Source organism: Chiloscyllium punctatum, chromosome 12, assembly GCF_047496795.1.
Source record: "Chiloscyllium punctatum isolate Juve2018m chromosome 12, sChiPun1.3, whole genome shotgun sequence".
In the NCBI taxonomy this organism is placed as follows: Eukaryota; Metazoa; Chordata; class Chondrichthyes; order Orectolobiformes; family Hemiscylliidae; genus Chiloscyllium; species Chiloscyllium punctatum.
In genome coordinates, this window is record NC_092750.1 from 107894778 (window position 1) to 107966866 (window position 72089).

The 72089-nt window shown below is 50.0% G+C and overlaps 1 long non-coding RNA gene across 1 annotated transcript; it reads left to right on the forward strand.

Moving 5' to 3' along the window:
* Positions 1–13947: 13947 nt before the first annotated feature.
* On the forward strand, positions 13948–41390 carry LOC140483508 (uncharacterized). Its single transcript, XR_011962000.1, has 3 exons — positions 13948–14146; positions 14542–14652; positions 41135–41390. It is a non-coding gene; the product is annotated as an uncharacterized lncRNA (long non-coding RNA).
* The last annotated feature ends 30699 nt before the right edge of the window (positions 41391–72089 follow it).

Consider the following 72089-nt stretch of genomic DNA (forward strand, 5'->3'; position numbering starts at 1 on the left):
AAGGAAGTGATTGGAGCTGGGCGATGATGGGATATTGGAGAGTCCCGTTCTCTCCCAACTCCCCCAAATCCTGTCTCCCTTTCGCAGCCCAGCTACAAAGACACATCTTATCTCTCTATCGCTCCCTCCTTCCCACACACATTTGCTGTCTTTGTCTGCATTTTGTCTTTTTTTACCCCTTTGTCTCAAAAACAATCACCTTGTGCTGCAAAATATTTCCATCTCCCCCACTTCAAATACCCACGAGTCACATTGCTGTGTGTGGGACGGTTTTATTTGTTTAAAATATCAACAAAAGAAGCTGGAGAGGGTGTGAGAGAGGGGACAGAGAGAGAGAGAGAGAGAGAGAGATCCCCTCCCAGATACTCAGGGATTGGGCCAACCTGGGTCTTATTTATGGGATTATCACATTTGGTCACCCTTCTTGCAATGTAGGCCACTCTGCAGGTGGTTTGAGACACAGCAACATCCCACAAGTAGTATTACTCTGATATTAGAACAAGTCTTTGGGTAGAGGTTCTCATTTAAGGTTTTAATTCCCTCTTTGGGGGAGTCCTGTCTGTCAGACTCTCACTGGGGATTGATGTGTTGGTGTCAAATCCCAGGGCCCCAGTTATTTTAACCCCAGGCTTAAAACCTGTTTTAAAAACAACAGGGCCACAATCTGACAGGAGCCAATTAACCAGAGGCCCCTAAAACCCAGGGTCCCCAAAAGGAGATTAATCCTTGAGGTAAATAAACACAGAATCCTGCCCACACAGTGCAGCCTATCAACCAGGCCTCAGGCCTCAGGACCGTGTCCCCTCTGGAGAAAGCTGTTGTTCAAAGGTCTCCTGATCCTAAAGTTTCTCTCATTGAATCTTCAAGTGGCCCGTGGGAGGAAAGAGACAGCATCAGTTGAAAGGAGGAAAATCATTACAGAATGATTGCACAGCAAGATCCCAGGTTTTCTGCTCTCAGTGACACAGACAATCTCTCAGCAACATCCAAACACAAATATATCGGGCAATGAGCTGCATTTTTATGCTAAAGCTTTGGAAAAACTTTGAAATGATGGATCAGCTGATTAAAACACTCACTGCCTGCAATGGTAGTATTGGGGGAGTTGGTGCACAGCAAGATCCCATATGCACCAATGCAGCAGCAGCTAATGACTCTGACCATTTCCCCCCTCTGTGATTCTGCTTCAGTTTAATTATTTCCTGTCACCCCAGAATCAAACATTGCAGCAACTTCACAATCTCAAAATGCCTCTCCCTCTCTCTCCCCTTCTGTTTCCTCTGCTCTCTCGATTTTTTAAACGTTTCTCTCACTCTCTTTCTCTCACTGTTGAATTTTCTCATCCTGCCCTCTCGATAACCCACATCACTCTGACTTTATGAGAAGTCTTCAGAGAGGGTCACAGCATTTGGGTTTTAATTGCCCCCTCGGGGAGTCCTGCCTCTCACATCCTGGGGATTGACATACTTTAACCCCAGGCTTCAAATCTGTTTTAAAAATGACAGGGCCACAATCCGACAGGAGCCAGTTACCCAGAGGCCCCTAAAACCCAGGGTCCCCCAGAGGAGATTAAACCTCGGGGTAAATAAACACACAACTCACGTGGGCCCCCACGGGGTGCAGCCTGTCGACCAGGCCTCAGGCCTCAGGCCCGTGCTCCCCCTCTGGAGGTTGTTCTTTCCTGGACTCGATCATTTTGGATCTTCACGTTGCAGCTTTCCAAAGTTCCTCGGGATAAAAGAGAGAAAAGATGAGTTGAAAGGGGAAGTGAGAGCATTTTGGAGGCAAGTTACACAGCAAGATCCCAGGTTTAAAAGCACCCCTGCCCATCCCCAATGTATTAATGTATCTAACACAGTCAGCAGTTAGGATGGAACATGGTGTGGGAGCAGATCTTCCCAGGGATTGGAGGAGGATAGTGAGGGAAAGGCATCAGATTCTTACACTCTGCAGTGACCTGGGATCAATTACCTTTTACTGAAAACAGTTCCCAACTTGTATGTGCCTGTAGCTCCCTCCAATCTGAAACCCTCATTCCCCTCTATCCTGTCTCCTGTCTCTGAGCCAATGGGGTATTCATTCTGTTACTGACCCTTCAGTCTCACGGGCACCAATTTTTCTCACCTTCTCTCATCCACGTGAAGGAATTGGACCCTGACAATTCCATTTACACTGTCTCCCATCAATCTTCATAGAATCCATATCACAGAGGTTAGACAGTGTTCCCAGCAAACACTCCCAGGGCAGAGGGAGCACAGGGTTCCAGACAAAATAAAGCTCCCATTAAACTGTCCCAATTTAAATCCCCACGGCAGGTAGAGAATGGGGTCAGATACAGAGTAAATCTCCCTCTACACTGCAGCATTTCAAATTCCCAGGCCATTTTGAGCTCGGCTTTCGGTACTGATTAAATCTCCCGCTTACCCCATCCTGTTCACATCAAACTCAATCAGGAGAGCTCCATCACGGGTTAGATACAGAGGATGTGTCTGTTTGGATTTCAGCCCCAATCCAGTTGGTGATGATCACGGCCTTGTTAAGTGTGTTTGGGAATGGGGAGGGAGCTGCGAGCAGGGTGATGGTGGGATAGTGGGGAGCATAGCTGCCTTCCAAGCAGTTGACCCGGGTTCGTATTCCCGGCCATCACAGTGTCGCGATTGGTAAATAGCCTTTAAAAAGTAAAGCACTGGAATGAAATGAGGCAATAAATCTTACACCCTCCAGTAAAACAGATCTCTCAGATTGCTCCTTGTTTTTCCTGGCGATGGTTCCTGTGAATTGCAGTGTGGAACCGGGCAGCATTGCTCGGCATCTCGGAAGCTTTCCCCTCTGCTGCTTCCCATTTCTTATTGAAATATTGGGTACAGCACAAGGATGGGTTTGTTTTGTTCGAAAAGTGAGAGACTGCTCCTGTCAGGAACCAGAAATAATTACAGAAGCCACTGGAAACACTGAACAGTTCCAACAGCTTCTGTAGTGGTGGGGAGGGAGGGTTAATGTGTCAAATCTACACAAGGATAAAATAAACTCCAGCCTCAAAACAATCAGAAATCCTGACTCTGCAAACATCCTTGTAAATCTTTTCTGAATCTTTACAAGTTTCACCCCATTCTCCCGATAGCAGAAAAACCAGAATTGTGTGGTTTATGGAATGTTACTATATCCAAACAGTTGCTGTTTATAGTTAAATAATGTTCATATAGTTCATGTTTCCAATCGAGTTCGGTTTGTCCAATCTTTCTTCCTTATGTTTGTGTCCCAACGATAGTGTGGAGTAAAGTGTGTTTTGATCCAAGCCTGGCAGTTTGACCAATCACATTGTAACGCCTTACTATTCCCTTCAGGAAATCAGGAAAAGGGGTCTAGACCATTTCCTTAAGGCAGAGGAGTTTGGTCTGGTTCAGAACATCCTCAATGTCATCAATCCATGTCCCTCCAGCCCTGAGCAATGATGTTTACAGATTAATGGAGGATACACAGGCACATTCATCGGGATTATCTTGGACAGGAGTCATTTGGGAATGATATTCCTCAGACCACCAACTCTCAGCTCGGTCAAGGATAAAGGCCAGGAATCCGGCCCAATTGGGAAACAGCCCATTTCCCGGGAGACTGAGAGGTCACTAACAGAGCGGGAGCTGGAGAGTCAGGAACAGAATAACAGGGACAGTCCGCTCTGTTCACTGACCCTTCACCCCTCAGTGAATCCAGTGTCAGGAATGACTGCTATTAGTCAGACTGACAGAATGTGATCAGATACACACACTGTCCTTCCACATCATCAATATCTCCCAGCTCCCACCCTGTCTCAGCTCATCTGCCCCTCTGCCATCTTCAATATTTTAATCGGGGCAGCATTAAGTGCCGTGCTTTGAGCTGAGCTGTCTTACCTTCTGTACTCTCTCTCTAAACTGCTCCAATTCCCCCCTGATCCCTCTCCGGTTTAAGATGCTCCTTGACATCTGCCCCAATGAATGAGGTAGACCGTCACCTGACCCAATATCCCCTTCGGTTGGTCAACATCTACTGTATTTAAAACAAGGAACTGCAGATCCTGGAGAGCTGACAGATAACACAGAAATTACTGGTGGGAATTAGTGGGAGGGGTATCATTTGTGGGAGAAATCCGAGTGAACCTCTAGAGTCCAGGGATTGTCCTTCAGAACTGAAGGGATCTGATGCTGATGCTGTCAGACCTGCTGAGCTCCCCCAGCAGTTTCTGTTTGGATTTCAGTCCCAATCCAATTGGTCCTGATCACGGCCTTGGGAATACCTTGCCAATTACTGGGAAAGGGTTGGACATGTCTCCTTCCCAGCAGTTAACCCGGGCTCGAACCCCTGCCATCGCACTGTTGCACTTTGAAAGCAATCTTAAACGGGGAAAAACGCCGAGATGGAATGAATGAGATTGGACTCTCCGAGGTTTCCCAAACATGGCCACATTAGGTGGGACAGGGTGGGTCCCACCTGCTATTACATTCTCAGAGCTGGATTACAGGATTAGTGCTCATGTGCCTGACTGGGATAGTTCAGCTGAGACAAGATGCTCTGTAGGAATTCCCCAAGGTTCCTTCCAGAGCAGCTTCCAGACCCACGGCACTATCATGTGGAATGCTGAACACAGCAGATACACGGGAACACCACCAGGTGACAATTCCACATCAAGACACTCCCCACCCCGGCTTGGAAAAACATCCCAGTCCCACAAGTGCCATTGGTTGGAAATCCTGGAACTCCCTCCCTTACATGATTGTGGGTTTATCTGCCCCAAATAAATGGCAGCAGTTCAAGGCAATAACTCACCGTCACCTTCACCAGAGCAATTATATCTGAGCAATCCGTGGGGACCCAGCGGCAATGACCCAAACACATGAATGAATCACAAAATAAAGCTCAGTATTTGGGACCCGTGTGCTCCAGGGCTGAGTATCTGAATAAATTGGGTCTTTATTCTAGAAAATTGAAAGGTGATTTCATTTGAATATCTCAGATTATGAAGAGGCTTGAGAGGGGAGATGCTTAGAAATTAATCCTGTGGGTCTGGGAATCTGAAACACAATAACACAGTCTCAGGGGTTACTGGAAAAGCTCAGCAGGTCAGGCAGCATCTGTACAGAGAAATCTGTGTTAATGTTACAGCATCTGCAGGTCATTCGGGTTTGATTGCCACCCTCTCAGGGTAAGGGGCAGGTTATTTGGGACTGAGATGAGGAGACAGCGCTTCACTCTAAGGCTCTGTCAGACCTGCTGAGATTCCCCAGCAATTTCTTGTTTGGATTTCAGCCCCAATCCAGTTGGTGATGATCACGGCCTTGTTAAGTGTGTTTGGGAATGGGGAGGGAGCTGGGAGCAGGGTGATGGTGGGATAGTGGGGAGCAGAGCTGCCTTCCAAGCAGTTGACCCGGGTTCGATTCCCGGCCATCGCAATATTGCGGCTTTTAAATCAGTTTCTAAAGGAAAGCCCCCGGGATATAACCGGATCTGTCAGATTGCTCCTTGCTTTTCCTGGCGATGGTTCCTGTGAATTGCAGTGTGGAAACGGGCAGCATTGCTCGGCAACTCGGAAGCTTTCCCCTCTGCTGCTTCCCATTTCTTATTGAAATATTGGGTACAGCACAAGGATGGGTTTGTTTTGTTCGAAAAGGGAGAGACTGCTCCTGTCAGGAACCTGAAATAATTCCAGAAGCTGCTAGAAACACTGAACAGTTCCAACAGCTTCTGTAGTGGTGGGGAGGGAGGGTTAATGTGTCAAATCTATAAAAGGATAAAATAAACTCCAGCCTCAAAACAATCAGAGTTCCTAAGTTTTACAAACATCCGTATAACATTTTTCTGAGCCATCAATTCCCCTTAAACCCTTCCAATGTGGAATACCATCTTTCTGACTCTCACTTTGAGAGATGTCCTTCAGTGAGCTCCTCCACAATTCTTTCCATTTCACTGGGGACCCACTATCCACAGTCTCCAATCAAATGACCTGAACTCAGACACACAGAGATCTTAAAGAGTGACACAATGCAGATAGGAAGTTGACTTCATTTCTGTTTCTGAGTCCAATCTTCACTCAGTGAGACAGAGTCAGGTATTCAAGGCTCCAACAAGAGCTGGATTCTGTTTCTGGTGATTGTCTTCATTCAGTGAGAAGGAGTGCCGTGGGCCGGAAGGAGCTCATCATTGTGCTTCGGGTTGTCTGCTCAGTCTGCAGCATTGCAGGCCGTGGGAGCAGGGCAGTGGGAAAGGTACCTCGTGTGGACTGCAATAGGACTTTCAACACATTGTTCCAGGGCAGTTACAGAGCTTCAGGAATTCTGAATGAGGATCGGAATAATGGATTGATTGAAGGAGGAGGATTAAGGAAACAGGATAAAGCTGATGGGATCAGCAGGATTTCTCGGTTTAACTCTGTACCATACTTTATTTACTGCTTCATAAATTTACAATCAGGAGCTCAACCCACTCAGAGCAATATAAACTCGGAAACAAATCATTCAGTCCAACACATCCATTCTGAACTGATATCCGATGTCAATCTCATCCTATTTGTCAGAATTTGGCCCATGTTCCTCTGAACCCTTTTTAATTCCTACACCCACCCAGATACCTTTTAAATGTTGTAATTGTACCAGCCTCCACTACTTCCTCTGGCAGCTCATGCACACAGTGCCCTCTGTGTGAAAAATGTTCCCCTTAAGTCCCTTTTATGTTTCCCCTCTCAACGTTAACATGTACCATCTGCTTCTGGACTCCCACACCACAGGGAAATCACCTTGACTTTTTACCCTATTGAGGGTCATTCATGATTTTGTGAACCTCTATAAGGTTACCCCTCAGCCACTGACACTCCAGGGATAATAGCCCCAACCTATACAGTCTTACCCTCCAGCACACACCCTCCAACCTTGGCAACATCCTTGTAAAACTTTTCTCAACACTTTAAAGTTTCACAACATCCCTCTTACAGGATGGAGTCCAGAATTGCACATTATATACCAAAAGTGGCCGAACCAATACCACAACATGACCTCCCAACTCCTTTACACAATTAACTGAGCAATAAAGACAAAAATGCCAAACGCCTTCTTCACCATCCTATCGAAATGTTAGTCCACCTTCAACAGTCTATGAAAAAGCACTCCAGGTCTATTTGTTTCACAACATCCCTCATACCTTGTCATTCAGTGTGTAAGTCCTGCTCTCTTTTGCTTCTCCAAAATGCAGCACTTCAGACTTATCTAAATTAATCTTCATCTGCCACTCCTCAGCCCAGTGGCCCATCGATCAAGATCCTGTTGAAATCTGAGATAATCATCTTCACTGTCCTCGACACCTCCAATTTTACTGTCATCTGCAAACTTACTAACCATTCGTCCTATGGTCACATCCAAATCATTTATATAAATGACAAAACAACAGTGGACCCAGCACCGATCCTTGTGACACACCACTGGTCACAGGCCTCCAGTCTGAAAAGCAACCCTCCCCCACCACCCTCTGTCTTCTACCTTTAGAAAAAAGAAGTGTTGCAAGTATCAGTTAACTGGAGATTCAGATCAGTGCATCACGAAATGAAAAAAAAATGCAGGGCATCATTAATTGGAGAATTCATGCAGGTGCCATTTAAATTCGAAGTGGGAGAATTGGTGCATTCCAGGATGTGTGCAGGATACAGAAATGGGGGAAATAGCCATAAATAGAGTCATACAATCATAGAGATTTACAACACAGAAACAGATCCTTCGGTCCAACTTGTCCATGCCACAATTAAAGAATTCTGGCAGCGCTCAAATAAATTGGAGAATCATTGCAAGGAACTACTTACTGGGAGAATTGGGGAAGGGCTTATCGAAATGTGAGAAATGTAACAGGGCATCAGTTAATGGGAGAATTGGTGCAGTGTAACACTAAATGGGAGAATTCGGGCAGGACAATACTTGATGGGAGATTAGAGTTGGACACCCTAAATTGTTCGAGGACATCAGTCAGGATGAGGATTGGTGTAAGGCAACACTGTGAGGAGAACTTGTTCCAGACTTCAGTAATTTAGGAAAGTGGTGCTCAGCAACACTGAATTGGAGAATTGGTGTGGGGCATCAGTAAAAGAGAGACCTGTACAGGGTGCTGATAACTTCGAGAATTGGAGCAAATGGGAGAACACGGGCAGTGAATCAGGAAATAGGACAAATGTTGCAAAGGATTAGTGGTCCAGATGCAATACAGTGCACCACGAAATGGGGGAGTTGGTGCAGTTCACCAATAAAGGGAAGATATGTGTAGGATCGGTAATTTGGAGATTTCATGCAAGAATCGCAAGATTAGAGAATTCTGGCAGCAGACTACTAAATGAGAGAATTTTTGCAGGGAAATACTGAATGGAAGACCTGGTGCACAGTGGAGCTCAATTAGAGAATGGGTGCATGGCACCAGGAAATGGGAGAATTAGGGTAGCGCACCCTTAAATGGTAGAATCAGCTAGGCCATCAGTCAATGGAAGGATTAGTACAGGGGTATGAGTAAATGGGAGATTTGGTGGGAATCAATAAATGGGATATTCCGTGCACAGTGCCATTACATTAGAAAATTGGTGGGAGTGTCAATATATTAGAAAAGTGGAGCACAGTTTGTCTAAATTGGGGAATAGGGGCCAGAGAATCAATAAAAAGAAGAAATGGTGCAAGCATTGGGAAATTGGAGATTCAGTTCAGTGCATTACTGAATGAAAACAATTCAGCAGGGCACCCGTATGTGGAAGAAGTGTATCAGGGAACAATTAAATGGAAGGAATTGATACAGGATAACAATAATTGGAGAATTCATGCAGATGCTATTAAATTCTAAATGGGAGGACTGGGGCAGGCTAACGTCAATGGGAGAGTTGGTGAAATTCCCGAATTAGTGCAGGATTGGGAAATGGGAGAATTGGTGCAGGGAAGTAGAGCACTAATTACAGCCTTAGAGATGTACAGCACGGAAACAGATTCCTCAGTCCAACTTGTCCACGCCCAAATTTAAGAATTCTGGCAGAGCTCCACGAAATTAGAGAATCATTGCAAGAAACTACTAAATGAAAAAAAAACTGGGAAAGTGATTATGGAAATGTGAGAATTTGCAACTGGGCTTCAGATAATGGTTAATTAGTGCAGTTCAGCACTGAATGGGTGAGTCGTGCTGTGTTGCACTAAATGGGAGAATTGGGGCAGGACATTACCTCTTGGGAGATTTAGAGTAGCGCACCCCTAAATTGGGCGAGGGCATCAGTCAGTATGAGGATTGGTGTAAGGCAACACTGAATGGAGAACTTGTCCAGTACGTCAGTAATTGGGGGAAATGGTGCTCAGCAACACGGGATTGGAGAATTGGTGTGGGACCTCAGGAAATGAGAGACCTGGTGCACAGTGGAGCTAAATTAGAGAATTGGTGCATGGCGACAGTAAATGGGAGAATTAGAGTAGCGCACCCTTAAATGGTAGAATCAGGCTCGAAAATCAGTAAATGGGAGAATTAGTACAGGGATATGAGAAAATGGGAGATTTGGTGGAAACAATAAATGGGAGATTGGTGCACAGTGCCGTTACATTAGAAAATTGGTGGGAGTGCCAATATATTGGAAAATTGGAGTAGAGCCTGTCGAAATTGGGGAATAGGGAACAGGGATTCAATAAAAAGAAGAAATGTTGCAAGCATTGGGAAATGAAAAAAAATCAGCAGGGCATCCGTACCTGGAAGATGTGTATCAGGGAATAACTAAATGGAAGGAATTGATGTAGGGCAACAATAATTGGAGAATTCATGCAGGTGCCATTAAATTCAAAGTGGGAGACCTGGGCCTTGTGACTCCACCTCACAAGGACTTCAGTTGCTATGAAGCACATTCAGAAATCCTGAATGTGTGAAAATACATTTATAAATACAAATCAAGCCTTAGTAATGAATAAAGGACCCAAGAACAGGGAAGGAAATGGACATCTATCGGTCTCATCTCACGGGAGAGAAATCAGTGGGTAAAAACTGTGTTTTTGATGTGATTGCTACCTGAATAATTAAACACCAGTTCAATTAAAAAGACAATTCACATCCAATGAAGTGAACCACTGCCGACAGAATGAACACAGTCCAATTCTGGATACAATAACAGCAGAATACGATCACATGTTACCCCACTAGAATGTGTGTGTGTGTCACCATCGTCTTCCCAGACCATAGGGGCTGATCTCTTCATTACAGAGAGAAGCAACTCATGGTGATTTGACCAGAGGGCCCTCAGACCTCAGGCAAGGGAAGAATTTGAGAACGAGTGTCCTTCATGGTAATCTTAAACTGGCAATGGGAATCGAACCCACGCTGTTCACATCACACTGCTCTGTAAACCAACAATACAACCAACTCAGCTAAACTGGAGTGTCACGTGTGGGGATGAATAATTGAATCCCTCGCTACACACAGTGCAGGTGAACGGCTTCTTCCCACAATGTGTTTGTTGGTGTTTCATCAAATCATTACTACTCATAAAGCTCTTCTCACAGTCAGCGCATTGACATGTTCTCTCATTGATGTGAACAAAGCCATAGCTGCTGAGATTGGAGAACCGAGAGAACCCCTTCCCACACAAGGAGCAGGGAAAAGGTGGGAATGTGTTGGTGCTCACTGAGTCCAGATGACTAAGTGAGTCCCTTCCTACACTCAGTGCAGGCGGACAGTCTCTCTCTCTCTCTCTTTCTCTCTCTAGTATGGCCACACTTGTGTATTTGAGGCTTTGCTGATTTAATAAATCCCTTCTCACACACAGAGCAGATGATTAGTCTCTCTCCAGAGTCAACTCAACAGTTGACATTAGGCTGAATTGGGAAGTTTATTCATTCCCAAACAGAGCAGACAACGCTTCTCTCCCGATGATGAAGACGTTTGTCTGACATTAGGCTAGATCCCCAAGTGAATACCTTCCCACACGTGGAACAGCTGAATACCTTCTCCCCCATGGGAACGGGTTGATGTTAAATTATGACCATTAAATTTAAGACCTTTACACATCTTAAAGTTTCTTTTTTTCCCACAATCAGGGGAAAGTTCTCTTGTCAGTGTGAACCCACTGGTGTTACATGAAGCTGGATGACAGAGTAAATCCCTCCCAACACATAGAGCAGGTGAACAGTCTCTCCCCAGAATGTCTGTGTCGATGAGTCTCCAGCTGGTCTGGGATTTGCAATCCTTCTCACAATCCAGACATTTCCATGGTGCTGATCTCCTCAGATATCTCCAAGTTGGATGATCTGTTGAATCCTTTTCCATAAACACAACATATTTATGGCTTCTCTGTCTGTGGATTTTTAAAGAATGTTAACTCGATAATGTTAAATAATTTCTGCAGTCAGTTCAGTGGAACACTCACACTCTTGTGTGTGTGTGTGTGTGTGTGTGTGTGTGTGTGTGTGTGTGTGTGTGTATGTGTGTCTCTTTACCACTCACAATGTTTTTGTGAAATCTTTGCTGACAGACATACCAGATAAACACATTCCCTTTATGTCCAAATGAATTAAGTGACTCTGTTGGATCTTTATTTCATGTTTGATTTGACTCACTCATCTTCAATTCTTTCAGTCTTTTTCTCTGTGAAATTATCTTCAAACATTATCACAGTCCATACAGGGTAAAATCTCAGAACAAACAAATCCAATTTCAGAAAGACATTGTTCCTCTATTCTATACCGCACCCAAACAAATGATCCAGTCACATCAAAAGATGCAAAAATCCCCATCAAAAGCAAAAAGGAACCTTCCTGAATAAATCAGGTTGTTGTTACAGCATACATGAGACAATGTGTGTACTGAGGTGCAAACATGTTGTGGGATGTACCTCGCCAACTGATGGACAGCACAGCCCCCTATCCAGAAGAATATTACACAAGAGATTTGCTGTGACTGTATATCAATGGGGAAGAAAGGGAATGGGGAAGGTTGTTGGCAATCAAGAGTGCTGTTTTGTCCCACCTGTTGATGAGCTTCTTGTGTTGTTGAAGCAGCATTCAACCAGGCAAGTGGAGAGGATTCCATATCACACCTGACTTATGTCTTGTAAGGTGGGCAGGCAGGAGGTGAGTTGAGCGCTGTAAGATTGTTTTGCCTCTGCCCTGATCTTGTATCAATTGCATGGCTACTCCTGTTCAGTTTCTCATCAATATTACACCCCCGGAATGCTGTTCATGGAGGATTCAACAATGATATTGCTGTGGAATGTCAACAAGGGATACTCAGATATTCTCTTGTTGAAGATGGGCTTTGCCAGGCACGGATGTGATACAGCTGTTACTTACCATTTGTGCAGATTCTAGATGCTGACCAGGTCTTGCTACATATGGATGTGTTGTGTTTGAGAAAATGTTTAGCTCAGGTTGAGGTTCAGGTTGTAAGATTGTTCTCAATGAGAACAAACCTACCAGCTCAGCGAGCAAACTTACAACCTGAACATATGGATATGTGCTACATCAGTATCGGAGCAGTTGAAAATGATGTTGAATATTGTCCAATCGTTAACCAACATCCCCACTTCTGAAGGGAAAGTGATTGACGAAGCAGCTGAAGATGGTTGACCCTGAGACTCCACCCTGAGGGACTCCCCTCGAACTAACAAGGCCTGGATTCTCAAGGCCCACCTCCTTCACAAGTGGGACATGACACGTCTGAACAGGTTGGTTAAAAATGTCACCTGCAGAAAACTCCAGGGGTTCAAGTAGACTGCTGTTTGTTTCAGAGATCACCTGAGGGTGAAGCTGTTATAAAGCTAATGCCCAGGACACTGCACCACCCGGGCAATGGGTTCTGAAGAAGATGCACACAGAACTGAAATGGTTCACTCTGTTTCTCTGTCCACATCTCCTGCCAGACCCACTGACTTCCTCCAGCACTTTCTGATTTGATTTGGATGTGAGGCACAGTTAGTAAGTTTGCAGATGACACCAAAATTAGAGGTGTAGAGGACAGAGAAGAAGGTTACCTCAGATTACAACAGGATCTTGACCAGATGGGCCAATGGGCTGAGAAATGGCAGATGGAGTTTAATTCAGATAAATGCAAGGTTCTGGATTTTGGGAAAGCAAATCTTATCAGGACTTATATACTTAATGGTAAGGTCCAAGGGAGTGTTGATGAACAAAGAGACCTTGGAGTGCAGGTTCATAGCTCCTTGAAAGTGGAGTCGCAGATTAATAGGATAGTGAAGAAGGCGTTTGGTATGCTTTCCTTTATTGGTCAGAGTATTGATTACAGGAGTTGGGAGGTTATGTTGTGGCTGTATATGACATCAGTTAGGCCACTGTTGGAATATTGTGTTCAATTCTGGTCTCCTTCCTATTGGAAAGATGTTATGAAACTTGAAAGCGTTCACAAAAGATTTACAAGGCTGTTGCCAGGATTGGATGATTTGAGCAAGAGGGAGAAGCTGAACAGGCTGGGGCTGTTTTCCCTGGAGTGGCGGAGGTTGAGGGATGACCTGACAGAGGTTTACAAAATCATTAGGGGCATGGATAGGATAAACAGACAAAGATTTTTCCCTGGGGTGGGGGTATCCAGAACTCGAGGGCATAGGTTTAGGGTGAGAGGGGAAAGATATAAAAGAGACCTAAGGGGCAATATTTTCATGCACAGAGTGGTACGGGTATGGAATGAGCTGCCAGAGGAAGTGGTGGAGGCTGGTACAATTGCAACATTTAAAAGGAATTTGGATGGGTATATGAATAGGAAGGTTTGGAGGGATATGGGCCGGGTGCTGGTAGGTGGGACTAGATTGGGTTGGGATATCTGGTCGGTATGGACGGGTTGGACCGAAGGGTCTGTTTCCATGTTGGACATTTCTGTGACTCCAGTCTCAGATTTTCAGCATCTGCATGAATCACCCTCAGGCCCCGCCCCGTGACGTCACACATCAGTGTGCGCATGCGTCCACGGTCCCGGCCAAGATGGCGGATTTTCACCTCGAAATTGCAAAACATTTAACCACACGTTCTTTTTCAAGGTGCTCGCTTCTCTCTGGAAGGGTTTATTCTCGGTCCGAATCCCTCTGTCCAGCTCCTGCAGCCTTGCCGTCTGGAAAAGCGCGTCTCTTCCCGTTTCCCACGGAGACAGACCCGGCACTGCGGCTGCGCCGCCCTCGCCTGTAGTGAGTATAGAGGGTATTCACCATCGCGGGGAATGCTGGGTAGGTACTGCGCCATTGAGGAGATTAACACAGAAGATTAATTCTGTTCATTAATAAGTTTCTCTTTCCTGTATTCCAATCTTCTGCTATCCAAATAATCTTTGGAAGAACACAATTAGCGGTTAGATAAATATCTTAAAATTTGAAGCATCTATCAAATCTCTCAGGTCATCTCCACAACATAACCTTGTCATTAAAATACTAATTCTCTCAAATCATTTGATCAATTCCCGTCCTCAACTGATGGTGGTAGATTTTGGAAACTCCTTCAATAGGTGGATATTTAACACTCAAGCCAAGGGCTGGTTTATTCTGAATGTCTCTCAACATGTTTCTTTTGTCATCTCATTTTACAGAGAAGTGGAATTCATGAAAACGAAGTGTTTGATGCCAGTCCTGTGCTAACTTCTCAGCTACAAGCTTCAGCCAGGGAGTTTACATTGAAGTACAATCACATTGATTCAGAGGTGAATGTTTTTGAACATTCATCTATAATTCAATTGTAAACTTGTTTTGCTGTGGTTCATTGGATAGGCCCTGGTATGATCCCCTTACTGTGGATCTGAATGCATACCCATGCATTATTCTGTTTCATCCCTGTCCTTCATGACAATCTCTTTGCCATTGTCCAACCTGCACTACCTTTAATAATGAGTGTTTTGACTTTCTGTGACAGTTTACTGTTATTCTTCCAGTCATGTTCAAATGAGGGTTTCATCACTGCAGGTCCCTGAGGTATGTGCTGTTAATTTATTCCACTCGTATGTGTGGCCTCCCTCACAAACATCACTCAGACTCACTTTATGCTCCCTCTCACACACACTATTCCCTTCCCTGCTCATACCACCCAGCCTCCTCCAGAGGCTTTCATATTCTACTGTCTGAACAGCCCTCCCTATGTATTTCACCTTGGGGGAACATCACAGCCGTCCCGATCTGTTTAAACTCCTCCAGCCACTGCAACCTTCCCTATTACTGTCACCTCCACCAAACACTCCATCCCTCCCTATCACTGTCACCTCCGACAAACACTCCAACCCTCCCAAGCACTGTCACCTCCTCCAAACACTCCAACCATCCCGAGCACTGTCACCTCCTCCACACACTCCATCCCTCCCTATCACTGTCACCTCCCCCAGACACTCCAACCCTCCCTATCACTGTCACCTCCTCCAAACACTCCAACCCTCCCTATCACTGTCACCTCCTCCAAACACTCCAACCATCCCGAGCACTGTCACCTCCTCCACACACTCCAACCCTCCCTATCACTGTCACCTCCTCCAAACACTCCAACCCTCCCAAGCACTGTCACCTCCTCCAAACACTCCAACCCTCCCTATCACTGTCACCTCCTCCACACACTCCATCACTCCCTATCACTGTCACCTCCCCCAGACACTCCAACCCTCCCTATCACTGTCACCTCTTCCAGACACTCCAACCCTCCCTATCACTGTCACCTCCTCCAACCACTCCAACCCTCCCTATCACTGTCACCTCCTCCAAACACTCCATCCTTCCCTATCACTGTCACCTCCTCCAAACACTCCAACCCTCCCTATCACTGTCACCTCCTCCAAACACTCCAACCCTCCCTATCACTGTCACCTCCTCCAAACACACCATCCCAATCACTGTCACCTCCTCCAAACACTCCAACCATCCCTATCACTGACACCTCCTCCATATACTCCATCCCTATCACTGTCACCTCCTCCAGACATTCCAACCCTCCCTATCACTGTCACCTCCTCCAAACACACCATCCCAATCACTGTCACCTCCTCCAAACACTCCAACCATCCCTATCACTGACACCTCCTCCATATACTCCATCCCTATCACTGTCACCTCCTCCAAACACTCCAACCCTCCCTATCACTGTCACCTCCTCCAAACACACCATCCCAATCACTGTCACCTCCTCCAAACACTCCAACCATCCCTATCACTGACACCTCCTCCATATACTCCATCCCTATCACTGTCACCTCCTCCAAACACTCCAACCCTCCCTATCACTGTCACCTCCTCCAAACACACCATCCCAATCACTGTCACCTCCTCCAAACACTCCAACCATCCCTATCACTGACACCTCCTCCATATACTCCATCCCTATCACTGTCACCTCCTCCAAACACTCCAACCCTCCCTATCACTGTCACCTCCTCCAAACACTCCAACCCTCCCTATCACTGTCACCTCCTCCAAACACACCATCCCAATCACTGTCACCTCCTCTAAACACTCCAACCATCCCTATCACTGACACCTCCTCCATATACTCCATCCCTATCACTGTCACCTCCTCCAGACATTCCAACCCACCCTATGACTGTCACCTCCTCAAGACACACCAACCTTCCCTATCACTGTCACCTCCGCCAACCGCACCAAACCTCCCTATCCCTGTCACCTCCTCCACACACTCCAACCCTCCCAATCACTGTCACCTCCTCTAAACACTCCAACCCTCCCTATCACTGTCACCTCCTCCAACCACTCCAACCCTCCCTATCACTGACCACTCCTCCAGTAACATCAACCCTCCCTCTCACTGTAACCTCCTCAATATACTCCAACCCTCAATATCGCTGTCACCTTCTCGAATCACTCCATCCCTCCCTCTCACTGTCACCTCCTCCAGATAATCCATCCCTCCCTATCACTGTCACCACCTCCAAATACTCCATCCCTCCCTATCACTGTCACTTCCTCCAAACAGGCCAATCCTCCCTATCACTGTCACCTCCTCCAGACACTCCAACCCTCCCATTCACTATCACCTTCTCTGTATACTCCAACCCTCCCTACCACTGTCACCTCCTCCAGACACTGTAACCTTCCCTATCACTGTCACTTCCTAAAAACACTCCATCCCTATCACTGTCGCCTCCTCCAAACACTCAAACCCCACTATCACTGTCGCCTCCTCCAAACAATCCAACCCTCCCTATCACTGTCACCTCCTCCAACCACTCCAACCCTCCCTATTACTGTCACCTCCTCCAAACCTCCAACCCTCCCGATCACTGTCACCTCCTCCAGACAGTGTAACCTTCCCTATCACTGTCACCTCCTCCACACACTCCAACCCTCCCTATCACTGTCACCTCCTCCAAACACTCCATCCCTCCCTATCCCTTTCACCTCCTCCACACACTCCAACCCTCCCTATCACTGTCACCTCCTCCAAACACTCCAACCCTCCCTATCACTGTCACCTCCTCCAAACACTCCAACCCTCCCTATCACTGTCACCTCCTCCAGACACTCCAACCCTCCCTACCACTGTCACCTCCTCCAAACACTCAAACCCCACTATCACTGTCACCTCCTCCAAACACTCCAACACTCCCTATCACTGTCACCTCCTCCAAACACTCCATCCCTCCCATCACTGTCACCTCCTCCAAACACTCCAACCCTCCCTATCACTGTCACCTCCTCCAAACACTCCAACCTTCCCTATCACTGTCACCTCCTCCAAACACTCCAACCCTCCCTATCACTGTCACCTCCTCCAAACACTCCAACCCTCCCTATCACTGTCACCTCCTCCAAACACTCCAACCCTCCCTATCACTGTCACCTCCTCCAAACACTCCATCCCTCCCTATCCCTTTCACCTCCTCCACACACTCCAACCCTCCCTATCACTGTCACCTCCTCCAAACACTCCAACCCTCCCTATCACTGTCACCTCCTCCAAACACTCCAACCCTCCCTATCACTGTCACCTCCTCCAGACACTCCAACCCTCCCTACCACTGTCACCTCCTCCAAACACTCAAACCCCACTATCACTGTCACCTCCTCCAAACACTCCAACACTCCCTATCACTGTCACCTCCTCCAGACACTCCAACCCTCCCTATCACTGTCACCTCCTCCAGACACTCCAACCCTCCCTATCACTGTCACCTCCTCAAACACGCCAACCCTCCCTATCACTGTCACCTCCTCAAACATTCCAACCCTCCCTATCACTGTCACCTCCTCAAACATTCCAACCCTCCCTATCACTGTCACCTCCTCCAGTAACATCAACCCTCCCTCTCACTGTAACCTCCTCAATATACTCCAACCCTCCGTATCACTGTCACCTCCTCGAATCACTCTATCCCTCTCTATCACTGTCACCTCCTCCAAACACTCCAACCCTCCCTATCACTGTCACCTCCTCCAAACACTCCATCCCTCCCTATCACTGTCACCTCCTCCAAACACTCCATCCCTCCCTATCACTGTCACCTCCTCCAAACACTACAATCCTCCCTATCACTGTCACCTCCTCAAACATTCCAACCCTCCCTATTACTGTCCCCTCCACCAGTAACATCAATCCTCCCTCTCAGTGTAACCTCCTCAATATACTCCAACCCTCCATATCACTGTCACCTCCTCGAATCACTCTATCCCTCTCTATCACTGTCACCTCCTCCAAACACTCCAACCCTCCCTATCACTGTCACCTCCTCCAAACACTCCATCCCTCCCTATCACTGTCACTTCCTCCAAACACTCCATCCCTCCCTATCACTGTCACCTCCTCCAAACACTCCATCCCTCCCTATCACTGTCACCTCCTCCAAACACTCCAACCCTCCCTATCACTGTCACCTCCTCCAAACACTCCATCCCTCCCTATCACTGTCACCTCCTCCAAACACTCCAACCCTCCCTATCACTGTCACCACCTCCAAACACTCCAACCCTCCCTATTACTGTCAACTCCTCCAGTAACATCAACCCTCCCTCTCAGTGTAACCTCCTCAATATACTCCCTCCCTCCGTATCACTGTCACCTCCTCGAATTACTCTATCCATCTCTATTACTGTCACCTCCTCCAACCACTCCAACCCTCCCTATCACTGTCTCCTCCTCCATATACTCCAACCCTCCCTACCACTGTCACCTCCTCCAAACACTCCAACCCTCCCTATCACTGTCACCTCCTCCAAACACTCCAACCCTCCCTATCACTGTCACCTCCTCCACACACTCCAACCCTCCCGATCACTGTCACCTCCTCCAACCACTCCAACCCTCCCTATCACTGTCTCCTCCTCCATATACTCCAACCCTCCCTACCACTGTCACCTCCTCCAACCACTCCAACCCTCCCTATCACTGTCACCTCCTCCAACCACTCCAACCCTCCCTATCACTGTCTCCTCCTCCATATACTCCAACCCTCCCTACCACTGTCACCTCCTCCAAACACTCCAAACCTCTCTATCACTGTCACCTCCTCCACTCACTTTAAACCTTCCCTCCCAAACCTGCCTCTTACTGTACTTTGTTCAGTCATTCCAAACCGCCCTCTTCTGCCCTAATCTCTCCCCCCACCGTCTCCTTCCCCCCCGTCTCCTTCCCCCCGTCTCCTTCCCCCCCGTCTCCTTCCCCCCCGTCTCCTTCCCCCCCGTCTCCTTCCCCCCTGTCTCCTTCTCCCCCCCGTCTCCTTCCCCCCCCGTCTCCTTCCCCCCCGTCTCCTTCCCCCCCCGTCTCCTTCCCCCCGTCTCCTTCCCCCCGTCTCCTTCCCCCCCGTCTCCTTCCCCCCTCGTCTCCTTCCCCCCCGTCTCCTTCCCCCCCGTCTCCTTCCCCCCCCGTCTCCTTCCCCCCCGTCTCCTTCCCCCCCCGTCTCCTTCCCCCCCCGTCTCCTTCCCCCCCGTCTCCTTCCCCCCCGTCTCCTTCCCCCCCCGTCTCCTTCCCCCCCCCCGTCTCCTTCCCCCCCCCGTCTCCTTCCCCCCCGTCTCCTTCCCCCCCCCCGTCTCCTTCCCCCCCGCGTCTCCTCCCCCCGTCTCCTTCCCCCCCGTCTCCTTCCCCCCCGTCTCCTTCCCCCCCGTCTCCTTCCCCCCCCGTCTCCTTCCCCCCCGTCTCCTTCCCCCCCGTCTCCTTCCCCCCCCGTCTCCTTCCCCCCCGTCTCCTTCCCCCCCCCCGTCTCCTTCCCCCCCGTCTCCTTCCCCCCCGTCTCCTTCCCCCCCGTCTCCTTCCCCCCCGTCTCCTTCCCCCCTGTCTCCTTCCCCCCCTGTCTCCTTCCCCCCCCGTCTCCTTCCCCCCCCCGTCTCCTTCCCCCCCCCGTCTCCTTCCCCCCCCGTCTCCTTCCCCCCCATCGCCTTCCGCCCCCCGTCGCCCCCCCCCCCATTATCTGCCCCTCCCAATCATCCCCTCGCTCCCCATCATTCCTCGGCCCCCATTGTTCCCCCTCCCCTAATTGTCCCCCCCATCATCACCCCTCCTCCCACCGTCTCCCCCGTCCCCATCGAACCCTCCCCCACCCCTCACCTGCCCCCTTCTGTCCCCATCATTCCCCAGCAGACCTCATCTGTTTAATTCAGTCCCCACCCACTACCGTTCGTCCCTTGTCCAGTCCCCATCTTTCCCCACCGTTTCCCCCAGTCCCCACCTGTTCCGCTCTGTTCCCCTCTGTCCTGTGTCCCCACCAATCCGCATCTGACCCCATCAGAATCATCAGACCCCACCAGCCTCCGTGTCCCCACAGGTCCCACCAGTCCCAATGTGTCCCCACCAATCCCCCACCAGTCTCCATTTTTCCCCACCAGTCCCCGATCAGTCCCATCAGTCCCCCCATTCCCCATGTGCCCCTACCAGTCCCTATCAGAACAATTTGTCCCCCTCCTGTCTCCTTCTCTCCCCATCAGTTGCCACAAGAAACATCTGTCTCCCTCTGTCCCCTTCTCTCCCCACCTCGCCCCGCCAGTCCCTGCAGTCTCCCTCTGTCCCCACCAGTCCCCATTATTCCCATTCTATCCTCATCAGTCCCTCTCTGTCCCTGTCAGTCGCCACCAATCCCTCTCTTTTCCCCCCTCTCACTCTTTCCCCCCCCTCACTCTCTCCACCCCCCCACTCTCCCCATCTGTTGCAACCAGTCCCAATCTCTCCCCATCTGTCGCCACCAGTCATCATCTGTCGCCATTATTCCCATTCAGTCCCCCTCTGCTCCCATCTGTTCCCACCAGTCTCCTCTGTCGCCATTAGTCATCATCTCACCACCAGTCGCCAACTGAATCATCTGTCCCCATCTGTCCCTATCAGTTCCTGTCAGTCCCCATCTGTCATCACCAGTCCCACTCCTTCCCCCTCCATTCCCACCAGTCCACATCTGTCCCCATCAGAATCACCTGTCCCCACCTGACCCCACCTGTCCCCCTCTGTCCCCACCCGTCCTGACCCGTTCCCATCAAATCCTGAGGGTTCTCCCTGAATATAACTGGAATAACCCGAACACTGAGATAACAACCAGAACCAGGTGAATGGGGAGGATTCTGCAGTGAGTATCTCCCTCGCCCCTGTCCCAATGTCAAAACACACCCCCCTGCCCTGGTCAGTGTTATAATCCAGGACCAGAGCTCGGAATCAATGGGACCTTTGTTTTGGGATCAGGAATTTGCTTTCCCACCAAGACCCTCTTCCCTTCCCCCACCCCTCTCTGCCTTCCACAAGGACCGTTCCCTTTGACACTCCTTGGGTTTGTATCACTCTCACCCCCCAAACCCCCAGGTACCTTCCCCTGTCACTGGAAAAGATACAAACCCTGCTGTTACACCCCCAGCCCCCTCAGCTCCATCCCGGGCCCCCAACCCCTTCTTCCAGGGGAGACAGAAGTTCACCTGCCTCTCCTCCAACCGTGTTTCCAGCATCAGGTGCTCCCGGTGTGGGCTTCTCTCCATCAGGAAGACCCAATGGAAACTTAGGGAACGGTTCACTGAGCATCACAGCCGGGCCCAGAGGGGCTGACCAGACCCCCCAGTCACCGCCCAGTTCACTTCCCCCCCAACATGACCATCCTCGACCTCCTGCATTACCACAACAAACCACACCACAAATTGGAGGAACAACATCTCATCCCCCTCCTGGGAAACCTCCAGCCCAGAGGATTCAACACGGAGTTCTCCAATTTCAAATAACCTCCCTCCCCCTCCCTTCCCCTGCTCTCTCCCACCAACTGGATTCATTCCTCCCATTGTCCAACCAGGTGGGACCCTCTACCTGTCCTCACCCCCTTCGCCCTCATTTCCCCCACCCTGACCTGTTCCACCCCTTCGTCCTCCCTCCCCCTCACCCTCCCACCCTATCCTCCTTCCCCCTCACCCTCAAACCCCCTCCCACCCCATCCTCCCTCCCCCTCCCCCTCTCCCTCCTCCCCCTCCCACCCCATCCTCTCTCCCACTTCCACCCCATCATCCCTCCCCCTCCCACCCCATCATCCCTCCCCCTCCCCCCATCCTTCCTCCCCCTCCCTCCCCCCTTCGTCCTCCCTCCCCCTCCCTCCCCTCTTCGTCCTCCCTCCCCCTCCCTCCCCTCTTCGTCCTCCCTCACCCTTCGTCCTCCTTCCCCCTCGTCCTCTCTCCCCCCTTGGTCTTCCCTCACCCTCCCTCTCCCTCCCCATCCTCCCATTCCCTCATCCTCCCTCCCCATTCCCTCTACCTCCCTCCCCACTCCCTCCCTCCCCACTCCCTCCCTCTCCTGTCGGTCCCTCTCTCCGTTGTTCCACTCCCTTTCCATTCTGTTTTTTGGCCCATCCGTCTTTCTCTGGCCCCCTCCCTCCTTGTTCCTGCCCTCTGAACGTCCCCCTACGTATATAAAAGCCCCTCTGTGTCCGATATACCCTCCTCATGGACCTCCCCCAATACCCGTCCAGGGGGTACAGGAGCCTGTGGGGACTGGCTGAGACCAGAATCCCTGATGGCTCACAGTCCAGGAGGAGGATATTCAGCCCATCGTGTCTATCCCCCCTTCTATTAACGGCCCAGTGTCCTGCCCCCCTGGGATTTGCCCCTGAATGGCCCGTGACTGAGTCCCCGTTCTGGCTATCACCGCTCCTCACTGATAGCCCACCGCCTCCCCACACAGTGAGCATGTGCAGACACTCACTGGCCTTTTGACTGACCGTGGATGGGCAGAGGAAGATCCCACTCTCCAGCAATTTCGTCACTTCTTCCTCCCCCCCCCCCACCCCATGCCCCAATCTCACTCAAAGGGGTTTTACCTGACACCCCCTGCTCCCTAGTTTACCATATGGATTCCCCCTAATTATTTGCCCTCCCAAAGTTTTGTCCCCACCCCTGGATGTTATGTCTGTTCCTAATTTGGCAGCACCCCCTCCCCCACCCACCCCTTTATGTTGGGGGGACACAGTGAGTACGTGCAGACACTCAGTGACCTTTTGAGGGACTGCTTCACTGCCCCTCACTCCCTGAGACAGGGACTTTACATAAACCTCCCCCCCATCACATTTTCACTCTATTGTGCTGCCCCCCCCCCCCCCCGCCAATTATATTCCTGACCACAATTCCCAATACCCCCATGTTCAGTCTCTCCCCCACTTCGGGGGGGTTTCCAGCCCATCCCCATTTATTTCCCTTTCCAATCCACACCCCCACCAAATATTGCCCCCCAATATTCTGTTTCCCCTACATTTACCACCCCCTTCCTCTGTAACCCCACAGCCCCCCATCTTCGGCTAATTTGTGACCACACCCACAATTTTCCACCCCCCTGGAATTTTCCAGCCCCCCCTATTTTCCCCTCCTTCCCCAATCTAATTGCCCCTCTTCCTTTTGTGCACCTTCATTTACCCCCTACCCACCCCACTGTCCCCTCTGCCCATACTCCCCTATCTCTGTATAAAAGCCCCCTCTGTGTCTCCATTGTGTACAATTCTCCCACCCTCCCTCACCACCCCCACCCCTCACTGTGTCCCAGGCCCTGGGCTGGGGGGGAGCACAGGGAGTATGTGCAGAGACTTACCGGCCATTCGACTGTGTGTGTCTTCATGCACAGCAAGATCCCAGTCCCCAGGCTTCCCCCTGCCCCACTCCACCCTGAGAAAGGGGCTTTCTTTCCCCCCACCCACACCCACAGTTTTGACAACAACAGGAGTCCCAGGGAACAGCAAGATCCCACTGTGTTTATGATACGTGCAATACCACACGATACTGAGTCCAAATCTCCCTTCGGGACAGGAGGACAGGGAGGGAGGGCTGGGGGCATACAGACAGATAGAGAGAGGGACAGAGACCGAGGTGGGGAGAGAACACAAACAAGATTAGGGACAGAGAAATGGAGACAGACACAGAAAGAGAGAAAATCCCAGGGTTGGCGGTGTGAGGGAGGGAGACAGGGAGATGGAAGTTGATTAAATCCGAGCCAAGATCTTTTGAATCAAAAAACAAGAAAAACAAACAAAATCCCATCACTGAGTGACTTCCCAAAGCTCCCGATTTTATCAGCACTTCCCCCTGGTTTTAAACCCAGAGAATGGGAACAGATTTCACTGGGACCCAGGGGGTCAATGCTTTCTGACTGAGACCCCCAACCCCACCCCAAGGGTTTATATTCTGAGACTCGATGGAAGGGAGTTGGTCTCAGAGCCTGGATCTTGTCCCTCCCTCCGTGTTTAACCTGCCCCCTCCAGCTGCTTCTCTCCCTCTCTCCCTCCTTCCCTCACACTGTCTCTCTTTCTCCTTCACTCCTTCCCATCTGTTTCCCTCTCTCATTCTCTCTCTTCTCCCCCACCTCTCTCTCCCTGTCCCTATCCCCCTCTCCATCTCTGCTTAGATTCCTCTTGTTCTCGAGAATGGATTTGTCTCTCTGTGTCTCTCTCCATTCCCCCTCCGTTCTGATTGAAATGCCCTCCCCTCCCTCCCTCCCATTTAAAGTGTGTTCCCATCTCCCCGCCCTGTCCTGTAGACATTAGCCCCCTCACTATCACATTGTGGAGGGAGGGGGAGGAGAGGTGGTGGGGGGTCTGGGCTGGGGAAAGGAAGGATGATACACCCCACCCACTATCAGACCATCAGCAAACGGAGCCCGGGCCCTTTGGACAGACTCCTGTGATGTGTAAGGGGCAATCTGCAGGCTGAGGGGCACACAGCAAGATCCAACAGGAAGCTGGGTGTGGCATACCTGGGGTATTTCCTCATCTTTACCCCCTGCGAGAACTAGTGCCATCCCCCAGCAACAACCCCTCCCCATATCAACCACTCCACAAGCAAAATGCCCCCCCATGTAATTTTCACACAGCAAGATCCCAATAATACCAGCACTTTCCAAATCCAGTTTCTGATCATGAGTCTCTCTCTCTGTCTGTCTCTCCCTGCCTGGAATCCCACATTCTGTCCTCCACACCCCTCCCCATTAAAATGACGACAAGTCACAGGGTGGGCTATTGATGCACAGTGCGATCCCACAGGGTAGTCCCCTTCGTGCTCCACAATGTGCTCAAATCCCACTTTACATCCAACAGGAGGCTGTGGATTTCTGTGTGTGGGACGGTTTTATTTGTTTGAAAAATCAACCAAAGAAAGACCGAGAGAGAGAGAGATCCCCTCCCAGATACCTGGGGAATTGGCGAACCTGTGTCTTTTCTGTGCGATTATCACATTTGGTCACCCTGGTTGCAACGTAGGCCACTCTGCAGGTAGTTTGAGACACAGCAAGATCCCACATGTAGCATTATTCTGATATTAGAAGAAGTCTTTGGAGAAAGTTTCTCATTTAAGGTTTTACTTCCCTCCTTGGGGAGTCCTGTCTGTCAGACACTCACTGGGGATTGATGTGTTTGTGTCAAATCCCAGGGCCCCAGTTACTTTAACTCCAGGCTTCAAATCTGTTTAAAAACGACAGGGCTGCAATCTGACAGGAGCCAGTTACCCAGAGGCCCCTAAAACCCAGGGTCCCCCAGAGGAGATTAAACCTCGGGGTAAATTAACACACAACTCACTGTGGGTCCCCACGGGGTGCAGCCTGTCGACTAGGCCTCAGGCCTCAGGCCCGTGTCCCCTCTGGAGAAAGCTCTTGTTCAAAGGTCTCCTGATCCCAAAGTTTCTCTCTTTGAATCTTCAAGTGGCCAGCAAGATCCCTTGGGAGGAAAGAGACAGCATTCATTGAAAAGCAAAGGAGGAAAATTATTACAGAGAGATAGCACAGCAAGATCCCAGGTTTCCCCCTCTCTCTGTGACACAGACAATTTCCCAGCGACATCCAAACACAAACATATCGGGTGATGAGCTGAGTTTTCATTCCAAAGCTTTGGAGAAACTTTGAGATACCAGGTTACCTGATTAAAACACTCACTGCTTGCAATGACGGCATTGGGGCAGCTGGTGCACAGCAAGATCCCACATGCAACAATGCAGCAGCAGCTAATTACTCTGACCATTTTCCCCCTCTGTGATGCTGCTTCAGTTTAATTATTTCCTGTCACCCCAGAATCAAACATTGCAGAATTTCACAATCTCAACACACCTCTCCCTCTCTCTCCCCTTCTGTTTCCCCTGCTCTCTCAATTTTTCAAATCTCTCTCTCACTCTCTTTCTCTCACTGTTGTATTTTCTCACCCTACCCTCTCTGTAACCAATATTACTCTGACATTATGACAAGTCTTTAGAGAGTGTCACATCATTTGGGTTTTAATTCCCCCTCTCAGATCCTGGGGATGGACATAGAGTCAAAGAGATGTACAGAACGGAAACAGACCCTTCAGTCCAACCCGTCCATACCGACCAGATATCCCAACCCAATCTAGTCCCACCTGCCATCACCCGGCCCATATCCCTCCAAACCCTTCCTATTCATATACCCATCCAAATGCCTTTTCAATGTTGCAATTGTACCAGCCTCCACCACATCCTCTGGCAGCTCATTCCATACACGTACCACCCTCTGCGTGAAAATGTTGCCCCTTAGGTCTCTTTTATATCTTTCCCCTCTCACCCTAAACCTATGCCCTCTAGTTTTGGACTCCCCGACCCCAGGGAAAATACTATGTCTATTTATCCTATCCATGCTCCTCATAATTTTGTAAACCTCTAGAAGGTCATCCCTCAGCCTCCGATGCTCCAGGGAAAACAGCCCCAGCCTGTTCAGCCTCTCCCTGTAGCTCAAATCCTCCAACCCTGGCAACATCCTTGTAAATCTTTCAACCCTTTCAAGTTTCACAACATCTTTCCGATTGGAAGGAGACCAGAACTGCACGCAATATTCCAACAGTGGCCTAACCAATGTCCTGTACAGCTGCAACATGACCTCCCAACTCCTGTACTCAATACTCTGACCAATAAAGGAAAGCATACCAAACACCTTCTTCACTATTCTACCTACCTGCGACTTCACTTTCAAGGAGGTATGCACCTGGACTCCAAGGTCTCTTTGTTCACCAACACTCCCTAGGACCTTACCATTAAGTGTATAAGTCCTGCTAAGATTTGCTTTCCCAAAATGTAGCGCCTCACATTTATCTGAATTAATCTCCATCTGCCACTTCTCAGCCCATTGGCCCATCTGGTCCAGATCCTGTTGTAATCTGAGGTAACCCTGTTCACTGTTCACTACACCTCCAATTTTGGTGTCATCTGCACTAACTGTACCTCTTATGCTCACATCCAAATCATTTATGTAAATGACATACTTTAACACCAGGCTTCAAACCTGTTTAAAAATGACAGGGCCGCAATCTGACAGTAGCCAGTTAAGCAGAGGCCCCTAAAGCTCAGGAACCCCAGAGGAGATTAAACCTCGGGGTAAATAAACACACAATCCATGTCGGCCCCCACGGGGTGCAGCCTGTCGACCAGGCCTCAGGCCTCAGAACCACGTCTCCCTCTGGAGCTTGGCCAAGGCTTCCCTCGGCCTGAACATTTTGGATCTTCACGTTGCAGCTTTCCCAACAAAAGTTCATCGGGATAAAAGAAGGAAAAGATTACTTGAAAGGGAATGTGAGAGCATTTTGAAGGCAAGTTACACAGCAAGATCCCAGGTTTAAAATCACCCCCGTCCATCCCCAATGTATTAATGTATCGAACACAGTCAGCAGTTAGGATGGAACATGGTGTGGGAGCAGATCTTCCCAGGGATTGGAGGAGGATAGTGAGGGAAAGGCATCAGATTCTTACACTCAGCAGTGACCTGGGATCAATTGCCTTTTACTGAAAACATTTCCCAACTTGTATGTGCCTGGAGCTCCCTCCAGTCTGAAAGTCTCATTCATCTCTATCATGTCTCCTGTCTCTGACCCAATGGTATATTCATTCCCAGGATAGGGACAACATGGGGCTAGATACAGAGTAAATCTCCCTCCACACTGTCTGCATCGAATACTCCCAGCACATGTGCAGCATGGGGTTAGATACAGAGTATAGATCCCTCTGCACTGTTCCTATCAAACACACACAGGATCGGGACAGCATGGGGTTAGGTACAATGTTAGGCAGCATTGTAGACAGTGCAGATGGTACCTTAACATTACAAAGGGATATCGATAGATTGGGTGAATGGGCAAAGCTGTGTTAGATGGAGTTCAGTGTCAGCAAGTGTGTGGGTATCAGGTTGGAGTACAGAGAGGGAGGTTTACAAGAATGATCCTGGAGCTCAGGGATTACATTCTGAGGGGAGACTGGACAAATGAGGCCGTTTTCCTCCAGAATTGAGAAAGCTAAGGGGTGATCTGATCAAAGCCTTCAAGGAATAAACAGAATGAGACAGGATCAATCAAGATCAACGATTCCCACAGGTTGGAGATTCTAGACCAAGAGGGAGCAGAGTCTGAGAATGAGGGCCCAGAGTGTTCAGGAGAGATGGTAGGAAGCACTTTGACACACACAGGGTGGGAGAGGTTTGGGACTCTCTTCCACAAACAGCAGTGGATGCTGGATCAGTCGTTGAGGTTAAATCAGAGAGAGATACATGTTTATTCAGTGAAGATATTGAGGGATATGGGCCAAAGGAAGGAATGTGGAGTTAGGCCACAGATTAGTCATGATCCCATTGAATGATGGAACAGGCTCGAGGGGCTGAATGGCCTCCTCCTGTTCCTATGTTCCAAAATAACGATCCTCCTGCACTTTCCCTATCAACCCCTCCCAGGGCAGGGACAGGATGGGGTTAGATACACAGTAAAGCTCCCTTTTCTGTATCACCATCAACCCTTCCCAGGGTAGGGTCGGAACAGGGTTAGGTACAGAGTAAAGCTCCCCCTACACTGTCCCCATCAACCCATCCCAGGATTGTTTAATGGAGCTTTAATATTTGAAAATGCTTCTATTATTCTGTCATTCACTGTCCCTCAGTAACTGTGTGCGCGTTCGTGCGTGCATAAGTGAGAGACTGAGAGAGAGAAACGGAGACAGAGACCAGGGCCCTGCATTACTGGGTCAGGTAGTGTTGTGGAGAAACTATAGAGAACCACCAGGAGACGCAGAGAGTTCTTCAAGAAATAAGTCTTTTATTTGCCAACAAAAAACCGTGACACTGAGAAAGCAGATTCTCGAATGCCCCCGATCCTCAGGGTCCGTGGATTTTTATATAATTTTTGATCATGTTTCTGTGAGCTTGTCAGCATGACCAACTATCTTAATCAAAGTATCTCACTCCAGCTCCACAATAAACCAGTGATGTTAGTTCCCATTACCTCTTTAGTTGTACATTCTACTTGATGTTATTCGAATGTCATGATTAGATATTTATTGCGAACTCTGCTGCAGTGATCTTCCATTGCAGACTAACCTGTCATGATAGATACTTAGCTATTCCATCTATTACAATAGTCTCCTGTCTCAAGCTGACTCGACTAACTATTAGTTAGATATTTTAATGTCATGTCCCAAATATTTCCGGTCCCAATCCTGTCAGAATAACACTTACCAGAGAAACTTGCTTTATTACTAGTGTTATCTCATCTGGCCATAGTGACCCTTCAGCCTTAACCTTACTCTGCTAATGGGTGTCAGAATGTTCCACTATGGTTATCCCATCCTGCCCCTGCATTCCACAGACCACAGATTCCCAGTGGTCTTCATGCTTTAACCCTTCCTATGCTTTCATGGTCTTTATTTTCCATTGACCTCACTCCAACAACAATACATTTTATTAGTTAAACAGGATGGAAGACAGCATCAATTCTCAGGAAGTGTTTTACTGTTTCTGTTTTTGTTAAAACACTTGGGCGGTGTGCTGGCTCAGTCAGGAGACTGTCTGTGTGGTGTTTGCACATTCTCCCCGTGTCTGCGTGGGTTTCCTCCGGGTGCTCCGGTTTCCTCCCACAGTCCAAAGATGTGTAGGTCAGGTGGATTGGTCATGCTCAATTGCCCGTAGTGTTCGGTACATTAGTCAGAGGGAAATTGGCCTGGGTGGGTTACTCTCCGGAGGGTCGGTGTGGATTGTTTCCACACTGTCGGGAATCTAATCTATTTATGACATAACATCATACATAGTAATCTGAGATTGACCAGGTTCTGAATTTATTGTTACAATGGTTAAAGACTGTCACCTATATGCCCATCTCTCGTCAACTGGTCTGTTGAATTTCCCTCATGTTTTGCTCGATATACCAAGTGGGAAGTTGCTCAGTGACATCTTAGTTAGGTTACTCCGAAGTCCAAGCCCTCAAACAATAAAGTGCTCCTTTGAGATTAAATTTAAAGGTGTTTCTCTGCAAATGGCCAGACTCAAAATGATCACAGCAGATTCAGCCTTCACTTCACAGCAAAGTATCATCTTCCTTTAAATGGGAATATACATCATCTTAAAAGCTAAGGAAATAATTGTGACTTTAAATAAATACTTCCAGTAACTAACATAATCCAATAAATATTGCATACCTTTTGATATTTTTTACTGGAACTGTTAAGCTCAGACTATTATAAAGTTGTTTAAAACATAAGGAACTACAACTACATTAACATTGAAATGACTAATGTGGACTATTAGACCACTCACAACATTCTTAAGCAGGCAGCCCAGAGCATAACATTGCAGTTTGTTTCGATAAGTGTACAGTGAAAATTACCTGGAATAAAATAGCTCGGTTGCTGACTAGATTTTAAACAGGCACAATCATTACTCACAAAATTACACAAAGAACAAAGAACCCCTACAGAACCCCACCTATCCAGCTCGACGTAATTATGCTGTTCCGAGTACATCAGTTCCAATGTTAAACACCAGTATCAATGCTTCAAGTTGAAGTTGGAGGGCAGAAAAGAGAGTTTCTACACAACTCCCTGTTGAACTTTGCAAACCTGTTCAGCTTAGCTCAGCTAAAGAGCTGACCACTGCCCTTTGATTATGTCGGTGAGTTGTCAAGCACGATCACTTTGGCCTGAAGGCTCATCTGTTTACATGTAAACAAAAGGCCTCTTCAAATCCTTTTTATCTCTGTACCACACCAGACTGATCGGAACCTGCACCCCCCCCCCCCCCCCCCACCTCCAACAAAAAATCAAGGACAGAGTCTCCTTGAGCCAAGGAACAGCTTTCAGATAAAAATGGACGAGTTTTGTGACACTAAAGAAAGTCCACATTTTTGTTTCAAATGCAATCCCACTGTCTCTGATTACAGATAGTAGCTTTAATTTGGACCCTTGCCAAGTCTAACCTCAATCCTACAATGTGTAGTCAGCAAACAATCAAACTGCAAGGTCTTGCTTCTTTCAGCAGAAGGACTGCAGTAGTTATTGGGGAGACAGACAGAGGAAGCCGAATCCAGACTGATTAATTCACCAGACTTGGTGCAGTTAATATACTGGTGCAATTATTTTCTGCTCACAACATTTAAAATTCAGTCCTCAGTTATAACTATGTGATCTTTGTTCAGTCTCATTCAACGATGCATGGTTCATCGCAGCTTCTCCCAAGAATTGGGATACAATGTCAGGACAATAAACTTTCCCAAAGTTATTAAGGTTCGAGGGAATGCAGTGAATTGTCACTTTGTTTCAGCACCTGTCAACACAAGTTGTCACCTGCTCCTTTTTCAAATGCACACACTTTTGTTCCACACACAAATCTCTTCACATCACCAAAATCATTTTTCTTGTTTCATATTATCTATTTTTTAAAAATATTACACATTCTGGACAAGATGGATTTTGGCCTGCATTGATGCAGCAATATTCTATAATTTAAAACCAGCTTTCAGGGGAATATCAATACTGGTTTGAACTCACACCAAGCATAGCACAATAGTGTCTGCTGTTCAAATTTTTTTTAAAATCCTGCGTTAACATGCCTCAGCAATGTGTAACTTTTCCACTGTCTTGTGGACTTTAGTGAGACCGTCAATCAAGGAGTATACAGTGGGATTTAGGTAAAGTATTGTTACTTCTGCAATCATAATTACTTGAGCAAGGTAAATACACTCACACCAGTGGAGAATTGTTTCAACCAAGAGCTGAGTTAACAAGAATGAAAACTATGTGAAGGAAATATATAATTGTTTTTGTATTATCTCAGATGTGCATACAAGAATGAAACATGCCTGTAAACAATGGTAGATGTTATAGACAAATAGATAAGGTGCTGTGAGGGTGGAGGTTAAGCCAGATATGCCTGTACAAACAGTAGTTCGAAGCATCTGTTTCCCACTTCTGTAAAAACAAAAACAAACCCCAATTATAGGGTCATAGAGCTCAATATGGATGAGGAATGGGAGGAAATGTTAAAAGGGAAACAGATGGCAGTGAAGGAGGATATACCTAACAATGGGCCGCAGCAGGATGTGGTGAAATGGCCAAGCAAGACTTCTACTTTGTTATGTACAAGGCTGGATACGGCAAGAGATAGACAACAGTAATGGGCACCGGGTTGGGAGGAGTGAATCCTATATAAGATATGGACTTGCTAAACTCTGGGTGCCTTACGGCAGGCACCACGCTTGCAAGTGTATCATAAACAATACTGATTGCTTCAGATCTTGTCTCTGACTGAAATTATTGAAGTGCATGAGCTTTGTTTCTCAAAACTGGGGGTTCATCCGGGATATTCATCCATTGCTGGGGGGAGTGGCTGGCCCTGGACACTGGGAAGACATGTCCCGTTCCCGATTGAGGAGCGGTCTCGTGTCCCAGTTTGGTCCGCTCCCTTGGGTGACTGGTATGAATCCCACAAGAGAGACATCTGAATCAGACAGTGAACGGAGGTCGATAGAAAATACAGCAGAAAGGGGCAAGGCAACTCTGTGCACAGACCAAGGTAAGAAACCTGACTTTTAAGTATTGCCTTGGTGGCTGAGAAAAGGGGTATTTAATCGCTGAGGGACTGGCGAGGGTCCTGAGAAATGGAGGGTAGGCAGAGTAAGTCAAACTGTGACAAAGTAAAGGAAGAAAAAGTCCCTGCTAACATTCCTCCAGAAAGTCCGTTGGGGAGGATGTTGCGGGAATGGACAAGTAAGACTTGTACAAGGGAAAAAGATAAAAAGAAAATGATGAAATATTGTTGTTTATTATGGACCAAAGAACCAATCCTTCGTCCGGCTGTCTTCTGACCAAAGTATGGTTCGGACGAGGATTGGGCATATCAGTATTTAGATTTGTATGTGAATGAAAAACAACCTTTTCGTCAAGAGGAGGCGGACTATGCGTCTTGTTGGAAGGGCAGTTTGGGAATGATGGTAGTAAAGACAAAGGATTCCCCCTCTGCCCCACCCAGTCTCTGGGATCCTCTTGGCTGCTTCCCCCCGCTCCCCCCCCCCCCGTACCATAAAATCAGATTAGGTGGAAATGGAGGAGGAGGAGGAGAGACAGATAGACGGGGACAGGGAACGGATGACCCACAAGAGGAGGAAGAAGGGACGGTGGATGGGGATGTTTTTGTCCCAGACCCTCAATCCTCATTGAAAGAAAAGGAAGATAAAGTAGATGTTGAGGAGGCTCCGGAGTATCTAAACGAAAGCCTAGGGGAGGAAAACAAAAAAAGGGGAAGAACGTAAAGAGTTATCCCCTTCGGGAGGTACCAGTAGGGGACAAAGAGATTGGGTTTGTAAGTGCCCCCCTCACAAGTGGGGAGGTCAGAACATTTAAAAAGGAGATGAAGGTCCTGGTTGAGGATCCGGTAGGGTTGTCTGAACAAATTGATCAATTCTTGGGGCCCAGTCTGTACACATGGACTGAGTTAATGTCTATTTTGAATATCCTATTTACTGGGAAAGAAAGGGGACTTATTCGAGGAGCATCCATTAAAATATGGGACAGGGAATATCCCACTGGGGATGGGGATGCTGGACAGGGAGAGGTGAAGTTTCCCCTCAGAGACCCCCAGTGGGAAAACCAAAACCCGGATCATAGAGAAACAATGAGGGAATTGAAAGACCTGATTCTAAAAGGAATAAGAGAGGCAGTTCCAAAGTCACAGAATTTGACTAAAGCCTTTGAAGTTAGACAGGAGAAAGATGAGACTCCCTCAGCTTTCTTGAAAAGATTATGAGACTCAATGCGGAAATATTCTGGAATGAACCCTGAGGGCCCAGTGGCACAGGGTCTTTTGAAAGTACATTTTGTGACAAAGGCATGGCCAGACATACAGAGAAAGATACAGAAGATAGAAGGGTGGAGTGAAAAACCATTAGATGAATTATTAAGAGAGGCACAGAAAGTGTTTGTAAAGAGAGAGGATGAGAGACAGAAACAGAAGGTGAAAATGATGGGAGCTACGGTTGGTGAGGTAGTTAAGAAACGAATGGAACCAATAGTGAGCAACTGGAGGGTGGGTGGCAGCAGGTAGGACAGAGAGAGAGGGAGAGGGAGAGGGAGAGGGGAGAGGGAGAGGAGAGGGAGAGGACGAGGGGGAGAGGGAGAGGGAGAGGACGAGGGGGAGAGGGAGAGGGAGAGGACAAGGGGGAGAGGGAGAGGACAAGGACAAGGGGAGAGGGAGAGGACAAGGGGGAGAGGGAGAGGACAAGGGGGAGAGGGAGAGGACAAGGGGGAGAGGGAGAGGGAGAGGACAAGGGGGAGAGGGAGAGGGAGAGGACAAGGGGGAGAGGGAGAGGGGGAGAGGGAGAGGGAGAGGACAAGGGGGAGAGGGAGAGGACAAGGGGGAGAGGGAGAGGACAAGGGGGGAGAGGACAAGGGGGAGAGGACAAGGGGGAGAGGACAAGGGGGAGAGGACAAAGGGGAGAGGGGGAGAGGACAAGGGGGAGAGGACAAGGGGGAGGGGGAGAGGGAGAGGACAAGGGGGAGGGGGAGAGGGAGAGGACAAGGGGGAGAGGGAGAGGGAGAGGACAAGGGGGAGAGGGAGAGGGAGAGGACAAGGGGGAGAGGGAGAGGGAGAGGACAAGGGGGAGAGGGAGAGGACAAGGGGGAGAGGGAGAGGACAAGGGGGAGAGGGAGAGGACAAGGGGGAGAGGGAGAGGGAGAGGACAAGGGGGAGAGGGAGAGGGAGAGGGGGAGAGGGAGAGGACAAGGGGAGAGGGAGAGGGAGAGGGGGAGAGGGAGAGGACAAGGGGGAGAGGGAGAGGGAGAGGACAAGGGGGAGAGGGATAGGGAGAGGGAGAGGACAAGGGGGAGAGGGAGAGGACAAGGGGGAGAGGGAGAGGGAGAGGACAAGGGGGAGAGGGAGAGGGAGAGGACAAGGGGGAGAGGGAGAGGGAGAGGACAAGGGGGAGAGGGAGAGGGAGAGGACAAGGGGGAGAGGGAGAGGGAGAGGACAAGAGGGAGAGGGAGAGGACAAGGACAAGGGGGAGAGGGAGAGGACAAGGGGGAGAGGGAGAGGACAAGGGGGAGAGGGAGAGGACAAGGGGGAGAGGGAGAGGGGGAGAGGGAGAGGGAGAGGACAAGGGGGAGAGAGAGAGGGAGAGGACAAGGGGGAGAGGACAAGGGGGAGAGGGAGAGGACAAGGGGGAGAGGGAGAGGACAAGGGCGAGAGGGAGAGGACAAGGGCGAGAGGGAGAGGACAAGGGCGAGAGGGAGAGGACAAGGGCGAGAGGGAGAGGACAAGGGGGAGAGGGAGAGGACAAGAGGGAGAGGGAGAGGACAAGAGGGAGAGGGAGAGGACAAGGGGGAGAGGGAGAGGGAGAGGACAAGGGTGAGAGGGAGAGGGAGAGGACAAGGGGGAGAGGGAGAGGGAGAGGACAAGGGGGAGAGGGAGAGGACAAGAGGGAGAGGGAGAGGACAAGAGGGAGAGGGAGAGGACAAGGGGGAGAGGGAGAGGGAGAGGGAGAGGACAAGAGGGACAGGGAGAGGACAAGAGGGAGAGGGAGAGGACAAGGGGGAGAGGGAGAGGGAGAGGACAAGGGGGAGAGGGAGAGGACAAGGGGGAGAGGGAGAGGGCAAGGGGGAGAGGGAGAGGACAAGGGGGAGAGGGAGAGGGAGAGGACAAGCGGGAGAGGGAGAGGGAGAGGACAAGGGGGAGAGGGAGAGGGAGAGGACAAGGGGGAGAGGTAGAGGGAGAGGACAAGGGGGAGAGGGAGAGGACAAGGGGGAGATGGAGAGGACAAGAGGGAGAGGGAGAGGACAAGAGGGAGAGGGAGAGGACAAGGGGGAGAGGGAGAGGGAGAGGACAAGGGGGAGAGGGAGAGGACAAGGGGGAGAGGGAGAGGGAGAGGACAAGGGGGAGAGGGAGAGGACAAGGGGGATAGGGAGAGGGAGAGGACAAGGGGGAGAGGGAGAGGACAAGGGGGATAGGGAGAGGGAGAGGACAAGGGGGAGAGGGAGAGGACAAGGGGGAGAGGGAGAGGACAAGGGGGAGAGGGAGAGGGAGAGGACAAGGGGGAGAGGGAGAGGGAGAGGACAAGGGGGAGAGGGAGAGGACAAGGGGGATAGGGAGAGGGAGAGGACAAGGGGGAGAGGGAGAGGACAAGGGGGAGAGGGAGAGGACAAGGGGGAGAGGGAGAGGGGGAGAGGGAGAGGGAGAGGACAAGGGGGAGAGAGAGAGGGAGAGGACAAGGGGGAGAGGACAAGGGGGAGAGGGAGAGGACAAGGGCGAGAGGGAGAGGACAAGGGGGAGAGGGAGAGGACAAGGGGGAGAGGGAGAGGACAAGAGGGAGAGGGAGATGACAAGAGGGAGAGGGAGAGGACAAGGGGGAGAGGGAGAGGACAAGGGGGAGAGGGAGAGGGAGAGGACAAGGGTGAGAGGGAGAGGGAGAGGACAAGGGGGAGAGGGAGAGGGAGAGGACAAGGGGGAGAGGGAGAGGACAAGAGGGAGAGGGAGAGGACAAGAGGGAGAGGGAGAGGACAAGGGGGAGAGGGAGAGGGAGAGGACAAGAGGGACAGGGAGAGGACAAGAGGGAGAGGGAGAGGACAAGGGGGAGAGGGAGAGGGAGAGGACAAGGGGGAGAGGGAGAGGACAAGGGGGAGAGGGAGAGGACAAGGGGGAGAGGGAGAGGGCAAGGGGGAGAGGGAGAGGACAAGGGGGAGAGGGAGAGGGAGAGGACAAGCGGGAGAGGGAGAGGGAGAGGACAAGGGGGAGAGGGAGAGGGAGAGGACAAGGGGGAGAGGTAGAGGGAGAGGACAAGGGGGAGAGGGAGAGGACAAGAGGGAGAGGGAGAGGACAAGAGGGAGAGGGAGAGGGAGAGGACAAGGGGGAGAGGGAGAGGGAGAGGACAAGGGGGAGAGGGAGAGGACAAGGGGGAGAGGGAGAGGGAGAGGACAAGGGGGAGAGGGAGAGGACAAGGGGGATAGGGAGAGGGAGAGGACAAGGGGGAGAGGGAGAGGACAAGGGGGATAGGGAGAGGGAGAGGACAAGGGGGAGAGGGAGAGGACAAGGGGGAGAGGGAGAGGACAAGGGGGAGAGGGAGAGGGAGAGGACAAGGGGGAGAGGGAGAGGACAAGGGGGAGAGGGAGAGGGAGAGGACAAGGGGGAGAGGGAGAGGACAAGGGGGATAGGGAGAGGGAGAGGACAAGGGGGAGAGGGAGAGGACAAGGGGGAGAGGGAGAGGACAAGAGGGAGAGGGAGAGGACAAGGGGGAGAGGGAGAGGGAGAGGACAAGAGGGAGAGGGAGAGGACAAGGGGGAGAGGGAGAGGGAGAGGACAAGAGGGAGAGGGAGAGGGAGAGGACAAGAGGGAGAGGGAGAGGGAGAGGACAAGAGGGAGAGGGAGAGGGAGAGGACAAGAGGGAGAGGGAGAGGGAGAGGACAAGGGGGAGAGGGAGAGGGAGAGGACAAGGGGGAGAGGGAGAGGGAGAGGACAAGGGGGAGAGGGAGAGGACAAGAGGGAGAGGGAGAGGACAAGAGGGAGAGGGAGAGGACAAGGGGGAGAGGGAGAGGGAGAGGACAAGGGGGAGAGGGAGAGGACAAGGGGGAGAGGGAGAGGGAGAGGACAAGGGGGAGAGGGAGAGGACAAGGGGGAGAGGGAGAGGACAAGGGGGAGAGGGAGAGGACAAGGGGGAGAGGGAGAGGACAAGGGGGAGAGGGAGAGGGAGAGGACAAGGGGGAGAGGGAGAGGACAAGGGGGAGAGGGAGAGGGAGAGGACAAGGGGGAGAGGGAGAGGGAGAGGACAAGGGGGAGAGGGAGAGGGAGAGGACAAGAGGGAGAGGGAGAGGACAAGAGGGAGAGGGAGAGGACAAGGGGGAGAGGGAGATGGAGAGGGAGAGGACAAGGGGGAGAGGGAGAGGACAAGGGGGAGCATTTGATGGAGGGTTCGAGCGACAGGGACAGAGATGGAGGTCTCCACAGGCAGGATGCTATTATTGTGGAAAGATAATATTCACAAATGGTTTAGTGTGATAGATTTCAAGGATGCCTTTTGGGCTTGTCTCTTGGCGGAGGAAAGGAGGAATTTGTTTACCTTTGAGTGGGAAGATCCCAAGACAGGACGGAAACAGCAATACCGGTGGGCTGTGCACCCCCAGGAGTTTACGGTCTCCCTGAGTTTATTGAGCTGGCTGTTAGAACAAATATTAGAGAAATTTAGCAGCCCCAAGGGGACTACCCTGTTGCAGGATGTAGACGACCTCTTAGTAACAGGAAAACGAAGAGAAAGAGTAGTAGAAGCCACTAACAAATTATTGAATTTCCTGGGTCAGCAGGGACTGAGGATATCTAAGAACAAACTACAATATGTGGAGTGAGAAGTGAAATACTTGGGACATTTAGTTAGTGAGGGAAAGCGAAAGATAAGCCCGGAAGAGATAGAGGGAATAGTGGGGATGCCACTGCCCAGGACTTAACGGGAGTTACGTACATTTTTGGGTCTAACGGGATATTGCAGATTGTGGATTGATTCCTATGGACAGAAGACTAAGAAATTATATCTCAAACTATTAGAGGGGGAACCAAAATGTCTAAGTTGGGATGATCGGGAAAAAGAACGAGTTGAGGAACTCAAAAGAGATCTGATCCATGCCCCCGAGTCAGCCTTACCTTCTCTAGATAAACCTTTCCACCTCTTTGTTACCGTAGATAAGGGAGCGGCTCTGGGAGTATTGACCCAGAGGTGGGGTGGAATGAGACAACCAGGAGCATATCTTTCGAAGCTATTGGATCCAGTATCCCGGGGGTGACCTGAGTGTGTGCAGGCTGTCGCTGCCACTGCACTGTTGGTGGAGGAAAGCAGGAAGCTTACATTTGGGGGAGCCCTAATAGTAAGCACCCCACACCAAGTGAGAACGATCATAAACCAAAAAGCTGGGCGATGGTTGGCAGACTCGCGGATTCTGAAATATGAGGCAATATTAATAGAAAAGGATGATCTAGTGTTGGTCACGGACAATTCTTTAAATCCAGCTGCCTTTCTTTGGAAAGGGGAAGGAGAATCTCCTTAGAATCCAGGGCACGACTGCCTTGACATTATAGAATACCAAACTAAGGTCCGCATGGACCTGAGAGATATTCCACTTCATGCAGGAGCCCCACAATTTATAGACAGATCATCCCGGGTGACTGAAGGGAAAAGACATAATGGGTATGCAGTCGAAGATGGGATGGAAGGTAGTGTGGTGGAGACAGGAAGGTTGCCAAATGGGTGGTCAGCTCAGACCTGCGAACTCTATGCATTGGAAAGAGCCCTTAGGGCGTTAGAAAATAAAGAGGGAACAGTATACACTGACTCTAAATATGTATTTGGTGTTGGCACGTTCGGAAAGATATGGCAGGAAAGAGGACTGATCAATACCCGGGGGAAAGAATTAGTACACGAAGAGTTGATTAAACGGGTCTTGGAGTCCCTATTACTCCCCCGAGAAATAGCAGTAGTGCATGTAAATGCTCATCAGAAAGGAAATGAACCTGAAGTTAGGGGGAATAGATTAGCCGATGAAGTGGCTAAGGAAGCAGCCCTGAACCCACAAGAAGTGGTGATCCATTCCCTAATACCTACTGTCCCAGGTCCTAGGGAAGCTCCTATATTTACTGAAAGAGAGGAAAATAATTGAGAGATTTAGGGGCTGTAAAAACAGCAGATGGGCATTGGAGGTTACCTGATGGAAGGGAAATGTTAAACAAAATGATGATGGGAGAGATTATGGCTGTCCTACATCAAGGCAGGCATTGGGGAGTACAAGCAATGTGTGATTTAGTTCTTAGGGAATATGGATGTAAAGGAATGTATACAATTGTTAAACAAATATGTGAGGGATGTATAATATGCAGAAAGGTAAATAAGAAAGTCTTGAGAAAACAGACCCCAGGAGGAAGAGACCCAGGATTGAGATCCTTCCAGAGTATACAAGTAGATTATACTGAACTACCCAGAGTAGGGAGACTAAAGTATATGTTGGTTATAGTAGATCATCTATCTGGTTGGGTTGAAGCATACTCCCGAGCTACTGCCACTGCGAGTGGGGTGTCTAAAACAATATTAGAGAACATAATTCCCCGATATGGGCTAGTGAACCATATAGATTCTGACCAAGGAACTTATTTTACCTCTAAAGTGTCACAGGGGTAATGAAAGGGTTGGGAATTTCCTGGGAGTTCCATACTCAATGGCACCCGCCATCATCAGGAAGGGTTGAGAGAATGAACCAAACACTCAAATGACAGCTCGCTAAACTGATAATAGAAACCAGACTCCCTTGGATCAAATGTTTACCTATAGCTCTCTTGTGAGTACGAACAGCCCCAAGGAAAGATTTGGGACTATCCCCCTATGAAATCTTATTTGGATTACCTTATCTGGGAACAAATGGGGAATTGCCACTTCCCGAAACTAAAGACTTGTTCTTAAAGAAGTATATACTGGGTTTGTCCTCCTCTTTGTCTTTCCTCAGGGAACAGGGTTTATTGGCACAGACTCCACCCCTTGAATTCACCGTTCATCCCATCCGGCCGGGAGATTGGGTCTCAGTAAAATCATGGACAGAGACTAAATTACAGCCGGACTGGGAAGGGCCGTACCAGGCTCTTTTGACGACCGAAACGTTAATAAGGATAGTGGGGGAAAGGCTGGACTCACTACACTCGGATCAAAGGGACAGTGGAATCTCCAGTTGGGGAAGAAGTCTGGACAGTCGGATCAACGGAAGACCCGCTGAAACTCAGACTAAAGAGACTTTGAGTAACTGATTATACAGTGGTGATGCGAGCGCGGGATTATTTCTGTAAGATTGTATATTAAGTCGTTTTGTGCTTCGCCATCATGTTTAGAATGCTGGAGATGCTTAGAGTTATGATGCTAGCTCTCTTCGTATTGGGATTTTGTCAAATATCATTTTCATATGTGTTATTAACAGTTCCTCAGTCTGATAATCCACAAGTAATAGACGCTGATGCATGCAGCTTAAATTGTGGGGATGTAGATAATCAGAGACAGTACCACAGCTCAGAGATACATCTTAAGTTCTATGGGGATGGCCTTGGGGATGGTACTTGGTATAGTGGTCTCGTCACAGTACACCGGGCCCCCTTCCGATCAGCTCGCGATTGTCCCGATAAAAAGTGTAACCCAATATACTTAACGATGAAGAAAACCACATGGCACAGAGCAATTCTGGGGGTGGGGGGGGTAGGGGGGGGCACCTATGAGAGACAATTAAATGAAACATTTGGGATAGAAATGAAAGCAAATGGGAAGGATTTCTTGGGCTGTTGTTTTCGAATTAGCGTAGGACAGGGAAAACGGGCAGAACTACTGCGTCACCCCTCCCAATGACCCTAAAGTAGTAAAAATTACACAGGAAAAGGACTTAAAACAGACCATCAAAGTAGAAACTGGAAATGGTGATGCAAACGCCTGGGTTAAATGGGTAAAGTATACTGTAAAAAGTCTGAACAAGACCAATTGCTCTGCATGTGCCTCCGGTCGGCCAGTGGCCCAGGTGGTTCCCTTTCCGCTCGGGTGGAAGGGGAGACAGGAAGGGCATGAAATGTATGATAGCCCTGTACCAGGATGAGACTGCATGGAATGATAGGAATTGTACCTCCCTATCTCTGATGTTCCCTCCCTTGGAGAAGAAAGACTCAAAACCCCCACCCCCCCCACGTTTCCAGCCACAGTCAGAAATCACACATGGTGTGTGTGTAGACGAGGTACAAATCGGTCTGGAGACTTGGGGGGAGCTGAAATTATGTACAGAGATTAAGGATGTTACTGAAACGGAGAAGGGAGGGAACTACTCAGCACTGAAGGTTCCCCGAGTGGATCTGTGGTGGGACTGTGGAGGCAAAATAGAGAGACCCACCCTCCCTCTGGATTGGAGAGGGATATGTGGAATTGTACAGTTGGCAATTCCATTTACCCTGGCATTTGAGAAGGAAAAGCTAGTAGGGAAAAAGAGAAGGGGTAAGAGATCACTATTAGACACTTCTTTCAATGACAGGATTTATCTCGATTCTGTAGGAGTCCCTGGGGCGGGGGGGTACCTGATGAATTCAAGGCTCGTAACCAGATTGCAGCAGGCTTTGAGTCAGCTCTCTTCTGGTGGGTAACAATTAATAAAAATATAGATTGGATAAATTACATTTTCTATAATCAACAGTGATTTATAAATTATACAAGAGATGTGGTTAAAGGAATATCAGACCAGCTTGATGTGACAAGTGGGATGGCTTGGGAAAATAGAATGGCCCTTGAGATGATTCTAGCGGGAAAAGGGGGTGTGTGTGTGATGTTAGGAGGAAGCTGGTGCACCTTTATTCCTAATAACACTGCACCTGATGGTTCAATCACTCGGGCCTTAAGGGGATTGACTCCCTTAGCAGATGAACAGGCTGAGAATTCGGGAGTAGACACATCTCTCACGGGATGGCTTGAATCCTGGTTTGGAAAATGGAAGGGGGGTGGTGGTTTCTATCCTTCCTTCCCTGACAGTAGTAGCCGGGGTGTTGGTAGCCACTGGCTGTTGTATCATACCCTGTATACGAGGACTCACCCAAAGACTGATTGAGACAGCCTTAATGAAACAGATGCCCCTAAAAGGGAATCAGGCAGGGGAACTTTATCGACTAAATAATGAGGGGATGAGTGAGACCAAGATGGATGAAATCTCCGGAATGATGCTTGTGAATTTCGGGGGCGATGCTTAAAAGAAAAATTGCAGAAGGTAACAAATGGTAATTAAAGAAAATGGGGAAATTGTGGGATGTGGGAAAACTAGTGTTACTTCTGCAATTCCATTTACTTGTACAAGGCAAAAAAAACTCACACCAGTGTGTAATTGTTTTAGCCAAGAGCTGAGTCAACAAGAATGGAAACGATGTGGAGGAAATACATAATTGTTTTTGTATTAGCTAAAATTGTATGCAAGAATGAAACGTGACTGCAAAACAATGGTAGATATTACAGGCGAATAGATAAGATGCTGTGAGGGGAGGAAGTTCAGCTAGGTACGCCTGTACAAACAGGAGATATAAACATCTGTTTCCCACTTTTACAGAGATACAGGAACAAACCCCAATTAAAAGGGTCATAGGGATCAGGGGAAGGTACAGATGGAGGGGGTAGATAATGGTGAAGAATATGCCTAACAATGACCTACAGCAGGATGAGGTCAAACAGCCTTGTGAGGCCAGAAATAAGCATTTTGTCACAGACAAGGCCGGATAAGGCAAGAGATAAACAGGGGTAATGGGGGTCGGTCGTAGGGAAGTGGACGATGTAAACAGGGGAGGAGCAATGAAAAACAAAAGAAACCAAATTATATAAATATTGTGTATGAATTGAATTTGGGGTGTGTATGTCCCTTGCCTTGTAGACACTGGACATCACACCCTCTTGCAAGAGTAAAATAAAGGACACTACTGATTCAGATTTTGTCTCGGACTGCAATTATTGAAGTGTGTGAGCTTTGTTTCTCATAGTTCCAGACCCTAACCCCTGGATTAATCCGGCCTATCCCACTCTCTCAGACACTGTATTCCAGACCCTAACCACTGGATTAACCCGGCCAACCCCACATTCTCTGACACTGTATTCCAGACACTAAACTCTGGATTAATCCAACCTATCCCACTCTCTCAGACACTGTATTCCAGACCCTAACCACTGGATTAACCCGGCCAACCCCACATTCTCTGACACTGTATTCCAGACACTAAACCCTGGATTAATCCAACCTATCCCACTCTCTCAGGCACTGTCTTCTCAAACCTAACCATTGGATTAATCCAGCACACCCACACTCGCAGACACCGCATTCCAGAACCTACGTCCTGGATTAATCCGGCCTATCCCAAACATTCTCGGACACTGTGTTCTAGACCCTAATCCCTGGATTAATCCGAACAATCCCACACTCTCAGACATTGTGTTCCAGAACGTAACTCGTTGATAGAATGGGCCGATCCTACACTCTCAGACACTGTGTTCCAGACCCTAGCCCCTGGATTAATCCGGCCTATCCCACACTCTCAGACACTGTGTTCCAGACCCTAACCCCTGGATTAATCCGACCAAATCCACATTCTCAACCACTATGTTCCAGATCCTAACACCTGGATTAATCCGACCTATCCCACTCTCTCAGGAACTGTGTTCCAGACACTAACTGCTGGATTAGTCCGACCTATCCCACTCTCTCAGGAACTGTGTTCCAGTCCCTAACTCATGGATTAGTCCGGCCTATCCCACTCTCTCAGGCACTGTGTTCCAGACTCTATTCCCTGTATTAATCCTGCCTATCCTACTCTCTCAGGCACTTTGTTGCAGACACTAAACTCTGGATTAATCTGGCCTATCCAACAATGTCAGACACTCTGTTCCAGTCCCTAACCCCTGGATTAATCCAGCCTATCCAACTCTCTCAGGCACTGTGTTCCAGACCCTAACCACTGGATTGACCCTGCCTATCCCACACCCTCGGGCACTGTGTACTGACCCTAACCCCTGGATTAATTTAGCCTAACCCACACTCTCTAAAAGTGTATTCCAGACAACAAACCCTGGATTAATCCGACCTATCCTACTCTCTCAAGCACTGCTTTCCAGACCCTAAATCCTGGAATATTCCGGCCTATCCCACACTCACACACTGTGTTCCAGACCCTAACGCATGGATTAATCCAGTCTATCCCATAAACTCAGACATTGTATTCCAGACCCTAACCCATGGATTGACCCGGCCTCCCCAAACTCTCTGACACTGTGTTCCCGACCCTAACCCATGGATTGACCCGGCCTCCCCAAACTCTCTGACACTGTGTTCCAGACCCTAACCCATGGATTAATCCCGCCTATTCCACACTCTCAGATACTGTATTCCAGAGCCTAGCCCTTGGATAAATCTGGCCTATCCCACACCCTCAGACCCGTGTTCCAGACACTAATCCCTGGATTATTCCGACCTACGCCACTCTCACAAGTACTATAATCCAGACACAAACCCCTGGATTAATCCGGCCTAGCACACATTCTCAGGCACTGTGTTCCCGACCCTAACCCCGGATTAATCTGGCCTATCCCACACTCTCAGGCACAGTGTTCCAGACCCTATTTCCTGTATTAATCCGACCTATCCCACTCTCTCAGACACTGTTTTCCAGAACCTAACCCTTGGATTAATCCGGCCTATCCCACTCTCTCAGGCACTGTGTTCCAGACTCTAACCCCTTGATTAATCCGACCAATCACACACTCTCAGACATTTTGTTCCAGAATGTAAACCCTGGATTGACCGGGCCTATCCCACACTCTCAGACATTGTATTCCAGACCCTAACCCCTGGATTAATCTGGCCTATCACACACTGTCAGACACTGTTCCAGACCCTAACCCCTGGATTGACCCGGCCTCCAACACACTCTTAGACACTGTGTTTCAGATCTAATCCCTGGATTCTCCGGCCTCCCCCAGACTCTCAGGCACTGTGTTCGAGACCCTAAACCCAGGATTAATCCAGCCCATTCCACACTCTGAGGCACTGTGATGCAGACCCTAACCCCTGGATTAATCCGGCCTATCCCACAGTCTCAGGGGCTGTGTTCCAGACACTAACCATTGGATTGACCCGGTCTATCCCACACTCTCAGACACTGTTCCAGACCCTAAATCCTGGACTATTCCGGCCACCCCCACATTCTCAGGCTCTTTGTTCCAGAGCCTAGCCCCTGGATTAATCCGGCCTATCCCACACTCTCAGACACTGTGTTCCAGACCAAAACCCTGGAATATTCCAGCCTGCCCCACACTCTCAGACACTGTGTTCCAGACCCTAACCCCTGGATTATTCCGTCCTACCCCACACTCTCAGACACTGTGTTCCAGACCCTAATGCCTTGATTAATCCGGCCTATCCCACACTCCCAGGTACTTTGTTCCAGACTCTAACCCCGGGATTGAATCGGCCTTCTCCACACTTTCCGGAACTCTGTACCAGACCCTAACCCCTGGATTAATCCTGCCTATCCTACGCTCTCAGACACTGTGTTCCAGACCGTAACCCCTGGATTAATCCGACCTATCCTACTCCCGCACTGTGTTGCAGACCCTAACCCCTGGATTGACCCGGCCTATCCTACACTCTCAGACACTGTGTTCCAGACCGTAACCCCTGGATTAATCTGGCCTATCCCACTCTCTCAGACACTGTGTTCCAGACGCTAACTCCTGCATTAATCCGGCCTATCCCACTCTCTCAGACACTGTGTTCCAGACCCTAACCCCTGGATAGACCCGGTGTCCCCACACTCTCAGGCACTGAATTCCAGACCCTAACTCCTGCATTAATCCAGCCTAACCCACACTCTCAAACGTTGTGTCCCAGACCTTCACACCTGGATTAATCCGGCCTATCCCTCACGCTCATACACTGTGTTCCAGACCCCAACCCATGGATTAATCCAGTCAATACACACTCTCAGGCACTGTGTTTCAGACACTAACCCCTGGATTAATCCGACCTATCCCACTCTCTCAAGCACTGCATTCCAGACCCTAACTCCTGGAATATTCCGGTCTATCCCACACTCACACTCTGTGTTCCAGACCCTAACCCCTGGATTAATCTGGTCTATCCCATAAACTCAGACAATGTATTCCAGACCCTAACCCCTGGATTAATCTGGTCTATCCCATAAACTCAGACAATGTATTCCAGACCCTAACCCCTGGATTGACTCGGCCACCCCAAACTCTCTGACACTGTGTTCCAGATCCTAACCCCTGGATTAATCCAGTCAATACACACTCTCAGGCACTGTGTTTCAGACACTAACCCCTGGATTAATCCGACCTATCCCACTCTCTCAAGCACTGCATTCCAGACCCTAACACCTGGATTATTACGGCCTCCCCAAACTCTCATGCACTTTGTTCCAGACCCTAATCCCTGGATTAATCCGGCGTACCCACACTCTCAGACACCCTGTGTTCCAGACTCTAACCCCTGGATTAATCCGGCCCATCCCACACTCCTAAATAATTTGTTCCAGACTCTAAACCCGGGATTGAATCGGCCTTCCCCACACGTTCCGGCACTTTGTACCAGACCCTAATCCCTGGATTAATCCGGCCTATCCTACTCCCGCAGACACTGAATTCCAGACCCACACTGCTGGATTCATCCAGCCTATCCCACACTCTCAGACACTGTGTTCCAGACCCTAATCCCTGGATTAATCCGGCCTATCCTACTCCCGCAGACACTGAATTCCAGACCCACACTGCTGGATTCATCCAGCCTATCCCACACTCTCTGACACTGTGTTTCAGACCCTAACCCCTGGATTGACCTGGCCTATCCCATACTCTCAGGCACAGTGTTCCAGACCGTAACTCCTGCATTAATTCAGTCTATCCCACACTCTCAAATGCTGTGTCCCAGACCTCAACACCTGGATTAATCCGACCGATCCCACACTCTCAGAAATTGTGTTCCAGATCCTAACCCCTGGATAGACCGGGCCTATCCTACACTCTCAGACACTGTGTTCCAGGCCCTAACCCCTGGATTAATCCGGCCTCTCCCACACTCTCAGGTTCTTTGTTCCAGACCCTAATCCCTGGAATCTTCCGGCCTACCCCACACTCTCAGACACTGTGTTCCAGACCCGAACCTATGGATTATTCCGGCCCATCCCACACTCTCAGACACTGTGTTAGACACTAACCCCTGGACTATTCCGGCCAACTCCACACCCTCAGCCACTGTGTTCCAGACACTAACGCCTGGATTGTTCCGGCCTATCCCACACCCTCAGCCACTGTGTTCCATACGAGAACCCATGCATTAATCCGGCCTATCCCACACTTACCAGCACTTTGGTCCAGACCCTAAGCCCTGGATTTTCCGGCCTATCCCACACTCTCAGGCACTTTGTTCCAGATCCTAACCCCTGGAATAGTCCGGCCAATCCCTCACTCTCAGACACTGTGTTCCACACCGTAATGCATGGACTAATCCGGCCTATCCCACACTCCCAGATACTTTATTCCAGTCTCTAACCCAGGGATTCACCCGGCCACACCAAACTCTCTGACACTGTGTTCGAGACCCTAAATTCTGGATTGAACCGGCCATCAGTTCATCTCTTGGATCATCTCCTCGAGCCTGTGTGAGTTAGATTGTCAGAGTGGGGTCAGTCTGCTCTTCCCTGGGTGTGTTACATTGACAGAGTGGGGTCAGTCTGCTCTTCCCTGGGTGTGTTACATTGACAGAGTGGGGTCAGTCTGCTCTTCCCTGGGTGTGTTACATTGACAAAGTGGGGTCAGTCTGCTCTTCCCTGGGTGTGTTACATTGACAGAGTGAGGTCAGTCTGATCTTCGCTGGGTGTGTTATATTGACAGAGTGAGGTCAGTCTGATCTTCCCTGGATGTGTTACATTGACAGAGTGGGGTCAGTCAGCCCTTCCCTGGGTGGGCTACATTGACAGAGTGGGGTCAGTGTGCTCTTCCCTGGGTGGGCTACATTGACAGAGTGGGGTCCGTCTGCTCTTCCCTGGGTGTGTTACATTGACAGAGTGGGGTCAGTCTGCTCTTCCCTGGGTGGGCTACATTGACAGAGTGGGGTCAGTCTGCTCTTCCCTGGGTGTGTTACATTGACAGAGTGGGGTCCGTCTGTTCTTCCCTGGGTGTGTTACATTGACAGAGTGGGGTCAGTCTGCTCTTCACTGGGTGTGTTACATTGACAGAGTGGGGTCAGTCTGCTCTTCCCTGGGTGGGCTACACTGACAGAGTGGGGTCAGTCTGCTCTTCCCTGGGTGTGTTACATTGACAGAGTGGGGCAGTCTGCTCTTCCATGGGTATGTTACACTGACAGAGTTTGGTCAGTCTGCTCTTTTTTGGGTGTGTTACATTGACAGAGTGGGGTCAGTCTGCTCTTCCCTGGGTGTGTTACATTGACAGAGTGGGGTGAGTCTGCTCTTCCCTGGGTGTGTTACATTGACAGAGTGGGGTCAGTCTGCTCTTCCCTGGGTGGGCTACACTGACAGAGTGGGGTCAGTCTGCTCTTCCCTGGGTGTGTTACATTGACAGAGTGGGGCAGTCTGCTCTTCCATGGGTATGTTACACTGACAGAGTTTGGTCATTCTGCTCTTTTTTGGGTGTGTTACATTGACAGAGTGGGGTCAGTCTGCTCTTCCCTGGGTGTGTTACGTTGACAGAGTGGAATCAGTTTGCTCTTCCCTGTGTGGGTTACATTGACAGAGTGGGGTCAGTCTGCTCTTCCCCGGGTGAGTTACATTAACAGAGTGGGGTCTATCTGCTCTTCCTTGTGTGGGTTACATTGACAGAGTGGGGTCAGTCTGCTCTTCCCTGGGTGTGTTACTTTGACAGAGTGGGGTATGTCTGTTCTTGCCTTGGTGTGTTACATTGACAGAGTGAGTTCATTCTGCTCTTCCCTGGTTGGGTTACATTAACAGACTTGGGTCAGACTGCTCAACCCTGGGTGGGTTACATTGGCAGAGTGAGGTCTGTCTTCTCTTCCCTGGGTGTGTTACATTGAAAGAGTGAGGTCATTCTGCGATTCCCTGGGTGTGTTACATTGACAGAGTGGGGTCAGTCTGCTCTTCCCTGGGTGTGTGACATTGACAGAGTGGGGTCATTCTGCTCTTCCCTGGGTGTGTTACATTGACAGAGTGGTGTCATTCTGCTCTTCCCTGGGTGTGTTACATTGACACAGTGGGGTCAGTCTGCTCTTTCCTGGTAGTGTTACATGGACAGAGTGGGGTCAGTCTGCTCTTCCCTGGGTGTGTTACATTGACAGAGCGGGGTCAGTCTGCTCTTCCTTTTTTGAGTTACATTGACAGATTGGGGTCAGTCTGCTCTTCCCTGGGTGTGTTCCATTGACAGAGTGGGGTCAGTCTGCTCTTCCCTGGGTGTGTTACATTGACAGAGTGGGGTCAGTCTGCTCTTCCCTGGGTGTGTTACATTGACAGAGTGGGGTCAGTCTGCTCTTCCCTGGGTGTGTTACATTGACAGAGTGGGGTCAGTCTGCTCTTCCCTGGGTGTGTTACATTGACAGAGTGGGGTCAGTCTGCACTTTCCTGGCTGGGTTACGTTGACAGAGTGGGGTCAGTGTGCGCTTCACTAGGTGTGTTACATTGAAAGAGTGGGGTCGGTCTGCTCTTCCCTGGGTGTGTTACATTGACAGAGGGGGGTCAGTCTGCCCTTCCCTGGGTGTGTTACATTGACAGATTGGGGTCAGTCTGCTCTTCCCTGGGTGTGTTACATTGACAGAGTGAGGCCAGTCTGCTGTTCCCTGCGTCTGTTACATTGACAGAGTGGGGTCAGTCTGCACTTCCCTGTGTGTGTTACAATGACAGAGTGTGCTCAGTCTGCTCTTCCCTGGGGGTGTTAAATTGACAGAGTGGGGTCAGTCTGCTCTTCCCTGGGGGTGTTACATTGAAAGAGTGGGGTCAGTCTGCTCTTCCCTGGGGGTGTTAAATTGACAGAGTGAGGTCAGTCTGCTCTTCACTGGGTGTGTTACATTGACAGAGTGGTGTCAGTCTGCTCTTCCCTGGGTGTGTTACTTTGATAGAATGGGGTCAGTCTGCTCTTCCCGGGGTGTGTTATATTGACAGAGTTGGGTCAGTCTGCTCTTCTCTGGGGGTGTTACATCGACAGAGCTGGGTCAGTCTGCTCTTGCCTGGGGGTGTTGTATTGAAAGAGTGTGGCCAGTCTGCTATTCCCTGGGTGTGTTGTATTGACAGAGTGTGGTCAGTCTGCTCTACCCTGGGTGTGTTACATTGACAGAGTGGCGTCAGTCTGCTCTTCCCTGTGTGTGTTACATTGACAGAGTGGGGTCAGTCTGCTCTTTCCTGGGTGGGTTACAGTGACAGAGTGGGGTCAGTGTGCTCAAACCTGGGTCTGTTACATTGACAGAGTGGGGTCAGTCTGCTCTTTTCAGGTTGTGTTACATTGACAGAGTTAGGTTGGTCTGCCCTTCCCTGTGTGTGTTACGTTGACAGAGTGGGGTCAGTGTGCTCAAACCTGGGTGCGTTAAATTGACAAAGTGGGCTCAATCAGCTCTTCCCTGTGTGTGTTACATTGACAGAGTGTGGTCAGTCTGCTCTTCCATGGGTGTGTTACATTGACAGAGTTGTGTCAGTCTCTTCTTCCCTGGGTCTGTTACATTGACAGAGTGGGGTCAGTCTGCTATTCCCTGTGTGTAACATTGACAGAGTGCGGTCTGTTTGCTTTTCCCTGGGAAGGTTACATTGACCGAGTGGGGTCAGTCTGCTCTTAACTGAGTGGGTTACATTGACAGACTTGGGTCAGTCTGCTCTTCCCTGTGTGTGTTACATTGACAGAGTGGGGTCAGTCTGCTCTTTCCTGGGTGGGCTACATTGACAGAGTGGGGTCAGTGTGCTCAAACCTGGGTGCGTTAAATTGACAGAGTGGGGTCCGTCAGTTCTTCCCTGGGTGTGTTACATTGACGGAGTGGGGTCGGTCTGCCCTTCCCTGTGTGTTTTACATTGACAGAGTGGGGTCAGTCTGGTCTTTACAGGGTGTGTTACATTGACAGATTGGGGTCAGTCTGTTCTTCCATGGGTGTGTTACATTGACAGAGTTGGGTCAGTCTGCTCTTCCCTGGGTGTGTTACATTGACAGAGGGGGGTCAGTCTGCTCTTCCCTGTGTGTTACTTTGAGAGAGTTGGGTCAGTCTGCTCTTCCCTGTGTGTGTTACATTGACTGAGAAGGGTCAGTCTGCTGTTCCCTGGGTGTGTTAGATTGACAGAATGGGTTCAGTCTGCCCTTCCCTGGGTGTGATACATTGACAGAGCAGGGTCAGTCTGCTCTTCCCTGGGTGGGTTACATTGACAGAGTGGGGTCAGTATGCTCTTCCCTTTTTGAGTTACATTGACAGATTGGGGTCGGTCTGCTCTTCCCTGGGTGTGTTACATTGACAGAGTGGGGTCAGTCTGCTCTTCCCTGTGTGTGTTACATTGACAGAGTGGGGTCAGTCTGCTCTTCCCTTTTTGAGTTACATTGACAGACTGGGGTCGGTCTGCTCTTCCCTGGGTGTGTTACATTGACAGAGTGTGGTCAGTCTGCTCTTCCCTGGGGGTGTTACATTGACAGAGGGGGGTCAGTCTGCCTTTCCTGGGTGGGTTCCACTGACCAATTGGGGTCAGTCTGCTCTTCCCTGGGTCTGTTACATTGACAGAGGGGGGTCAGTCTGCCCTGCCCTGTGTGTGTTACATTGACAGAGTGTGATCAGTCTGCTCTTCCCTGGGGGTCTTACTTTGATGGAATGGGGTCAGTCTGCTCTTCCCTGGGTGTGTTACATTGACAGAGTTCGGTCAGTCTGCTCTTCCCTGGGTGTGTTACATTGACACAGTGGGGTCAGTCTGCTCTTCCCTGGGTGTGTTACATTGACAGAGTGGGGTCAGTCTGCTCTTTCCTGGGTGGGTTACATTGACAGAGAGGGGTCAGTGTGCTATTCCCTGGGTGTCTTAAATTGACAGAGTGGGGTCAGTCTGCACTTCCCTGGGTGTGTTACATTGACAGAGTGGGGTCAGTCTGCTCTTCCCTTTTTGAGTTACATTGACAGATTGGGGTCAGTCTGCTCTTCCCTGGGTGTGTTACATTGACAGTGTGGGGTCAGTCTGCTCTTCCCTGGCGGTGTTACATTGACAGAGTGGGGTCAGTCTGCTCTTCCCTGGGTGTGTTACATTGACAGAGTGGGGTCAGTGTGCTCTTCCCTGGGTGTGTTATATTGACAGAGTGGGGTCGGTCTGCTCTTCCCTGGGTGTGTTACATTGACAGATTGGGGTCAGTCTGCCCTTCCCTGTGTGTGTTACATTGACAGAGTGTGCTCAGTCTGCTCTTCCCTGGGGGTCTTACATTGACAGAGTGGGGTCAGTCTGCTCTTCCCAGGGTGGGTTACATTGACAGAGTGGGGTCGGTCTGCTCTTCCCTGGGGGTGTTAAATTGACAGAGTGGGTTCAGTCTGCTCTTCCCTGTGTGTGTTACATTGACAGAGTGGGGTCAGTCTGCTCTTCCCTGGGGGTGTTAAATTGACAGAGTGAGGTCAGTCTGCTCTTCACTAGGTGTGTTACAGTGACAGAGTGGGGTCTGTCTGCTCTTCCCTGCGTGTATTACTTTGATAGAATGGGGTCAGTCTGCTCTTCCCTGGGTGTGTTATATTGACAGAGTTGGGTCAGTCTGCTCTTCCCTGGGGGTGTAACATCGACAGAGTGGGGTCAGTCTGCTCTTCCCTGTGTGTGTTACATTGACAGAGTGGGGTCAGTCTGCTCTTTCCTGGGTGGGTTACATTGACAGTGTGGGGTCAGTGTGCTCAAACCTGGGTGTGTTACATTGACAGAGTGGGGTCAGTCAGCTCTTCCCTGTGTGTGCTACATTGACAGAGTGGGGTCAGTCTGCTCTTTACAGGGTGTGTTACATTGACATAGTGGGGTCAGTCTGTTCTTCCATGGGTGTGTTACATTGACAGAGTTGTGTCAGTCTGCTCTTCCCTGGGTGTGTTACATTGACAGTGTGGGGTCAGTCTGCTATTCACTGTGTGTAACATTGACAGAGTGGGGTCAGTCTGCTCTTCCCTGTGTTTGTTAGATTGACAGAATGGGGTCAGTCTGACCTTCCCTGGATGTGTTACATTGGCAGAGTGGGGTCAGTTGGATCTTCCCTGGGTGAGTTACATTAACAGAGTGGGGTCAGTCTGCACTTCACTGTGGGTGTTACATTGAAAGAGTGGGGTCAGTCTCCTCTTCCCTGGGGGTGTTAAATTAACAGAATGGGGTCAGTCTGCCCTTCCCTGGATGTGTTGCATTCACAGAAAAGGGTCAGTCTGTTCTTCCCTGGGTGTGTTACATTGTCAGAGTGGGGTCGGTCTGCCTTTCCCTGTGTGTTTTACATTGACAGAGTGGGGTCAGTCTACTCTTTACAGAGTGTGTTACATTGACAGAGTGGGGTCAGTCTGTTCTTCCTTGAGTGTGTTACATTGACAGAGTTGGGTCAGTCTGCTCTTCCCTGGGTGTGTTCCATTGACAGAGTGCGGTCTGTTTGCTCTACCCTGGGAAGGTTACATTGACCGATTGGGGTCAGTCTGCTCTTAACTGAGTGGGTTACATTGACAGAGTTGGGTCAATATGCTCATCCCTGTGTGTGTTACATTGACAGAGTGGGGTCAGTCTGCTCTTTCCTGGGTGGGCTACATTGACAGAGTGGGGTCAGTCTGCTCTTCCCTGGGTGTGTTACATTGACAGAGTGGGGTCAGTCTGCTCCTGCCTGTGTGTTACATTGACAGAGTGGGGTCAGTCTGCTCTTCCCTGTGTGTGTTACATTGACAGAGTGGGGTCAGTCTGCTCTTCCCTGGGTGTGTTATAATGACAGAGTTGGGTCAGTCTGCTCTTCCCTGGGGGTGTTACATCGACAGAGTGGGGTGAGTCTGCTCTTCCCTGGGGGTGTTTTATTGACAGAGTGGGGTCAGTCTGCTCTTCCCTGGGTGTGTTATATTGACAGAGTGGGGTCAGTCTGCTCTTCCCTGTGTGTGTTACATTGACAGAGTGGGGTCAGTCTGCTCTTTCCTGGGTGGGTTCCATTGACAGAGTGGGGTCAGTGTGCTCAAACCTGGGTGTGTTACATTGACAGAATGGGGTCAGTCTGCTCTTTGCAGGGTGTGTAACATTGACAGAGTTAGGTTGGTCTGCCCTTCCCTGTGTGTGTTACGTTGACAGAGTGGGGTCAGTGTGCTCAAACCTGGGTGCGTTAAATTGACAGAGTGGGGTCAGTCAGCTCTTCCCTGTGTGTGTTGCATTGACAGAGTGGGGTCACTCTGCTCTTTACAGGGTGTGTTACATTGACATAGTGGGGTCAGTCTGTTCTTCCATGGGTGTGTTACATTGACAGAGTTGTGTCAGTCTGCTCTTCCCTGGGTGAGTAACATTAACAGAGTGGGGTCAGTCTGCACTTCCCTGTGTGTGTTACATTGACAGAGTTGTGTCAGTCTGCTCTTCCCTGGGGGTGTTAAATTAACAGAATGGGGTCAGTCTGCTATTCCCTGTGTGTAACATTGACAGAGTGGGGTCAGTCTGCTCTTCCCTGTGTGTGTTAGATTGACAGAATGGGGTCAGTCTGACCTTCCCTGGATGTGTTAAATTGACAGAGTGGGGTCAGTTGGATCTTCCCTGGGTGAGTTACATTAACAGAGTGGGGTCAGTCTGCTGTTCCCTGGGTGTGTTCCATTGTCAGAGTGGGGTCGGTCTGCCCTTCCCTGTGTGTTTTACATTGACAGAGTGGGGTCAGTCTGCTCTTTACAGAGTATGTTACATTGACAGAGTGGGGTCAGTCTGTTCTTCCTTGAGTGTGTTACATTGACAGAGTTGGGTCAGTCTGCTCTTCCCTGGGTGTGTTCCATTGACAGAGTGCGGTCGGTTTGCTCTACCCTGGGAAGGTTACATTGACCGATTGGGGTCAGTCTGCTCTTAACTGAGTGGGTTACATTGACAGAGTTGGGTCAATCTGCTCATCCCTGTGTGTGTTACATTGACAGAGTGGGGTCAGTCTGCTCTTTCCTGAGTGGGCTCCATTGACAGAGTGGGGTCAGTCTGCTCAAACCTGGGTGCGTTAAATTGACAGAGTGGGGTCCTTCAGCTCTTCCCTGGGTGTGTTACATTGACAGAGTGGGGTCGGTCTGCCCTTCACTGTATGTGTTACATTGACAGAGTGGGGTCAGTCTGCTCTTTACAGGGTGTGTTACATTGACAGAGTGGGGTCAGTCTGCTCTTCCCTTTGTGAGTTTCATTGACAGAGTGGGGTCAGTCTGCTCTTCCCTGGGTGTGTTACATTGACACAGTGGGGTCAGTCTGCTCTTTCCTGGTAGTGTTACATTGACAGAGTGGGGTCAGTCTGCTCTTTCCAGGGTGGGTTACATTGACAGAGTGGGGTCAGTCTGCTCTTCCCTGGGTGTGTTACATTGACAGAGTGGGGTCGGTCTGCTCTTCCCTGGGTGTGTTACATTGACAGAGGGGGGTCAGTCTGCTCTTCCCTGGGGGTCTTACATTGACAGAGTGGAGTCAGTCTGCTCTTCCCTGGGGGTGTTACATTGAAAGAGTGCGGTCAGTATGCTCTTCCCTGGGGGTGTTAAATTGACAGAGTGAGGTCAGTCTGCTCTTCCGTGGGTGTGTTACATTGACAGAGTGGGGTCAGTCTGCTCTTCCCTGGGGGTCTTACATTGACAGAGTGGAGTCAGTCTGCTCTTCCCTGGTAGTGTTACATTGACAGAGTGGGGTCAGTCTGCTCTTCCCTGGGCGTGTTACATTGACAGAGAGGGGTCAGTCTGCTCTTCCCTGGGGGTCTTACATTGACAGAGTGGAGTCAGTCTGCTCTTCCCTGGGGGTGTTACATTGAAAGAGTGCGGTCAGTCTGCTCTTCCCTGGGGGTGTTAAATTGACAGAGTGAGGTCAGTCTGCTCCTCCGTGGGTGTGTTACAGTGACAGAGTGGGGTCAGTCTGCTCTTCCCTGGGTGTGTTACTTTGCTAGAATGGGGTCAGTCTGCTCTTCCCTGGGTGTGTTATATTGACAGAGTTGGGTCAGTCTGCTCTTCCCTGGGGGTGTTTCATCGACAGAGTGGGGTCAGTCTGCTCTTCCCTGTGTGTGTTACATTGACAGAGTGGGGTCAGTCTGCTCTTTCCTGGGTCGGTTACATTGACAGAGTGGGGTCAGTGTGCTCAAACCTGGGTGCGTTAAATTGACAGAGTGGGGTCAGTCAGCTCTTCCCTGTGTGTGTTACATTGACAGAGTGGGGTCAGTCTGCTCTTTACAGGGTGTGTTACATTGACAGAGTGGGGTCATTCTGCTCTTCCCTGGGTGTGTTACATTGACAGAGTGTGCTCAGTCTGCTCTTCCCTGGGGGTCTTACATTGACAGAGTGGAGTCAGTCTGCTCTTCCCTGGGGGTGTTACATTGAAAGAGTGCGGTCAGTCTGCTCTTCCCTGTGTGTTTTACATTGACAGAGTGGGGTCAGTCTGCTCTTTACAGAGTATGTTACATTGACAGAGTGGGGTCAGTCTGTTCTTCCCTGAGTGTGTGACATTGACAGAGTTGGGTCAGTCTGCTCTTCCCTGGGTGTGTTTCATTGACAGAGTGCGGTCTGTTTGCTCTTCCCTGGGAAGGTTACATTGACCGATTGGGGTCAGTCTACTCTTAACTGAGTGGGTTACATTGACAGAGTTGGGTCAATCTGCTCATCCCTGTGTGTGTTACATTGACAGAGGGGGTCAGTCTGCTCTTTCCTGAGTGGGCTACATTGACAGAGTGGGGTCAGTGTGCTCAAACCTGGGTGCGTTAAATTGACAGAGTGGGGTCCGTCAGCTCTTCCCTGGGTGTGTTACATTGACTAGGTGGGGTCGGTCTGCCCTTCACTGTATGTGTTACATTGACAGAGTGGGGTCAGTCTGCTCTTTACAGGGTGTGTTACATTGACAGAGTGGGGTCAGTCTGCTCTTCCCTGGGTGTGTTACATTGACAGAGTGGGGTCAGTCTGCACTTCCCTGTGTGTTACATTGACAGAGTGGGGTCAGTCTGCTCTTCCCTGTGTGTGTTACATTGACAGAGTGGGGTCAGTCTGCACTTCCCTGGGTGTGTTAGATTGACAGAATGGGGTCAGTCTGCCCTTCCCTGGGTGTGTTACATTGACAGAGAAGGGTCAGTCTGCTCTTCCCTTTGTGAGTTTCATTGACAGAGGGGGGTCAGTCTGCCCTTCCTTTGGGTGTGTTACACTGACAGATTGGGGTCAGTCTGCTCTTCCCTGGGTCTGTTACATTGACAGAGTGGGGTCAGTCTGCTCTTCCCCGGGGGGGGGTGTTACATTGACAGAGTGTGCTCAGTCTGCTCTTCCCTGAGGGTCTTACATTGACAGAGTGGAGTCAGTCTGCTCTTCCCTGGGGGTGTTACATTGAAAGAGTGCGGTCAGTCTGCTCTTCCCTGGGTGTGTTACATTGACACAATGGGGTCAGTCTGCTCTTTCCTGGTAGTGTTACATTGACAGAGTGGGGTCAGTCTGCTCTTTCCAGGGTGGGTTACATTGACAGAGTGGGGTCAGTCTGCTCTTCCCTGGGTGTGTTACATTGACAGAGTGGGGTCGGTCTGCTCTTCCCTGGGTGTGTTACATAGACATGGGGGGTCAGACTGCTCTTCCCTTGGTGTGTTACATTGACAGAGTGGGGTCAGTCTGCTCTTCCCTGGGGGTCTTACATTGACAGAGTGGAGTCAGTCTGCTCTTCCCTGGGTGTGTTACATTGACAGAGTGGGGTCAGTCTGCTCTTTACAGAGTGTGATACATTGACAGAATGAGGTCAGTCTGCTCTTCCGTGGGTGTGTTACAGTGACAGATTGGGGTCAGTCTGCTCTTCCCTGGGTGTGTTACTTTGCTAGAATGGGGTCAGTCTGCTCTTCCCTGGGTGTGTTATATTGACAGAGTTGAGTCAGTCTGCTCTTCCCTGGGGGTGTTTCATCGACAGAGTGGGGTGAGTCTGCTCTTCCCTGGGGGCGTTTTATTCACAGAGTGGGGCCAATCTGCTCTTCCCTGGGTGTGTTATATTGACAGAGTGGGGTCAGTCTGCTCTTCCCTGGGTGTGTTACATTGACAGAGTGGGGTCAGTCTGCTCTTCCCTGTGTGTGTTACATTGACAGAGTGGGGTCAGTCTGCTCTTTCCTGGGTGGGTTACATTGACAGAGTGGGGTCAGTGTGCTCAAACCTGGGTGTGTTACATTGACAGAGTGGGGTCAGTCTACTCTTTGCAGGGTGTGTTACATTGACAGAGTGAGGTTGGTCTGCCCTTCCCTGTGTGTGTTACATTGACAGAGTGGGGTCAGTGTGCTCAAACCTGGGTGCGTTAAATTGACAGAGTGGGGTCAGTCAGCTCTTCCCTGTGTGTGTTACATTGACAGAGTGGGGTCAGTCTGCTCTTTACAGGGTGTGTTACATTGACAGAGTGGGGTCAGTCTGCTCTTCCCTGGGTGTGTTACATTGACAGAGTGTGCTCAGTCTGCTCTTCCCTGGGGGTCTTACATTGACAGAGTGGAGTCAGTCTGCTCTTCCCTGGGGGTGTAACATTGAAAGAGTGCGGTGAGTCTGCTCTTCCCTGGGGGTGTTAAATTGACAGAGTGAGGTCAGTCTGCTCTTCCCTGGGTGTGTTACTTTGCTAGAATGGGGTCAGTCTGCTCTTCCGTGGGTGTGTTATATTGACAGAGTTGGGTCAGTCTGCTCTTCACTGGGGGTGTTACATCGACAGAGTGGGGTGAGTCTGCTGTTCCCTGGGGGTGTTTTATTGACAGAGTGGGGCCATTCTGCTCTTCCCTGGGTGTGTTATATTGACAGAGTGGGGTCAGTCTGCTCTTTACAGGGTGTGTTACATTGACAGAGTGGGGTCAGTCTGCTCTTCCCTGGGTGTGTTACATTGACAGAGTGTGCTCAGTCTGCTCTTCCCTGGGGGTCTTACATTGACAGAGTGGAGTCAGTCTGCTCTTCCCTGGGGGTGTTACATTGAAAGAGTGCGGTCAGTCTGCTCTTCCCTGGGGGTGTTAAATTGACAGAGTGAGGTCAGTCTGCTCTTCCCTGGGTGTGTTACTTTGCTAGAATGGGGTCAGTCTGCTCTTCCCTGGGTGTGTTATATTGACAGAGTTGGGTCAGTCTGCTCTTCACTGGGGGTGTTACATCGACAGAGTGGGGTGAGTCTGCTCTTCCCTGGGGGTGTTTTATTGACAGAGTGGGGCCAGTCTGCTCTTCCCTGGGTTTGTTATATTGACAGAGTGGGGTCAGTCTGCTCTTCCCTGGGTGTGTTACATTGACAGAGTGTGGTCAGTCTGCTCTTTACAGAGTGTGTTACATTGACCGAGTGGGCTCAGTCTGTTCTTCCATGTGTGTGTTACATTGACAGAGTTGGGTCAGTCTGCTCTTCACTGGGTGTGTTACATTGACAGAGTGGAGTCAGTCTGCTCTTCCCTGTGTGTTACATTGACAGAGTGGGGTCAGTCTGCTCTTCCCTGGGGGTGTTACTTTGATAGAATGGGGTCAGTCTGCTCTTCCCTGGGTGTGATACATTGACAGAGAAGGGTCAGTCTGCTCTTCCCTGGGTGGGTTACATTGACAGAGTGGGGTGAGTCTGCTCTTCCCTGGGTGTTTTATATCGACAGAGTGGAATCAGTTTGCTCTTCCCTGGGTGTGTTACATTAACAGAGTGGGGTCAGTCTGCTCTTCCCTTTGTGAGTTTCATTGACAGAGTGGGGTCAGTCTGCTCTTCCCTGGTTGTGTTACATTGACACAGTGGGGTCAGTCTGCTCTTTCCTGGTAGTGTTACATTGACAGAGTGGGGTCAGTCTGCTCTTCCCTGGGTGTGTTACATTGACAGAGTGGGGTCGGTCTGCTCTTCCCTGGGTGTGTTACATTGACATGGGGTGTCAGTCTGCCCTTCCCTGGGTGTGTTACACTGACAGATTGGGGTCAGTCTGCTCTTCCCTGGGTCTGTTACATTGACAGAGTGGGGTCAGTCTGCTCTTCCCTGGGTGTGTTACATTGACAGAGTGTGCTCAGTCTGTTCTTCCCTGGGGGTGTTACATTGAAAGAGTGGGGTCAGTCTGCTCTTCCCTGGGGGTGTTAAATTGACAGTGAGGTCAGTCTGCTTTTCCGTGGGTGTGTTACAGTGACAGAGTGGGGTCAGTCTGCTCTTCCCTGGGTGTGTTACTTTACTAGAATGGGGTCAGTCTGCTCTTCCCTGGGTGTGTTATATTGACAGAGTTGGGTCAGTCTGCTCTTCCCTGGGGGTGTTACATCGACAGAGTGGGGTGAGTCTGCTCTTCCCTGGGGGTGTTTTATTGACAGTGTGGGGCCAGTCTGCTCTTCCCTGGGTGTGTTATATTGACAGAGTGGGGTCAGTCTGCTCTTTCCTGGGTGTGTTACATTGACAGAGTGGGGTCAGTGTGCTCTTTCCTGGGTGGGTTACATTGACAGAGTGGGGTCAGTGTGCTCAAACCTGGGTGTGTTACATGGACAGAGTGGGGTCAGTCTGCTCTTTGCAGGGTGTGTTACATTGACAGAGTTAGGTTGGTCTGCCCTTCCCTGTGTGTGTTACGTTGACAGAGTGGGTCAGTGTGCTCAAACCTGGGTGCGTTAAATTGACAGAGTGGGGTCAGTCAGCTCTTCCCTGTGTGTGTTACATTGACAGAGTGGGGTCAGTCTGCTCTTTACAGGGTGTGTTACATTGACATAGTGGGGTCAGTCTGTTCTTCCATTGGTGTGTTACATTGACAGAGTTGTGTCAGTCTGCTCTTCCGTGGGTGAGTTACATTAACAGAGTGGGATCAGTCTGCACTTCCCTGTGTGTGTTACATTGAAAGAGTGGGGTCAGTCTGCTCTTCCCTGGGGGTGTTAAATTAACAGAATGGGGACAGTCTGCCCTTCCCTGGATGTGTTGCATTCACAGAGAAGGGTCAGTCTGCTCTTCCCTGGGTGTGTTACATTGTCAGAGTGGGGTCGGTCTGCCCTTCCCTGTGTGTTTTACATTGACAGAGTGGGGTCAGTCTGCTCTTTACAGAGTGTGTTACATTGACAGAGTGGGGTCAGTCTGTTCTTCCATGTGTGTGTTACATTGACAGAGTTGGGTCAGTCTGCTCTTCCCTGGGTGTGTTACATTGACAGAGTGGGGTCAGTCTGCTCTTCCCTGTGTGTTAAATTGACAGAGTGGGGTCAGTCTGCTCTTCCCTGGGGGTGTTACTTTGATAGAATGGGGTCAGTCTGCTCTTCCCTGGGTGTGTTATATTGACAGAGTTGTGTCAGTCTGCTCTTCCCTGGGGGTGTTACATCGACAGAGTGGGGTGAGTCTGCTCTTCCCTGGGGGTGTTTTATTGACAGAGTGGGGCCAGTCTGCTCTTCCCTGGGTGTGTTACATTGACAGAGTTCGGTCAGTCTGCTCTTCCCTGGGTGTGTTACATTGACACAGTGGGGTCAGTCTGCTCTTCCCTGGGTGTGTTACATTGACAGAGTGGGGTCAGTCTGCTCTTCCCTGGGTGTGTTAAATTGACAGTGAGGTCAGTCTGCTCTACCGTGGGTGTGTTACAGTGACAGAGTGGGGTCAGTCTGCTCTTCCCTGGGTGTGTTACTTTGCTAGAATGGGGTCAGTCTGCTCTTCCCTGGGTGTGTTATATTGACAGAGTTGGGTCAGTCTGCTCTTCCCTGGGGGTGTTACATCGACAGAGTGGGGTGAGTCTGCTCTTCCCTGGGGGTGTTTTATTGACAGTGTGGGGCCTGTCTGCTCTTCCCTGGGTGTGTTATATTGACAGAGTGGGGTCAGTCTGCACTTTCCTGGGTGTGTTACATTGACAGAGTGGGGTCAGTCTGCTCTTTCCTGGGTGGGTTACATTGACAGAGTGGGGTCAGTGTGCTCAAACCTGGGTGTGTTACATGGACAGAGTGGGGTCAGTCTGCTCTTTGCAGGGTGTGTTACATTGACAGAGTTAGGTTGGTCTGCCCTTCCCTGTGTGTGTTACGTTGACAGAGTGGGTCAGTGTGCTCAAACCTGGGTGCGTTAAATTGACAGAATGGGGTCAGTCAGCTCTTCCCTGTGTGTGTTACATTGACAGAGTGGGGTCAGTCTGCTCTTTACAGGGTGTGTTACATTGACATAGTGGGGTCAGTCTGCTCTTTACAGGGTGTGTTACATTGACAGAGTTGTGTCAGTCTGCTCTTCCCTGGGTGAGTTACATTAACAGAGTGGGGTCAGTCTGCACTTCCCTGTGTGTGTTACATTGAAAGAGTGGGGTCAGTCTGCTCTTCCCTGGGGGTGTTACTTTGATAGAATGGGGTCAGTCTGCTCTTCCCTGGGTGTGTTATATTGACAGAGTTGTGTCAGTCTGCTCTTCCCTGGGGGTGTTACATCGACAGAGTGGGGTGAGTCTGCTCTTCCCTGGGGGTGTTTTATTGACAGAGTGGGGCCAGTCTGCTCTTCCCTGGGTGTGTTACATTGACAGAGTTCGGTCAGTCTGCTCTTCCCTGGGTGTGTTACATTGACAGAGTGGGGTCAGTCTGCTCTTCCCTGTGTGTGTTACATTGACACAGTGGGGTCAGTCTGCTCTTCCCTGGGTGTGTTACATTGACAGATTGGGGTCAGTCTGCTCTTCCCTGGGTGTATTATATTGACAGAGTGGGGTCAGTCTGCTCTCCCTGGGTGTGTTACATTGACAGAGTGTGGTAAGTCTGCTATTCCCTGTGTGTAACATTGACAGAGTGGGGTCAGTCTGCTCTTCCCTGTGTGCGTTAGATTGACAGAGTGGGGTCAGTGTGTTCTTCCCTGGGTGTGTTACATTGACAGAGTGGGGTCAGTCTGTTCTTCCATGGGTGTGTTACATTGACAGAGTTGTGTCAGTCTGCTCTTCCCTGGGTGTGTTACATTGACAGAGTGGGGTCAGTCTGCTATTCCCTGTGTGTAACATTGACAGAGTGGGGTCAGTCTGCTCTTCCCTGTGTGTGTTAGATTGACAGAATGGGGTCAGTCTGACCTTCCCTGGATTGTTAAATTGACAGAGTGGGGTCAGTTGGATCTTCCCTGGGTGAGTTACATTAACAGAGTGGGGTCAGTCTGCTCTTCCCTGGGTGTGTTCCATTGTCAGAGTGGGGTCGGTCTGCCCTTCCCTGTGTGTTTTACATTGACAGAGTGGGGTCAGTCTGCTCTTTACAGAGTATGTTACATTGACAGAGTGGGGTCAGTCTGTTCTTCCTTGAGTGTGTTACATTGACAGAGTTGGATCAGTCTGCTCTTCCCTGGGTGTGTTCCATTGACAGAGTGCGGTCGGTTTGCTCTACCCTGGGAAGGTTACATTGACCGATTGGGGTCAGTCTGCTCTTAACTGAGTGGGTTACATTGACAGAGTTGGGTCAATCTGCTCATCCCTGTGTGTGTTACATTGAAAGAGGGGGTCAGTCTGCTCTTTCCTGAGTGGGCTACATTGACAGAGTGGGGTCAGTGTGCTCAAACCTGGGTGCGTTAAATTGACAGAGTGGGGTCCTTCAGCTCTTCCCTGGGTGTGTTACATTGACAGAGTTGGGTCAGTCTGCCCTTCACTGTATGTGTTACATTGACAGAGTGGGGTCAGTCTGCTCTTTACAGGGTGTGTTACATTGACAGAGTGGGGTCAGTCTGCTCTTCCCTGGGTGTGTTACATTGACAGAGTGGGGTCAGTCTGCACTTCCCTGTGTGTTACATTGACAGAGTGGGGTCAGTCTGCTCTTCCCTTTGTGTGTTACATTGACAGAGTGGGGTCAGTCTGCACTTCCCTGGGTGTGTTAGATTGACAGAATGGGGTCAGTCTGCCCTTCCCTGGGTGTGTTACATTGACAGAGAAGGGTCAGTCTGCTCTTCCCTTTGTGAGTTTCATTGACAGAGGGGGGTCAGTCTGCCCTTCCCTGGGTGTGTTACACTGACAGATTGGGGTCAGTCTGCTCTTCCCTGGGTCTGTTACATTGACAGAGTGGGGTCAGTCTGCTCTTCCCTGGGTGTGTTACATTGACAGAGTGTGATCAGTCTGCTCTTCCCTGAGGGTCTTACATTGACAGAGTGGGGTCAATCTGCTCTTCCCTGGGGGTGTTACATTGAAAGAGTGCGGTCAGTCTGCTCTTCCCTGGGGGTGTTAAATTGACAGAGTGAGGTCAGTCTGCTCTTCCGTGGGTGTGTTACAGTGACAGAGTGGGGTCAGTCTGCTCTTCCCTGGGTGTGTTACTTTGCTAGAATGGGGTCAGTCTGCTCTTCCCTGGGTGTGTTATATTGACAGAGTTGGGTCAGTCTGCTCTTCACTGGGGGTGTTACATCGACAGAGTGGGGTGAGTCTGCTCTTCCCTGGGGGTGTTTTATTGATAGAGTGGGGCCAGTCTGCTCTTCCCTGGGTGTGTTATATTGACAGAGTGGGGTCAGTCTGCTCTTTACAGGGTGTGTTACATTGACAGAGTGGGGTCAGTCTGCTCTTGACAGAGTGTGTTACATTGACAGAGTGGGGTCAGTCTGTTCTTCCATGTGTGTGTTACATTGACAGAGTTGGGTCAGTCTGCTCTTCCCTGGGTGTGTTACATTGACAGCGTGGAGTCAGTCTGCTCTTCCCTGTGTGTTACATTGACAGAGTGGTGTCAGTCTGCTCTTCCCTGGGGTGTTACTTTGATAGAATGGGGTCAGTCTGCTATTCCCTGGGTGTGATACATTGACAGAGAAGGGTCAGTCTGCTCTTCCCTGGGTGGGTTACATTTACAGAGTAGGGTGAGTCTGCTCTTCCCTGGGTGTTTTATATCGACAGAGTGGAATCAGTTTGCTCTTCCCTGGGTGTGTTACATTAACAGAGTGGGGTCAGTCTGCTCTTCCCTTTGTGAGTTTCATTGACAGAGTGGGTCAGTCTGCTCTTCCCTGGGTGTGTTACATTGACACAGTGGGGTCAGTCTGCTCTTTCCTGGTAGTGTTACATTGACAGAGTGGGGTCAGTCTGCTCTTTCCAGGGTGGGTTACATTGACAGAGTGGGGTCAGTCTGCTCTTCCCTGGGTGTGTTACATTGACAGAGTGGGGTCGGTCTGCTCTTCACTGGGTGTGTTACATTGACAGAGGGAGGTCAGTCTGGCCTTCCCTGGGTGTGTTACACTGACAGATTGGGGTCAGTCTGCTCTTCCCTGGGTGTGTTACATTGACAGAGTGGGGTCAGTCTGCTCTTCCCTGGGGGTCTTACATTGACAGAGTGGAGTCAGTCTGCTCTTCCCTGGGGGTGTTACATTGAAAGAGTGCGGGCAGTCTGCTCTTCCCTGGGGGTGTTAAATTGAAAGAGTGAGGTCAGTCTGCTCTTCCGTGGGTGTGTTACAGTGACAGAGTGGGGTCAGTCTGCTCTTCCCTGGGTGTGTTACTTTGCTAGAATGGGGTCAGTCTGCTCTTCGCTGGGTGTGTTATATTGACAGAGTTGGGTCAGTCTGCTCTTCCCGGGGGGTGTTTCATCGACAGAGTGGGGTGAGTCTGCTCTTCCCTGGGGGTGTTTTATTGACAGAGTGGGGCCAGTCTGCTCTTCCCTGGGTGTGTTATATTGACAGAGTGGGGTCAGTCTGCTCTTCCCTGGGTGTGTTACATTGACAGAGTGGGGTCAGTCTGCTCTTCCCTGTGTGTGTTACATTGACAGAGTGGGGTCAGTCTGCTCTTTCCTGGGTGGGTTACATTGACAGAGTGGGGTCAGTGTGCTCAAACCTGGGTGGGTTACATTGACAGAGTGGGGTCAGTCTACTCTTTGCAGGGTGTGTTACATTGACAGAGTTAGGTTGGTCTGCCCTTCCCTGTGTGTGTTACGTTGACAGAGTGGGGTCAGTGTGCTCAAACCTGGGTGCGTTAAATTGACAGAGTGGGGTCAGTCAGCTCTTCCCTGTGTGTGTTACATTGACAGAGTGGGGTCAGTCTGCTCTTTACAGGGTGTGTTACATTGACAGAGTGGGGTCAGTCTGCTCTTCCCTGGGTGTGTTACATTGACAGAGTGTGCTCAGTCTGCTCTTCCCTGGGGGTCTTACATTGACAGAGTGGAGTCAGTCTGCTCTTCCCTGGGGGTGTTCCATTGAAAGAGTGCGGTCAGTCTGCTCTTCCCTGTGTGTTTTACATTGACAGAGTGGGGTCAGTCTGCTCTTTACAGAGTATGTTACATTGACAGAGTGGGGTCAGTCTGTTCTTCCCTGAGTGTGTGACATTGACAGCGTTGGGTCAGTCTGCTCTTCCCTGGGTGTGTTCCATTGACAGAGTGCGGTCTGTTTGCTCTTCCCTGGGAAGGTTACATTGACCGATTGGGGTCAGTCTGCTCTTAACTGAGTGGGTTACATTGACAGAGTTGGGTCAATCTGCTCATCCCTGTGTGTGTTACATTGACAGAGGGGGTCAGTCTGCTCTTTCCTGAGTGGGCTACATTGACAGAGTGGGGTCAGTGTGCTCAAACCTGGGTGCGTTAAATTGACAGAGTGGGGTCCGTCAGCTCTTCCCTGGGTGTGTTACATTGACAGAGTGGGGTCGGTCTGCCCTTCACTGTATGTGTTACATTGACAGAGTGGGGTCAGTCTGCTCTTTACAGGGTGTGTTACATTGACAGAGTGGGGTCAGTCTGCTCTTCCCTGGGTGTGTTACATTGACAGAGTGGGGTCAGTCTGCACTTCCCTGTGTGTTACATTGACAGAGTGGGGTCAGTCTGCTCTTCCCTGTGTGTGTTACATTGACAGAGTGGGGTCAGTCTGCACTTCCCTGGGTGTGTTAGATTGACAGAATGGGGTCAGTCTGCCCTTCCCTGGGTGTGTTACATTGACAGAGAAGGGTCAGTCTGCTCTTCCCTTTGTGAGTTTCATTGACAGAGGGGGGTCAGTCTGCCCTTCCCTTGGGTGTGTTACACTGACAGATTGGGGTCAGTCTGCTCTTCCCTGGGTCTGTTACACTGACAGATTGGGGTCAGTCTGCTCTTCCCTGGGTGTGTTACATTGACAGAGTGTGCTCAGTCTGCTCTTCCCTGAGTGTCTGACATTGACAGAGTGGAGTCAGTTTGCTCTTCCATGGGGGTGTTACATTGAAAGAGTGCGGTCAGTCTGCTCTTCCCTGGGTGTGTTACATTGACACAGTGGGGTCAGTCTACTCTTTCCTGGTAGTGTTACATTGACAGAGTGGGGTTAGTCTGCTCTTTCCAGGGTGGGTTACATTGACAGAGTGGGGTCAGTCTGCTCTTCCCTGGGTGTGTTACATTGGCAGTGTGGGGTCGGTCTGCTCTTCCCTGGGTGTGTTACATTGACATGGGGGGTCAGTCTGCTCTTCCCTGGGTGTGTTACATTGACAGAGTGGGGTCAGTCTGCTCTTCCCTGGGGGTCTTACATTGACAGAGTGGAGTCAGTTTGCTCTTCCCTGGGTGTGTTACATTGACAGAGTGGGGTCGGTCTGCTCTTCCCTCCGTGTGTTACATTGACATGGGGGGTCAGTCTGCTCTTCCCTGGGTGTGTTACATTGACAGAGTGGGGTCAGTCTGCTCTTCCCTGGGGGTCTTACATTGACAGAGTGGAGTCAGTTTGCTCTTCCCTGGGTGTGTTACAGTGACAGAGTGGGGTCAGTCTGCTCTTCCCTGGGTGTGTTACTTTGCTAGAATGGGGTCAGTCTGCTCTTCCCTGGGTGTGTTATATTGACAGAGTTGAGTCAGTCTGCTCTTCCCTGGGGGTGTTACATCGACAAGTGGGGTGAGTCTGCTCTTCCCTGGGGGTGTTTTATTGACAGAGTGGGGCCAGTCTGCTCTTCCCAGGTGTGTTATATTGACAGAGTGGGGTCAGTCTGCTCTTCCCTGGGTGTGTTACATTGACAGAGTGGGGTCAGTCTGCTCTTCCCTGTGTGTGTTACATTGACAGAGTGGGGTCAGTCTGCTCTTTCCTGGTTGGGTTACATTGACAGAGTGGGGTCAGTGTGCTCAAACCTGGGTGTGTTACATTGACAGAGTGGGGTCAGTCTACTCTTTGCAGGGTGTGTTACATTGACAGAGTTAGGTTGGTCTGCCCTTCCCTGTGTGTGTTACGTTGACAGAGTGGGGTCAGTGTGCTCAAACCTGGGTGCGTTAAATTGACAGAGTGGGGTCAGTCAGCTCTTCCCTGTGTGTGTTACATTGACAGAGTGGGGTCAGTCTGCTCTTTACAGGGTGTGTTACATTGACAGAGTGGGGTCAGTCTGCTCTTCCCTGGGTGTGTTACATTGACAGAGTGTGCTCAGTCTGCTCTTCCCTGGGGGTCTTACATTGACAGAGTGGAGTCAGTCTGCTCTTCCCTGGGGGTGTTACATTGAAAGAGTGCGGTCAGTCTGCTCTTCCCTGGGGGTGTTAAATTGACAGAGTGAGGTCAGTCTGCTCTTCCCTGGGTGTGTTACTTTGCTAGAATGGGGTCAGTCTGCTCTTCCCTGGGTGTGTTATATTGACAGAGTTGGGTCAGTCTGCTCTTCACTGGGGGTGTTACATCGACAGAGTGGGGTGAGTCTGCTCTTCCCTGGGGGTGTGTTAATGACAGAGTGGGGCCAGTCTGCTATTCACTGTGTGTAACATTGACAGAGTGGGGTCAGTCTGCTCTTCCCTGTGTTTGTTAGATTGACAGAATGGGGTCAGTCTGACCTTCCCTGGATGTGTTACATTGGCAGAGTGGGGTCAGTTGGATCTTCCCTGGGTGAGTTACATTAACAGAGTGGGCTCAGTCTGCACTTCACTGTGGGTGTTACATTGAAAGAGTGGGGTCAGTCTGCTCTTCCCTGGGGGTGTTAAATTAACAGAATGGGGTCAGTCTGCCCTTCCCTGGATGTGTTGCATTCACAGAAAAGGGTCAGTCTGCTCTTCCCTGGGTGTGTTACATTGTCAGAGTGGGGTCGGTCTGCCTTTCCCTGTGTGTTTTACATTGACAGAGTGGGGTCAGTCTACTCTTTACAGAGTGTGTTACATTGACAGATTGGGGTCAGTCTGTTCTTCCTTGAGTGTGTTACATTGACAGAGTTGGGTCAGTCTGCTCTTCCCTGGGTGTGTTCCATTGACAGAGTGCGGTCTGTTTGCTCTACCCTGGGAAGGTTACATTGACCGATTGGGGTCAGTCTGCTCTTAACTGAGTGGGTTACATTGACAGAGTTGGGTCAATATGCTCATCCCTGTGTGTGTGACATTGACAGAGTGGGGTCAGTCTGCTCCTGCCTGTGTGTTACATTGACAGAGTGGGGTCAGTCTGCTCTTCCCTGTGTGTGTTACATTGACAGAGTGCGGTAAGTCTGCTCTTCCCTGGGTGTGTTAGATTGACAGAATGGGGTCAGTCTGCTCTTCCCTGGGTGTGTTATAATGACAGAGTTGGGTCAGTCTGCTCTTCCCTGGGGGTGTTACATCGACAGAGTGGGGTGAGTCTGCTCTTCCCTGGGGGTGTTTTATTGACAGAGTGGGGCCAGTCTGCTCTTCCCTGGGTGTATTATATTGACAGAGTGGGGTCAGTCTGCTCTTCCCTGGGTGTGGTACATTGACAGAGTGGGGTCAGTCTGCTCTTCCCTGTGTGTGTTACATTGACAGAGTGGGGTCAGTCTGCTCTTTCCTGGGTGGGTTACATTGACAGAGTGGGGTCAGTGTGCTCAAACCTGGGTGTGTTACATTGACAGAATGGGGTCAGTCTGCTCTTTGCAGGGTGTGTTACATTGACAGAGTTAGGTTGGTCTGCCCTTCCCTGTGTGTGTTACGTTGACAGAATGGGGTCAGTGTGCTCAAACCTGGGTGCGTTAAATTGACAGAGTGGGGTCAGTCAGCTCTTCCCTGTGTGTGTTGCATTGACAGAGTGGGGTCACTCTGCTCTTTACAGGGTGTGTTACATTGACATAGTGGGGTCAGTCTGTTCTTCCATGGGTGTGTTACATTGACAGAGTTGTGTCAGTCTGCTCTTCCCTGGGTGAGTAACATTAACAGAGTGGGGTCAGTCTGCACTTCCCTGTGTGTGTTACATTGACAGAGTTGTGTCAGTCTGCTCTTCCCTGGGGGTGTTAAATTAACAGAATGGGGTCAGTCTGCTATTTCCTGTATGTAACATTGACAGAGTGGGGTCAGTCTGCTCTTCCCTGTGTGTGTTAGATTGACAGAATGGGGTCAGTCTGACCTTCCCTGGATGTGTTAAATTGACAGAGTGGGGTCAGTTGGATCTTCCCTGGGTGAGTTACATTAACAGAGTGGGGTCAGTCTGCTCTTCCCTGGGTGTGTTCCATTGTCAGAGTGGGGTCGGTCTGCCCTTCCCTGTGTGTTTTACATTGACAGAGTGGGGTCAGTCTGCTCTTTACAGAGTATGTTACATTGACAGAGTGGGGTCAGTCTGTTCTTCCTTGAGTGTGTTACATTGACAGAGTTGGGTCAGTCTGCTCTTCCCTGGGTGTGTTCCATTGACAGAGTGCGGTCTGTTTGCTCTACCCTGGGAAGGTTACATTGACCGATTGGGGTCAGTCTGCTCTTAACTGAGTGTGTTACATTGACAGAGGGGGTCAGTCTGCTCTTTCCTGAGTGGGCTACATTGACAGAGTGGGGTCAGTGTGCTCAAACCTGGGTGCGTTAAATTGACAGAGTGGGGTCCTTCAGCTCTTCCCTGGGTGTGTTACATTGACAGATGGGGTCGGTCTGCCCTTCACTATATGTGTTACATTGACAGAGTGGGGTCAGTCTGCTCTTTACAGAGTGTGTTACATTGACAGAGTGGGGTCAGTCTGCTCTTCCCTGGGTGTGTTACATTGACAGAGTGGGGTCAGTCTGCACTTCCCTGTGTGTTACATTGACAGAGTGGGGACAGTCTGCTCTTCCCTGTGTGTGTTACATTGACAGAGTGGGGTCA